This window comes from Thalia democratica, chromosome 4 (assembly GCF_965202585.1).
Source record: "Thalia democratica chromosome 4, ktThaDemo2.hap1.1, whole genome shotgun sequence".
Classification (NCBI taxonomy): Eukaryota; Metazoa; Chordata; class Thaliacea; order Salpida; family Salpidae; genus Thalia; species Thalia democratica.
This window is the reverse complement of record NC_139168.1, coordinates 5303935-5376023: the sequence shown is the minus strand read 5'-3', so window position 1 is coordinate 5376023 and position 72089 is coordinate 5303935. Positions and strand designations below refer to the sequence as shown.

General features: G+C 24.6%; 1 protein-coding gene and 1 long non-coding RNA gene across 2 annotated transcripts; both read right to left on the bottom strand.

Moving 5' to 3' along the window:
- Positions 1 to 22097: 22097 nt before the first annotated feature.
- Positions 22098 to 48132, bottom strand: LOC145834884 (uncharacterized). Its single transcript, XM_082942408.1, has 16 exons — positions 48036 to 48132; positions 47763 to 47876; positions 47126 to 47208; positions 39435 to 39511; positions 36430 to 36635; positions 33806 to 34045; positions 30682 to 30826; positions 27839 to 28056; positions 26099 to 26243; positions 24904 to 25199; positions 24534 to 24582; positions 23711 to 23777; positions 23535 to 23642; positions 23262 to 23429; positions 22955 to 23052; positions 22098 to 22216 (listed from the first exon to the last, which is right to left on the bottom strand). The coding sequence occupies exons 4-16, from the start codon at positions 39450 to 39452 to the stop codon at positions 22172 to 22174; spliced, it is 1803 nt and encodes a 600-aa protein (XP_082798534.1). The 5' UTR covers positions 39453 to 39511; positions 47126 to 47208; positions 47763 to 47876; positions 48036 to 48132; the 3' UTR covers positions 22098 to 22171.
- An 8518-nt stretch (positions 48133 to 56650) lies between these two features.
- On the bottom strand, positions 56651 to 57425 carry LOC145833736 (uncharacterized). The gene is made up of 2 exons (XR_014369761.1): positions 57292 to 57425; positions 56651 to 56758 (listed from the first exon to the last, which is right to left on the bottom strand). It is a non-coding gene; the product is annotated as an uncharacterized LOC145833736 (long non-coding RNA).
- Positions 57426 to 72089: the final 14664 nt, after the last annotated feature.

Here is a 72089-nt window from a genome sequence, read left to right as displayed (position 1 = left end):
TTTGCATAACAAAAAAAAAAGTAAGAAAAGCATGACCCGGATAAAGAAAGGTTAACAAGATGTGTTAACAAAGAATATTTTTAAAGAAATAAAGTTTAATGATTGGAGAGATGCTTTTAACAAATATGAGAAGATTTTTCGAAATACTTTTGGGAAATTTTTTTCTTATAACCGTGTCTCGGTAGTGAATACAGTTTTTGTATGTAGTTAATAAAAAATTTTGTCTTCATATAATATAAATTTAATAAATGGCGATGTAAATTTTTATAACTTTCGTGTTAGTATAAAAATTTCATTATCTACTAATCAGCTTTCTTAGAAAATTATTTGGTTCTATACAAATCATGGTTTTTTTAGATTGGATAAAAAAATTTCAAGCTATCATGTGGCATTAACTATTAAGATAGCGAAAAAAAAAATGATTAGCTAATTGTTAAAGGGGCGATATATAACAAAAAGGCAATTATATTTTTTAATAATTGCTCAGGGGCATGATACAAATACTTGTGAAAAGTTACAACCGACTAATCTATATAAATTCTTTTATAAAGATAAATGTTATATTAAATCATATACAATTCTATGTTGATAAGTTAGAACTAACATTGAAAAAAAATTTAAACTAATTTAAATTAAAGAAAAAAAGTTGCATCAGTCAGTTTTTATTGTTTAGTGTAACAAAAACTGAGCCATTTTGTTTTTAAAACAAAAGTTGGTAAGAAATGTTTAGTAAGACGTGTAACAAAGCAAACACTTTTTCATTTCAAAACTTTTTAGTAAAAATATCTAAACTATTCGTTTATACAATAATTATTTAAAAGTTTTCAAAAGTTAAATTAACAGGTAATAATAATTTAATTTGTTATAAAAAAAAATGTTAAGTCTTAACACCTTTTATAATTAAATAGTTTGATCCGAGGATTTAAGCGCCGAATGTTTGGATTTAGCGCCCAATTTAACAAAATAGAGTTTAAAGTTTTATAATAGTTTATATATGAGTATAAAATATAGTTGGTGTTTAAATACAATGATAGCTTGCAATTTCACTAAAACGCAGTTTAGTTTTTTATTAATGTTTTTAACTATTTTAATTTTGTTACATACATCATAGTTTCTATTTAGAGCAGTCTTGATGATAATTATTAATTCTGGTATAAAGCTCAACACTCAAAAACGCAGCTCTTTATATTTAGCGGTTTTAAAAGTTTTGTTACTTAAGTTGTATTAATACTAGACGAATGACTATCATAATGTAATTTAACCGCTAGATGAACAGATACCTCACTAAGCAAGTATTGTTTATACATACAAATGTTTTAATTATAGTAAATTAATTTTTTTTTAGTGTTTTTCATCATTTAAATTTTATAATATACCTACAGTAACAATTTGACAAAATTAATAGTAAGTTACAGTGTCCGTGGTACTAAATCGTAAACAATTTGTTAAACTTATTTAATCTATTACTTTAACGAACCAAAATTTCATTGATTACAATAATAGTTAAAATGTAACTGGTAATTAGTTTGTAAATTAAAAAACAGAAAAAATCACATAACTAGGTAGGACTTTTCTGTGTAGTTTATATTATTGACATTATTACTCAGTTAAGCTAAAAATGTTTTACTTTTTTTAGACCTATATGATTTGAGTATTTTTAAGGTTTTTCATTATAGAAAAAAACTTTGTATTTTGAATCTTAAGTCAATACAAGCAAAAATAAAAATTTAATACAAGTTATAAGTGTAAATGCAAAAGTTAATTTGCTAAAGTTTAAATTGAATACATATTGTACATTTTTTGAACATTAAAAATTTGTCATAGAATAAATTGATAGTTGTTTTTTCAAAAGACAAAATTAGACTGGATAAGTGTTTTAAGGTTAAGTTTAGTTGGATTAATGTTTAGTTTTAAAAACTTTAAATAAATACTTAGTGAATTGATTAGAACAATAAAAAACAAACGTATGATATATAGGATATTTAACAACAATTATGCAAAATTTAAACGGTGTCTATAAACTTTTTGTGTTAGCGTTTTTTGGGATAATTTCCTAAACATTAACGGTGTTTTTTAAAGATACAATTTAGACAGTGCTAATTCATTGTTTAGAATTATAAAATACAAACATATACTATATTTTCCATACCTAAACAGATCTGCAAAGTATTTTAATCAAAACTGTTTGTATTAAAGCGCTTTACAGTAACCTCTCGCTTATTTACGCACATTGTGTCCACATAAAAGATACGAGAGATCGTAAAGATACGAGATGTACTACATATTCTTACTATAATGGCTGTTTTTTGATATTGCTTATAGTTAAAATAAGCCTGGGACTTTCCAGCTTTTAACATTTTTTTTACTTTATTTGTAAATATGAAAACAAAAGATAAAACTATACATATATTAAAAAAAAGGATTTAAATTAAATATAAAATAATTATACTAAAGAAAAGTTTTACTAGTTTTAATATTTAGTAGACTTTATCTTTATCTTTATTTATATTTGACTTATTTAATACTTAACATATATTTTCTACTCTACTTAGCAAATTCAATTTATAATTAAGCATTTGTTTACAATCAAGAAATGGTGTGATGTCTATATTAAAATATGTATCTATAGACTTTTACAAAAATATGCATTCGGTGCTGTAATGGAATTATTCTTTTGAACAAAAAAAAATATAACATATAAGAAAAATAGTTAATAAAAATTGTTTATGTTACTACAATTTTTATTTTAATTTGACCTTTGCCCACATAAGGCTTAACTTGTCTTGCATTGTATTTAAGATATATTAATGGATTTTTTGAGTAGGAATTAGGTATAACTAAATGTTTATGAATTAGTCAAGGAACATAAGTTTACAAAGTCTAAAGATGTAGAGAGGTGAATAAGCATTTAAAAAAATATTTTAAAACAAAAATATATAATAAATTTAATTTGTGCAATATTAAAAAAAATAATTTTTTATTTTTTGAGTTTTTAAGAATTCTAAAATGCGTAAATGAACTAACTAAACGAGAGTGCGTAACGTCACGAGTGCATAAAGATGCGAGAGGCTACTGCACCTTCTTTTTTCCGGCCTAATTTAGTCCACTAAAAAAACAGAAATATAAAATGCCAGTTACGTTATTTTGGATAAAGAATTATAGTTTTTTTATTCATAAAAAGCAATCAAAGATTCAATTTTTTCTTATTTTACTGTTTTAATACAAATTACTAAAACTACTAAATAAAGCAATACTTATATAATATAGTACAGTTAGAGTTTTTATGAAAAAGTAATTCCGTTGAGTTAAGCTATGCTTTATCAAAAAAAAAGTAAATTGTGCAGACATTCCTTCATGGGTTTATCTTTTGAAAAATATGAAAACAAAATTTGTGAAAAAAGATCAATGTGTTTCTTTAATGAACTTGCTCTGTTATATTTTATATTAATTTGAAAAATTTTCCAAAATAAAGTCAAATTGAGAACTGAAGTCTTCTTAAAAAAAGAACCCAGACAATTTGTATAATAACTTTCTTAAAGTTTAATTGCTAAGTTTCTTGTTTCGGTTTTAACATTATGAATATTAAACTTTGAACTTTGGATAAAAGGGTTTGTTGTTCATAATTTGAATAATAGTTTCAACACAAAATATCTATTGTACATGAATTAAATGAGGTCATTTCCGCATTATCACTATACTGGGTTACATTGCAGTTCAAATTTCAAATAAATCAAATTCTTTAAAATATATTGAAACCATATACTAAAAAATAATAAAATTAAATAAAAAGTGTAAGTAAGTCTTTAAACATCTTCATAACATTTTTGGTAAATTCCTAGGATGATGTCACACCAATATCAAAGTAAAAATATTTTTAATTTTATATTTTACACTTTGATAAGACAAGTATAGATTTTAAATACAGGGTACACTATTACTCAAACTTGGACAAAAAACTTCTCTTTTAATAATAATTTTTATTAGTAATTTATTATTTTTATCATCACTGTTACCCCTAACCCTTACCCTTGATTGGTAGCTTTTTATTAATTTATTTTTAAGTTTTCTATTATTTAACAATTTTCATTATTTTTATTTTTCACTATCACTGTTTCCCCTAACCAACGATCGGTAGTTTTATTTTTTTTAATCAAAAGTTTCATTTTATTTACCTTAAGGTCTCTATGATTAAGGTTTAGTTTAGATTAAGAGCTTTTCAACTCTATACTTATCTTTTCAGAGTGTAAAAAATGAAAGTGTAGAATATTTTTCAATTTAATATTGGTGCGACATCATCCTGGGAAAAAATATTTTAAATTTTATATTTTACACTTTGATAATACAAGTATAGAGTTTAAATATAGGGTACACTATTACTCAAGCTTGGACAAAAAACTTTTCTTTTATTAATAATTTTTATTAGTAATTTATTACTTTTATTTTCACTTTTACCCTTACCCTTGATTGGTAGCTTTTTTATAAATTTATTATTAAGTTTTCTATTATTTAATAATTTTTATTAGTTTTATTTTTTTTATCACTGTTACCCCTAACCCACGATCGGTAGTTTTATTTTTTTTAATCTAAAAATTCATTTTATTTATCTTACGGTCTCTATGATTAAGGTTTAGTTTAGATTAAGAGCTTTTCAACTCAATACTTATCTTTTCAGAGTGTAAAAATGAAAGTGTAGAACATTTTCACTTTAATATTGGTGCGACATCATCCTGGGAAATTACCAATATTTTGCATACATCAAAGTGAAATTGATTTTTTACTTGTTTTTTTAATAAATTTTCATTTGTAGACCCTTAAAATAACACAAATATCCAAACTTGTTATAAATAAATCAATAAATATAAGTTTTTTATTTTAAAATGTAAAACAGTATTAAAGCATTAAATAATAGATCAATTTGAGTTTGATATATACAAACGATTTAAAAGTTTTAAAAGCTAAGCATTTAGATTACATTCTCTTAAGTAAAACAAAATCAGCAAAAAAATAAAAACAAAAAATATTTTAATTAAAAATTAATTTCTAAATTTAGTTTTTGAGTTCTTAATTTATATCAGTAATGAAATGTATTTTAAACAATTTTACTTTAATACCATAGTTGCATTTTTAATTTAGTGGCCTTTTTTAAGCAATAGTATTTTATGGTTTATAAAATTGAGAACAAACTCCTATTACAATAATAGTTTTATCCGAGGATAAAGTAACTTATCTACTGTTTCGTATTTATTTGGTATGTTTTTTAAATTGATTATTCGAATTAATCTCAGTATAAGTAAATACCTTTAGTTGCTATTTTTGGATAAAAAACACAACTCTATTGTATTTTAAAACACAACTTTGACAACCAACAAGTTTTTGAATCTCTGCAAAATAAAAAACCTGAGCACAAATTTTTCAAAATAAAGAGTTAAAAACAATTCAATTTTTTTTATTTTAGATATGTTATTACAGACTTCAAAGTTAACATCATCATTAAGAAAAACATCTGGTTTTACTATTGTTTCAACTCTATATCTGAACATGTAAGTTTTCTTGAACTTTTGGATTACTTACATAATGTTTTTAAAAGTTGTTTTGAATAAATAAAATTAATTTTTTTTTTAATTTAACAACTTTAACAAATACTTAAACATTAATTAGTTTGTTAAGTTTGTAAGGCAAAAATAATGTAATTTAGCTGTTATATGTTTTTATATAAAGATATCATTGTCACAACTTTTTTTTATTAAAAACATTTTTTTAAATAGTTTATGTCATCAAATTGCAAGCAGCACTTCCCAAAAAACACCACATAAGTCAAATAAATAATAAGAAATAACATTACACTGTTGTAAGTGGTGCAAATAATATTACTTTGCCCTCTATTAACTTAATTTCATTATAAAATATAATTGTTTTTGTAACATATCTTATTTAATTTTGCCAAGTTTCTATGCTCAGAAAACTGTGGTAAATGGGTCATGTAATATTGTTTGTTTAAATTATTTAATTACATCTGTGGTTATAAAGTTTAATTTCAATTCTTAAGTAATATTTACAGACTTAGTTCACAAAAAATTCTTTTTTTAAACTGAAATACTTTTCAAATAGATTTTCGTTAAGTTAACTTTAAAGACTGATTCGGGCTGCCCGACACGGGCATTAGCGGGGGAACAGAAACTTTTTTTTACTGAACTAGAAAAAGTTTTAACAGTTCGGAACAATATAGTTAATAAAAAACCTAATCAACGTACATTTTATAAACTAAGCTCTAGTTGTAATATTTTACAAATAAACCTGATATATCAGTATAAATTAATATTTTCTAACCTTTACAGTTGATCAGTTTTTGGTTCAAACTCGTCCAGATACTTGATACAGTTTTTTATTCTCCTGTGTCAAAAATGTATCAATTATAAACCAGTGTTTAAAAAAATAGTATAGTATGTATTTTTATAGTTTCAAAATGTTTCTATTAAAAAAATCTTGAGTTTTTCATCCATGAAGTAGGTTCAAAAATAGTTGGAAGCCAGCGTTTTAAGATAAGCAGTGTTTTTTGTTTTATTAAAATAATAAATATTTAACTTCTCAAGTTTGCTAAAAGTAACAAAACAAATTAATTTAGTAACTTCTAACATCCGGAACTTTAACTGATTAACATAATATTTTTGTCACTGTCACATACACAAATAAAAGTTGATGTTTAACATATAATAAAATATGTTCCAAAAATACTACTATAACTAAAGAACTTTACTGGGTTGGCATTATTTTTACAAAAAAAAAAGCACACCTGAGTTACTTTATGCAAGATGGTCTACTTTTACTTATTTCTAATTTACAAAAAATCTACCACAATCTGAAATAGTTTTTCAAAATGTTATGCTTTTTGATACTTAATTACATAATTCCTGACCCAAAGGATTTCCAAAACGCAGCAACCAAATCAACAACATATAAGCGAAAAAAAAATTTAGACCAGGTTTTTAAAAATTATTTTCAAATGAAAAATTGTGGCCCGCTCTCTAGAATTTTTTTTTCGCTTACCATTATGAGCTACTCAAATTATGTGCCTCCCCATTTGCCTTTAGTTGCGCCCTCTTTTTTTAAAACCACCCAATTTAAGAGGCCGTGGTGTACTGTAAGTTTCAAATTTTTCTGTAATATCTAATAAAAGTTTCAAAACTACCCTAAAATATGCTTAAGACTTTTTCGCTTCTATTATCAACTCGAGAACTTTGACTTATTTGCAGACGATTGTTCCCTAAATTCTTAAGAAGGCCTTATAGGAACCATATGGGGCTTTTTTGGGAACCCTGATTTAGACCCTTGGTCAAGTTTGAATTTTATGTGTATTCAAATGTTGTAGATACTCTATACTTAATTTTAATACATAAGTCAAAAATAAAATACTTTTTAGTTATTATCTTAACAGTAACTAGCTTACAATTTGAATTAATTAAAAGAATGTTTATCTTATTCTTTAATTATACTTAATAATAGTTATTACATGTTAACTAAGTTGTTTAAGCTACTATATTAAAACTATAATATAAATGACAAAAAATTTAAATAAAGATTAAAAAGATATTAAGAGAATATTATTTTCCATTTAAACAAATAATAAAATGGATGTATATCTGAGACTAGTTGATTTGTCTCTGAGATATTTGCAAAAAGCTTCTACAAACACTATAAGTTAGATGAGGAATAAGTTTAAACTTTAATTTATATTTTAGTGTTATTGTGGTTGACATAACCAAAGAATGTTACAAGTATAAATGCTTTGTTAAAGTTAAATTAAACTAACAATAGGCCATAAGTATAAAAGGTATTATAAAATCTCTAAATTTATTTATAAAGTAAGACTTGTTATTAAACAAAACGGTTAAATATATAGCATGGAAATTAAAGCTTAAGTTACAATTTCATTGAAAATACCTAATAGAAGATTAAATAGTATTATAATTAAATTTAAAAAAGTCTAATTGTTTTGTGTGTTATATAAACTTTTATTTTGTGTTTTATATTGATTTTTGATAGAGCAATACTGAGTTTTTAGAATGAAACCCATATATTTGAATATATATTTATTCTAAGTTTTTAAACTTCAGAATAGTATTGGACTGAACAAACTTTATACTAAAAGTATTTTTTTTATTCATTGAAAATACGGTTTGCAACAAGACATTAATCTGTGTTTGTGATGTATAACTCGATAAGCAAAAGGTTATTTTTTACTTAGACCAACTTTTTGGTCTTTATTTTTTGTCGTTTAATAAAAAATATAAACAATAAACAACTTAAATGGCTTTAAATTGACTTGCCTATAGTTTATACTTTTATGTAAAAGACAACTTTGTATGTAATTGAACTTAAAATCAGTGTTTCCAAAACTTTATTTTAAATTGCCCTATTGGCATTCATCTTAAAATATAATCACTCAATTTATCATATACTGCCCATTTAAAAGTTATTATCTTTTATTGTCTCTGATAGCTAAAATCACCAAAAATGGCGATTTCACTTTGTAAAGTCAATGGGTTTTTAATTTAAATTAACTCAGTTGGTTATAACATCATATTTAAAAATAACGAAAATATAATAAATAAATGAGCATATATAAAGTTCGTTGTGTTATAAATATTCTGCATACTATAAAAAATATAAATGTTATATTACAAGTACAACTGTGATTTAGAAAAAAAAACTAAAAAAACAGTTTTGTCGATTTTAGAAAGAAATTTCAAGCTAAATAGCATCTAAGATTTCTACTGACGAGCCGTCTCCATCCATACTGATATTTGTTTTTATGGATTTCATTACAAAATTGTAAACAGTTATTTATGTTTTTCAACTTTAGATAGTAAAAAAATAAGGAATTATAAAAGCTAAAAATAAATATTTTGTTCAGTGAAATAATTGTAAAGTAAAATAATTTTCACAAAATATCAAACATTTTTTTTTAATTAAATTAAATATTTGTGTTAAAACTACAAAAATTTAGTTGTAATTTTTCATTTTGTACACTTGAAGATTTTTTAATAAGAAAAAAAAAACAATTTATACCACTTTTTTTTATAATGACTTTAAACAGATTTTATTATTAAACATTAAAAAAATATTTTTGTTAACAAATTTAAAATACTGTGTAAGTTACTTAAAAGTATATCTAAATTCATTTAAGTACTATTTCTATTTTAGTATTATTAGCAACATTCATATTTTTATATAAACTCTATTTATGCATAACTCAAAAAATCTTAAGTGTTTATTATTTTTATTTAAATTCAGAAAATTTCAAAATGTCTTTAAATGTTGCTAAGCTATAAAATATTTGTTATTAAAGTTCAAAACATCTTTTAGTAATTTTTAATGAATACCCAGTATTGGATGATAAACTATATTTTGTACTTGTTAGTTTTCTTTTCTTTTTTTACTTATAATTTCCTAAAGACCTTATGACAATGTTCTTTACATAAATCATATTTAGAAACTTATTGAAATTTTTTACATGTTTATTTTTCATAGAAAAATTAATAGTATGTATAATTAACAAAACTATATTTTTGACAGAACAGTAGTTATTTGTCCAGTTGAGTTTTAAACTTTAAGGTTTGTCAAAAAGCATTGGCTTAGCTGTTATTTTTAAACAAAAATCTATCAGATGATTAATAAGTTTATGTTAAGGTATTTAGAGATATTATATTTATCTTAAAGTAGTTTAATCCTATGTGACTATTAAAGTTTCTTAAACATTGGATACCTAATTTTTATTTTTGTTCCATCAAATCCATTATGTTTTGCTCAGATACAATTAAATATGATAATAAAATTTAGGTCCATTTAATGAAGAAAAGTAGCAAGAACTGTTTTTGCTAGAGAAAGTAGATTCTAAAAAATGAAACCAAAACTAACTTATATGAGTAACAGTGTTTCTATTTATTTGTAAAATATTTTATCTGTAGTTTAGCTAAAGATTAATTGTAGATTACAAATTTGATATACATTTTATACTCATTTTCATAAAATTTGAACTAAGTATAAAGTTTAATTAGCTATAAAATTTTGTTATATATTAAGCATGATATGTTTGTATTGATAATAATTATTGCAAAAAGTATTTATGGAGATTTTGTTAACACATATGTTTAAAAGCATCTAAAAATTGTAAAAAAATCAAGATATAATACAAACAGTTTCTTACACAAGTAACATTGTTTTCTTAAGTATATGATAAAAAGTAGTAAAACTAAGATTATTTTTTATCAAAAACAGAAGACGTATCCTGTATAATAATTTTCATCTAATAGATCTAAAAGATTATGCAGATGTTCTAAAACTTTTTAATAATTTTCAAAACTATACATAATTCAGGGTTTCCAAAACTTTTTCAAATTGAAATTCTAAAAGCTATTGCCCCCTTTATCAAGATTACTCAAAAAACTACAATTAAAAACACCTGAGAACTTTTTTTATACTCTTCATGATCAACTGCAGAATACCTAGTGTAAGTTTCAAATCATTACATCATGGCCCCCTTTACAGTTTATCGCCCCCTTATGGTTTTAGGTATTATTAAAATGATCATGATATTAAAAGCAAAACTTGAAAAAAATCATAGAAAATAGTTTACAAACTCGCTAAAAAATCGCTTGAATGTCATATTTTCCTCATATCTCAAAATATTTTAATATTATCAAATGTCTTTGGATAATTAATAATGTTTTTTGAATAATTGAAATAATACCAACAACTTTTTTTTCAATATTTATGAATAGCTATAAAAACTTTTATTTAGATTTGTAGTTATATGATTACAAATAGTAGTGCAGTACACCATTAAGAAAAAATATTTTATAATGTTTGGGACAAATTTTTGACATTGAAAAAAAACTTGACATTGAAAAAAATCATCAAAAAGCATTCAACTTACGAGAGAAAACGAATATAAGAAAAACACTATCCTAAGTTTTTCTAGAAACTTCAAAAAACTTTTTCAAACTATCCTGATTTAAATAAATCATAAGCAATCTGTATAAAAAGCTTAAAATACATAATACAACAACCCAAACTTAACAAAATAAACAAAATAGATTTAGCTTCCAACACTTTAATTTATATCAGTAAAATAACCGTTATTTATTCTTTGAGTATACTAACTAAGCTTATATTTGTATACCAAAAATATTAAAACATAATATTTTAAACCTTAAGCTCTTCACAGTACAAAACAAAATTTATAATGAACTAGTTAATACAAGTAAGCAGCTGAGCTATCCAGCCACGTATAAAAATATACAAAGCTTATTTGAAACAATTTCCTAATAGTTTCCAATATAATCTTTTTGTTGCGTAATTAGTATAAGTTTGTTAACTTAATCTTTATAAAACTTTTTATGCAGTTAACACAAATTAAAACTGATCAAGCACAAATTAGTTTAAATTACTGTTTTAACTGCAAACATTAATATTGGTTGTATTAATTTGATTAAATTACCCTTAATATTTAATATGACAAATTGTGGACCAGTCACTTTACAAATAAAAATAAAAAAAAGATTTTTCTGAAGTATTAGCAAGAAATAAAAGCTTTTCCGCACTTAGATGCTCAAACTTATATAAAAGTTTCTTATATAAAAAATCATACTCAGTTGGTACGAGTTGATTTGAACGATTTTTACATTGGTAAAGTTTTGATATACACTTCAATAGAAATCTAACCACAAATAGAAAACTTTTGAAAAAGTAATTTTAAGAGGAATTTAGTTTTTTATTCAATACTAAAATCTAGGTCATTATGAGGCTGAAACTAAGTTTTGATATCATATATTTTTTTAAATGTTCAAAGTGTTACTATTAAAACAATAATCAGATCGTATTTTAAAATTATTTAGTTTTTAGTAAATTTTAAATGTTTCAAATCTATTTTTTGTCAAATAGCTTAAGCTTTGTATACTTTTGTTACATATTATTTTTGTTTATATTAAACTGTTAGACAATTATTTAATTATTGTGCCCATATTCATATCTAATTTTATAATACATAATGGAAAAATATTTGTACTTTGTAGAGTTATGTTTTTACGTAGATTATTAATTATGTTTATCATTTATATATTCATATTGTTTATTATTAAAACTTATTTTAATTTATTACTTTTATCACTTAATATTTGTAACTTTTTTTTTATTTAAAAGTTTTCCAAATAACTAGGAACCAAAGTAGGAAATAAGTCATAAAATGTATAAATGATTAATTTTAACTATCATAGCCGATTTTAGTATATAATCTGTGAACATAAGTCTACATTATCATTCTTAAAAATATACTAAAGCTTCTTTAAGGAATGTTTAAAAATAGTTTCTTTTCAAACTGTTTACTAGTTTCAAATAAACTTTTTAAATAGTTTAAACTTGGAAAAAAATCTGTACTTTATACAATGTAATTTTACTTAGACTATACTCATAAAATGTTTTCTAATTTAATTTAAAACGTAGTAATTTTTTTACAATATCTCATTATGCGTTTGCACTAGGAAGTGTTTACTAATATTTTTACTGTATGGGTTTTTTGATATAAGTATAGGCATACTTGATATGTTCACTTGAATTTCATTTTGGCTCATAAATTTTTATTTAAAATAAAATTAATAAAATTTCCAGTTAATTAGTTATTTGTTTAATATACTAATTTCTCAATATCTGTTTTTTACATACCTTTTACTAGAAGCCACTTGACTGTTTAATGACAAAAGTTGTTTGAATTCCAGTAGTCGCATTGTTTTTGCTTTATTGTTTCTCTTAATACCTAACAAAAATTAAAGTTCACAGAAAGTGCTTAACAAAATTTGTAAAAAATATTAATTGTTCAAAGTTTTTTCTTAATAGAACTGTTTAAAATATATTCAAAGTTAGTTTTTATTATAACAAAGTTTAAAACAAATTTTGATCAATATTTTATGTAATTTAGGCAGATTAGTATAATAAGAAAATAACCAGTTTTTGTAGTTTTGAATCAGTTTTTAAAGTTTTAATTAGAAAAATTAAGTATACTAAAGTGGGTTATCAAGATAAAAACAGTGTAAGTATTTACGAAAAGTCTAAAAAAAAACAACATCTGTTTACAACTCTCATGCTATGTTAAAAAAATTTAAATAAAATGTTTGGTCACATTTTTAAAAGAATTATATTTAAAAGTACGTACTGCAACAAATATGACAGTACTTAACAATATGGTAGAAAACTCATCGCAAGATCGTAAGGAAAAGTCTCCGATCTTAACTTGAATACTTCACTCTGTTTTTAGATTGTTTGTAAAAATGTTTTAATTCTAACCAATTTTAGTAAAAAATTATATGTCTTTTTTTGTCTTTTATTATGATTTTACAATTCAATTGTTCTTTACTGATAAAATAAATTTTAGCTTCTTTTTCTTTTTATATGAAATCAGTTAGTGCAAATTTTAATCATTTTATTTTAAAATTACCAATCAATCAAATTTAATATTATCAAAACCCCTTATTGATATATTTTAATACGTTAATATGTTTAATTATCATTTTTTAAACAAAATTTTATTAATGTAAAATTTTTATGATCCTTATACAATTCATAGTTTAAACTAAACTTTGAATTTATAGAATTTTTAGTTTTTGTTATAAATAGTAAACTATGAAAACTAGTTAGAACAGCTTAAGTTTTGTAATGCTTTGTTTACACAAATTGTTTATCATAAGCAAATTTCCGTCTATACGCAAGATTTTTCTTAGTTGGTATTTGTTTGATATGTGGTTAAAAAAAATATACAGGACAAGAAAAATTTTAAAGACCTACTTTTTGCAAATATATTAAACTGATAAAATCTATAAAACCATTTTAACCCAAATATCACATAAAAGTCTTTAGTTTTAAAAATAATATTATTTATACAAGTACAGAAAACATAATTATTCACTCTAAATACGTTTAAATAAAAAAAAATTATTAAAGCCTTTTTCTCTTATACAAAAATTAATTAAACATGATACTACAGGTATTTACTTTTAACAGTTTTATAATTTTGGTAACATTGGAAATTTCCTAAATTACTTGTTTGACTTTGTATGAGGTGAGTTAGTTGCCGATCCGCAATCCAGCTGGCATGCAAAATTCTGAGGAATAAAAGAAGTTTTAATACTTATAAACTTACTATTTTCAATTGTGTTACTTAATAAACTGTAACAAATAAACTAATAAATAGAAAACAATTTAAGCATATCACTTTTTAAAATACCTTTGCTCATGAACACTTTTCAAAAAATTTTAGCCCGCGTAAGACTTTTTTGCGTGCTGGTTTCCACTTTCGACCCTTCGTTGAGAATTGTTTTTCAGTTTCATATACTCTAAATAAAGAAATGTTTATGGATTAGTGATGTACAATCTCATATGTTAATTAGTTTATTTTAAAGATGCTATTTGGGAAAAAAAATGTTAAAATGTTTCTCAAATAGTAAACAATTAAATTTAAATACAACTAGCTTTACTAATATCTAGCAGAAAATTATTTTTTTTTAAATGATACCTTAACGAGCATAAAGTTATTGTTATAGGAAAATTTATTAATTTTTCAAAAAACATAAAACTTTAATGTCAATTATTTTCCTTATCTTAAAAACTATCTAAAAATTTTTTTTTTATTATAGAGAACGCACCTTTGCCTTTAATTTAAAAAAAAAATTATTTAATTCGGGGTTGGAATTATTTCATGGGGTCCCTCCAAAAATAAAGGTTTTTTTTCGTTTTTTTTCATCAAATGGTATTAGAACCAAAAATAAATATTTTTTTTTAATTTTTTTTTTTTGATTTCCCTTAGTTTGCATGTTATTAAAACTCGTAAATAGTTATTTTATAAATAATGTTAATATCTTTTACGATTTGGCCCAAAATCAAAATGTAGTATATAACACTATCATTTGCCTTGGCCATTTCCTAGATAAAAAATTGATAAAAGGAAAAAAAAAGTTAATAAGAATGTGAATATAGAACAAATTTAATTAAATTATTTTGTTTTAATTTAGTTTGATGTAATTCACATTCTTATTAACTTTTTTTTCCTTTTATCAATTTTTTATCTAGGAAATGACCAAGGCAAATGATAGTGTAATATACTACATTTTGATTTTGGGCCAAATCGTAAAAGATATTAACATTATTTATAAAATAACTATTTACGAGTTTTAATAACATGCAAACTAAGGGAAATCAAAAAAAAAAATTAAAAAAAAATATTTATTTTTGGTTCTAATACCATTTGATGAAAAAAAACGAAAAAAAACCTTTATTTTTGGAGGGACCCCATGAAATAATTCCAACCCCAAATTAAATAATTTTTTTTTTTAAATTAAAGGCAAAGGTGCGTTCTCTATAATAAAAAAAAATCTTTTTAGATAGCTTTTAAGATAAGGAAAATAATTAACATTAAAGTTTTATGTTTTTTGAAAAATTAATAAATTTTCCTATAACAATAACTTTATGCTCGTGATACCTTATACTTGTTTACTATAAGTAAGGTGACTCCCCGTTGTTGAGAAATTTCTTTTAGGATTTTTTTAATGCACGTATTTGGGTCTATTTTTAGCTTAAAATTAAGTTTAAGGTAAAAAGATATGTTGATAAGTATTACAACTTAAAAAAGATACTGTGAAGCTACTTAAATTGTGTATTTTTTAAAAAGAAAACTTATTAATGAAAAAGGCTTTTTGTTTATATGGCATATGTTTTATGTCAAATCAAAATTTTGCTAATGTAAATGTAAAAATGTAAAAATTGTTTAAATTTTAGGGTTTTCCAAGTTATGAAGTAATTTGTACAAAATCCAGGTTTTTACAGAATAGCTCAAGATCCAAGTTTTTAGCCTAAAATGTCAAATTCACGGTTTAATCAGGTTTTTTCCAGGCTTATTGGCCACCAAATATATTTTAATTGACGGTTAAAAAACACAGACTCAATTACACGACATAGTAGTTTACAATAGTGTTTTATAAACTATTTTAACAAGATATAAGTTAGAAGCAGTTGAAAAACTGCGGCCCTAAATCCAATTATTTCTGGCCGGCGAGTGACTTTTCAGTTAAAAACATGCATTTTCAAGCTATAAAACAAAAGTTTTCACTGCAAAAGCTTAAATTTAAGTTTCAGTTTAATAGTTTCTTAATACTAGTGCTGCATTATTGTTTATTCTACTACAGTTTTGGTTAGAATTAGTGTTTTTTTATCGATTGCTACTAATAATAGTTTAAAATAGCTATGGCCCGCGTAAGACTAGTTTGTTTTCATTGTGACAAACAACTTATAAAACGCTACAATAAGGTTAATAAAAAGAGCTTCATCCCTTTTGATGGCGGTTTAAGTATTATGGGCAATAACAAGTAGGTTGGCATTAGGATGGCGTAAGATTCTTAATAACGGCTTCAAACACTTTCCAATTTGAAATTTGTAAGATCATACTTAAAAAAAATATAATATTATTGTAATGTAGGTATATACTAGTAAAAAGAGAAAATTATCTTTATATTATTATGCCAAGTCGAAGATTATGTATATAAAATGAAAATTTATGATTTAAAGAACATAAAATGTGTTCAAACCAATAAATTTTTAAGAGTCTAAAAGTGTCATTAGGACATAAAAGACTAATATGTTTAAAATAATTGTACATAATTGTACATGATAATTAAACATAATATGTTTAACATGCAACAATCAATAAAAGGTACTTTTTTTTGTTATGATAAAGTTTTAAACTAGAGAGTTTTTATTTAATACTTTACAGAAACTTTGTAAAATTAATTAGAAAACAGAGACTATCACCATTTTGTACCAAAAGATTGACATAGATCATAAAAATTAAACAAATTTAAATGTAAATATACTACTATTATAGAAAATAAGAATATACGAACCGCTAAGACACTTTTTGACAAGCCTGGACCACAAAAGACCTTTGCACGCTGACTAGAAAGTTGTCCACCACTAAAATGTATACAACACATATATAACTGTTTTCAATGCAAAAAGGAGTCGCATGTAGTTTAATTGGGTTACAAAATTTATTCTTTTTCTTTATATTTTTTGTTCTAGAAATATATAAATTATATATACTTTTTAATAAGTAGACAAGTAATAGATATATTACGCTAAATAATGAAGTTAAACGTGATTTAAAGTTTGTACATCTGATGTAACTACCAATTACTAATGTACTTAGCTTACATAACATTATAAAAAGTTTATTGCTTCCAAGTTTAGGTAACACTGAGATCTGTCACTGCATTTTGTTTCAAAATAGTAATGCTATTTAATATTGTGTAGTACTGAACTTTTAAGAAGACTGTTTTGAACAAATAAAGCTTTGCTGGTTGGCACTATTATCTATACAGTAAAATTTAAATTAAACACAAATAACCTAAATATTTATGAGTAATTATGTAATAGTAACTGTCAATTTTTAATATTTTGAAACTAATAATATACAAGATGTGTTATTAATCATTATGTGTTTTGAATACTGTGTTTTTGTTATATGCTATAACTGGTTATATCAAAAGTTGCACTAAAAATTAAATTTTGTAAAATATGTAAACCTTCTATAAATTAATATCAACAAAGTCCAACTGTACTGGCTATGTTGAAAAAATAAAATCAATTCTATACATAAAGTACTCAATAAATGTTATCAACAAACAAACACTTTAAAATAAAAATAAGCTAACTAACATCTAGATTGGGTCAAAGATTTTGGTACTTAGCTCAAAGCTGTTAAAGGTTACAAGCATTTTTATATTAAACAAAACACTAAAGTAAGAACTTTACAAGTTTTATTTATATTTATCAAGAAAATTTTTGCTTCATATTGATATTTGTATTGGTTTCTGCAAATTTGCCCAGAAACTGGACATTCAGAAATCGGGTGTTTTTTATCAGGACATCAGTACATATTTTTCTGTCGAAATTAATCGAGATAAACGTAAAGTAGAAAATAAGATTTAATAGTTGTACATAAAGTTTTAAATTTTTTGAAATACAAATATGAACTACATTTATGAAAAAAATCGTTGTTGTAAAATTTTAGAACCTTTATAAAATCATTTACGATGTAAAAAACTTTTTTGAAAATATTACAAGATGTGTTTCCATTACGTTTAAGAGTTACCGATTTAAACAACTTTAAGATTAATCTATTTAAAACAGACTTTTCTAATTAAAAGAATAACTCGTTAAAACAACTTAGGACCAATATGCTAGCTATTTATAGTTTTATAATTTAGGAAAGAAAAAAACTACATTTTTCTAGTAAAAGTCAATAGTTTACGTTAAAAAATAAAAATGAAAAAAATTCCAAAGTTACACATATTGTTTTTAAATTGTTATTCACCTAGTTTTAACTCGCAAGTCCAAGTAAAAACAAATTTAGTAACTAATTTAATATGTATGTTCCATTACATTTTGACTTTATTTCGTTAGCAACTACACTTAAAATTGACTCATTAATATCGGCTTAGCATTGAAAAAAGTTTTATTGGATAAAGAATTAATTTAAGATCTGAAACATTTTTTTCGGAAGAGCAGGCAAAATGTACTTAAAGTCAATATTAAAAGGCCATATAATTTTATTTCAATAAGGTAATAAAGTATACACAAGAGAAAAAGAACAAATTTTAATATATCTGACAAAATTAGTGTTAGGACTTCGAACTAACTTGACAAAATTTAAACAATACAATATTGAAACTAAAAATTTACATTTGTATGCTTTGTTTTGTAGCTAAGAAAATAATCTGACGCAGTTAAAGTATCGAAAGTTTAAAATAATAATCGAATACTTTGTAATAAACATTTTGTTTAGTAGCGAACGTTGTAGTTTGTATGATTAATAGTAATTCTTTTCTAAGAACGTTGTAATTAAATAAAACAAATTTAATTTTGTTTTTAAATGAATTAAACAGATTATTTTAATAGTTAAAAAACTTGAAGCAATTTTTAAAATAAACTAAAACTATTGTTTGAGCAGTTTATTTCAAAAATTTTCATTAAGATTATTTTAGGTCTCGATATAACTTTATAGTCAAGAGCAAGTTTGTATTTGTTGCTAAAAAACTTCTATTTTAATTATTAATAACTGTTTACTGTTTAATTAAAGGTATACATAGGTAGCAAAAACTAAACAAAGTTTAAACAACTAACTGTCGCAATAAGTAAGGCTATGTTCCACAAATCATTATTTGTTATCTCCTTTTACCCTTATCTCTCATATTGTTTTAAATTGACTAGCTTTAATAATGTCTGATTAGTTAATGAAATCAAATTTATCGAGAAAAAAAAGATTTTTGATAAACATATTTAGTTTTCCTTAAAGACAACTTCAACCGAAATCAAAATAAGATCCCAAAATACTCTAATTTGTTAATGAAAACAGACTCGTAATACTTAAACTGGGTAAATCGTGACGAAATAAAAGAAATTAATTAAATAACTTTACTGTATGATAACATCTTAGCTAGTTATACTAATATTTCTAGTTTATAAACTAGAAACTTTTCTTTTTGCACTATTGTTTTTAGTTGGCAAATACGTTTTTTATAAGGTTACACTAATTTTGACGTATCAGAGTAGACTAACTTACTGCTTAAAAGTACGCAATTACTAAAAACTTAGATGACTTATAAATAAAGTTATATAAGTCATCTAACACATATAAGTAACCTACCCAGTTGCTAGAAAAAGTTTAAGAACCGCATTTACTGTAAAAGCTTTATCAAAAACAACTGTAGAGTTTGAATGTAGTCCAGTAATAAAGTAAATAACCTTTAAAAGTGGATTTTACAACAAATAAACACCATTGTTTGATAAAAATGAAGTAAAAATCGCAACTGATTAAAATTTTAATTAAGACTTTTTTTTAGTTTAATTAGCTGAAGATTTGTCACAAATCAAAATTTTCTGTTTGACAGGCTGCATTTGGTTTGCAGTCTGCGTTTAAGTGTGCAACTTGTTTTACTACAAATTTACAATGAATTTTTATTCAAATACATTACGTTTTATTAAAACAGTAACTTGTGTCGCCATACTTTTAGCTAAAGTATGCTCTTAGTGTGATTTCTTGTTTACATCATTGTAAAGTTTTAAACTATTCGCAGTTTTTATTTGAAAAGTTTTCTAACATTTTTATCTCAAATTTTTGACTAACTACATTAATTAATAATTTTTGACAAAAATAGAAGTTACCTATTTTAAAGTTATATTTAGTTTTAAATTTCAAACAAAGTAGTCGATTGTACTTACAGTCATAACCTTAGAGGTATTAAACTGAGTCAAAAAAGCTCGAGTTGTTTTTTTTGAGTAACAAAAGCTATCATAACATAGAATTTGATCGTTGTAATACTACCATCAGACCACAAGCCTTAGGTAGACTGAGACCGAAAAAAAGATAAGGCTAACGTCACTGATTAATACCAGCAAGTGGTTTCTTTATGTTTTATTAAGAACATTATGGTAAGATTGATAAGTGACTTGAGTAACTAATAAATTAAATCCACGAAATAACCTAGAGTATGATTAAATGATAAATTTGTTGTTATAAAAATCAATTAGTCGTGGTATGAGCAGATATCGATGATTTGAATATAAAAACAATGTGAATGAGCAAGTATATAAGAAGCTCATTAATAAATAAAAGTAATTTAAAGGTTAGGGACCTGCGGCCCGTGAAGTGAAAATGACTAGTCCGTCAATGTTTAATTGGCATTCGGCACACAAGCATGTAAATCTGACCCGCTAGAATAAGTATTGAAACTAACACTAGATAGGATTTAAAATGAAAAGCAAGAAAGGTTTTAGGGTATATTTTGCGGGAGATACAAACTTTTCACTAGGTAAAACAAGTAATAAATTGTCTGAGTAGTGTTTTGCCGAAATGAGTTAAATAAATGAGTAATTTTTATAAATTAATTTAGATGTTTTGGCCCACCAACGACTGAAATTTCTCACATTTGGCTTGCTAACTAACACCTTACTAACTAAATCCTACTATAAGTGCGTTTCTAGTTAATTTTTTGTTTATTTGAGATGAACTAACTGATTTTTAAAGATAAAGGGTACCTAACACTACCGGTTCAAAATTTAATTTAAATTTGTGATAGAATATAACTATCGGCCTACTTTTTTGAAAACCTTTTTTAAAATTTGTGATGTTAGAACTCATAAAAATTAAATAATTATGTTTTAACTGTGACTTTCAAAACTAAAATTACTCTAATAAATTATCTGGTCTAAAAGCTAACTACGTCCAATACGTTCTAAATAAGTAACAAAACTAAATTTACTGTCTCACAAAGTTTTTTAAAAAAGGCTTATTTATTTGTCGTTAATATATACTTAGTTAAATGTATCTTAACTATTTTTCACCCTGTAGATAATTTATAATAAACCATTATTAAATCTCTAACTAGTTGCTTTTTAATAACAGTATTGATGTATAACTTGATAATGAAACAAAACTTAGTGTATTTGGCAAATATAGATGCTTTCTAAAATTAAGTAAGTTCTTATACATACTTTTAACTAGTGGTAAAATTCTAGAGTTGATATTTTGTATTAAATAAACCACTTAACTTAAAACGTGCAATTAGAATTTATCTACACATCTTTTTTTGAAAAATTAAAAAAAAAAAATTAGTAATTATAAATATATATTTTAATCAAACTACTTTTTTTGAAAACTTGATATATTTGTTTGCTTAAACTTATATAAAATAACAGTTAGTCATTTTTTGTTCATATTTTAACAATTTTAAATTAAAGAAAAACAATATGTGCATTATAAATAGCTAACTTACTTTTTAACATACATTAAATTATTTTTAAATTTTGGTGGTTACAATTTAAATTTTCTACAAGTAATTTATTTTGAATTGTTTATTATTAATCATTAGAATAATAAATCGAATATTAAAAACCTGGTGATTAAATAATAACAAGCTTGGTTAAACAACAATATAAAAAAATAAAAGCATGCATAAATAGTTTAAAATGGTTAAATAATATTTGAATAACATTTTGTCCGAAAAAATAAATATGCAAATGTGAGCAAAAAATAAATAAGTTAAAGAGTTATTGTTTCAAATAGAACTTGTTTTTATTCCTTGCTTTTCTTTTTAATCATAGCACCTAGTCTCACGATCTGTTAATAAAAAATATTCAAATTAAACATGTACAATTTTTTGAAGTAGTTTATTTTTTTGATTTGTTAGAAAATTAAAATCTCACATAAACTTTAGTACGATGATTATAACGTTAACGGTTGACAAAATTTTTTTAAGATTTAAACTAAATTTTTTTAAAATGTTTTGTGTATAAGTAAAGTTATTTCTATTTAGTAAATCATATAATTATTTATAAAAATTTTTTGTTCAAATTGTTATGTACTTTAAAAAAATTACTACTGAACTTATTATCAACTAATTGTATCAAAGAAACAAAGCTTCAATCATATTTCGCTGATGCTACTTTATAAAGACAATTATATTTAGTATTTTTTTTTATTCGTTTTATAGTTGTTATAGCTAAATGCTTTACAATCTCTTCTTTGCGTAACAGAAACACAAAAAATAAAGTCACAAAAATTTTTATTGCATTAAAGTTTTAACAAACTTTATACATAGATTTACGCGATGCAAAAAGATAAGGGTAAATGAACTTTTTTTATACAGGAATTAAACATCAAAGAATTGACTACAATTACAAGTTTTTATATATTTTTTTACAATAACTTTTTTGCTAACCGATTTCGATATGTATCAAACTATCAAAAGTAAACTTCAGCTGACACATTTTTTAACGAGCAGTTAAAAATGTACATGGAAACTAGTATACTTCTCACTTTATTGTATGAAAACAAAAAAAAAGTAAAAGTACAAACCAGTGATTTCCTCTTGCTTTCTGATGGTATGGCAGCTTTGGTGCCAGATTGGCTAGAGCTGGAATACCCCGTGGCTGGTTCTGGTCGAGCTGATAGTTCTGTGAAAAAAATAAAATTTCAACAAAAAAATGTTTTCTATTGTTAATGTTACGCTACAGATTGCCTACAAATAATAACACACAACTGAAAACATACATAAAATTTTAAAAAATTAGCTCACATAATGAAAACACATAACAACATCTTAACTGTACAGCTAATCAAAATTGAGTAGTTACCATAATGCTAAATGTTTTCAAAAACAAACCTTCAAACGCTCGCTTTTGTGAATTGACCTTTTCAACCATATGGTCAATATCAAGATCTTCCGATACTATACTAACCGGAATGAAACTTTCGGAAGCGCAGGTCTTCAGGCCACGGGAAGTTGATGCTTCTGTACTACTTGGTGGGTGTTCTTGAGAAATCTTGTTTTCTATTAGAGTATTTTATAATAAAAGTATTACAGTTAACTTTGAGAAGTGATAAATAATAAAAATTTAGATATTTAAAATTTTGATAAAATAATTAGTATACCAACCGCTGATATTGGCACTTGCAGCCTTGTAATCAGATTTTATTTCTTCATCTTCATTATCATTACTTTTCTTTTCAGAATTAATTGATAACTTTGAGTTCCTATCAGCCACTGTAAACATAAAGAATTAGTTTAAATAACTAAATACATCTCATTAGACTAACAAAAAAAAAACTAACGCGTACTTTGATTGCAATTTCCACTAATTTCCTGTGGAAACGTGGTCACGGTTCTTTTTAGTTTGTCCTACAGGTTAAATTAGTTTAAGCTACATAAAATAATTTAGAAAAACTTTATTTTTTGTTATTTTATTAATATTAACAACATTTCTTTTGCATAAATTGTTGTACAAACACTTTACTTTTATACAAAAAAGCTTGTTAAATGTTAGTAAACCAATCGTTAGAACTTACTTATGAAAGTAATGCTTGGTTATGTTTTGTTCACTAATGCATTTCTAAGACCGTTTGCACAACAATTTAAATTAAATAACTAGATGGCTTGTTTTAAAATAGTAGTTATTCTTTAACTATGGTAAAAGAAAGATGAAACACTTCTTAACAAAATTATTATTTAATTAAATTTAATACTCAGAAACGTAAAAAAATAAGCTTTTTGCAATGTTTACTGTTTTTTAAAATAAACCTTTACAAGCTTTACGTATCGAAATCATACTTTAAAATTTTTGATAATAAATCAGTACAAAAACGTAAAAATAACATTTCTAAAACAATCATTTATATTTACATGCATTTTTAGATAAAAAAGCAATAAGCTGGTCTTGAAATTGTCAAATACATTACAATTAGTGATGTACCGGACCCACAAATTCGGGTCGGGCTGTATCCGGACTTTTTTTTTCAAATTAGGATCCGGCCGGAACCGGATTCGGATTTTTTTTCATATCAAGATCCGGCCGGATTCGGATATCAGACAAAAATTGCAATATCCGGCCGGGTCCGGTACATCACTAATTACAATATACAACAAAATTAAACGAACCCCATTTTGTTGGTTTTTATCTTCGCTCAAACTCCCATACATCTTTTCGCTGAAAATTTTGTGGAGAAATTATTGTTTATAAAAAATGGAGATTAAAAATTTTTAATTTGAAAAACTGTAAACAAGTTTATTTTTACATATTAAAATTTTAAAATATAAGTAGATATTAGATCAAAATATTAATTATATACAATTAAATAAAATTTAAACAACCTAATGTACAACAACTCAAGGAAGTAGTACTGCATAAACAATATTTAATCTTTTTATTTTGAATCCAAGTATTACAAATCTTGTATAAGAATAAAAGCATCAACAAATAAATCAATTTTTTAGTTATATTTAAGACATAATAATTTTATAAACTAACTATCTACTCAGTAGTTCTTTCTTTTCTTTCAGTTCGGCCTCCACTTTCACAATGTGGGCCTTCAAGTTTTTGCCTATGGTTTGTGCCTTCTTGTTCACTATGCTGTAATCCCTTAGCATCCTTTCAATCTCGTTTTCCTTCTCGATTAACTTTATCTTGATGTAGTTCAACTCGGTGCCACTCCTGCGAAACTCGTGCATGTAGAAATTTGAGAGGCTATCCAGCTCTGCGTTGTTTGATCTGAGTGTTTCTATCGTGGTATGAAGGTTTATGTTCTTGTTCTTCAACTTTTCAACCTATAAAAAATTGGAAAATTTTTTAAAGTTTTGATTTCTAAGTACACTAAAATTACAATATATATTTTGTACAATTACAAAGACGATTACATGAAAAATCAGGTTTTGACGACTCAAATTCCGAAAATTCAAAATGCTTAAAAATATAAAAGGGCAATAGCTCTAAACTTATAAATGCTAATCTGGGTCTAATTAAAAAGATTTTTAAGTTTAAAAAATATAAAAACATATAAAAAGATGAAATTAAAATTTCTACACAAAACTTTATTTTAGTAAGTTTTAAAACTTGTTTTCGTCATATGTAAAAAAATGCTTTAATAAAAGAAAAAGTTCATACAGTTTTAATTAATTTTATTAGGATGCTACGTTATTTCTTATATATTAATAGTTATGTATTATAGAGACCATTCGAAAAAACTTAAATTTATTGTTATCTAAATTAACAGTATTTAATAGCATTGCACATTACAAAAGCCTATGACTACTTCTCTCAAGTTATTTCTCTTTCAGTTTAAAAATTAAACTTACAAAATTTATATAATTTAAAAAAAAAAGCTCTTGCTTGTTTAATTACTTGTTCATTTAACTATCACAGTCTAAATAATTATTGTGAGAGAACTTTTAAAATATTTAAAAATATTATTATAATTTGAAACTAGTATTAGTTACATCTCAGATTTATATTAAAACTTTTCCAAAAAAAATTTTGTACGTCTAATCAATAAAATTAAAATTATATAAGAATAAAATTTTAAAAGTGTTGATCAAAAGAAACGATTTACGTCAACTTAAATTTAAACAAATTTTGATTTTTTTTAATTTCCGTATTTTAATGTTCGTGTATCGCGAAATAAGAATCTACACAAAGTTAAGAGAAAAAATAAACTTTTATCATTTACCTGTGTCTTATACTGAGAGTTTTCTTTTGCCAGTTCATGGCTGAGTTTCGCAATTACTTTTTCATGGTTTCTCTTTTCCAACCCACATTTTGAGTTAGATGGAATGCCTTTAGCTTCAGGCTTTAAAGTTTGCACCGTGATTGCGCTGTTATTCGAAATAAGTATGAAAAATTTAGAAAGTAACATGAATTTTACTTGAAATGAATAATAATAAACACTTATAGACTGAAATAAATTTTAAAATATTATCAATCTTATGTTAATATTATATGCTCGTAGTTTACTCAGTGCTTTTGAATATTTATGAGTATCTTTGTTTATCTAATATAGTTGAAAATACTTTTTTTACTGTTCTTATTCAAAAAATATAAGTGGCTGTGTCTCAGTAATGACTGAGCAATGATTATTTTCAAAGTTATTAAAAATAAGACGTTAAGTAGAAGTGAACGTCTTTTTGGATGATAATAAAGTAGGTACAAATATGTTTTTGTAAAAATAACTTGTGTAGCTGTTGTACTTAGAAAACAGTCTTGAAAAATCTAAAGCTAAGTTTTTACATTAAAGAATTTTTTAGTAACTAAACTTCTTAACAAAAATGCATACATGACTGTTTAAATTAGGATAATTTAAACTTTATATATCTAATTTGTTGAAAAATTTATTAAACTGCAACATTTCAAAAAGTGGTTTAATTAAAAAACAATCTCATGTATCTCTAATTGATAACAAAATACTTTAAAAAAGTATTTAAAAAGGAGTAAATTAAAACACTTAAACACTTTCATAATAAGACAATTGCTAAAACTAGCAATGTTCAAATATTTCTTAAAATTTTTTTTAACTATATTTTAAAGTATTTTAAACTATAAATACACGTATGCAAAACAATAAGATTACAAAATTAAAAATTCAAAAGTATTTTTTTTCAAAGAAGTAAACTATAATAAGTGAAAACTATTAGAGCTTGAATTGCTGGAGTTTGAAATGTCAGAACTTAAAAAGTCATGCACCTAAAAATAACCATTAATCGCCACTGATAGTACATATTTAATACTTAGCATTGAAAATTTAATATTACTCGTAAGCAATGCAAGCAAATTCTATTAAGGCAACTCTTGTTAAGCCTAACAACCTAACATTAATAAGCGCATAGCGTTCAACAACAACTAAAATCTTCGCCAGCTAAAGTGAATATAAAACAACAGATTAAATGTGCATAGTTAAAAATTATGATCTCTAATTTAATCCCAGTAATTTTTTTTTACTTAGGTGACAAGAAAATTATTAACTGCTATTGTCTGGTTGACTCACTATTTCGTCAACAACAAAAGTTTAGCAGTTAACATATAAAGAGGTAGTGAGAAATTTGCAAAAAAAAGAAAGGATAAAACAAAATTCGTGTATAAACAACTAAAACGTCAGTCGACAAAGCAACAATTTTCAGTAAATTATTAAATGAGATGCCTGAAAACACCAACAGTTTTTGCGATGGTTACGAATCAGCCTAAAGAGTCATTAAAAGTTTCAACTTACTATTTGATGTATAAACATCCTTATAACACAAAATAAGTTTTTTAAAAAGAATTTACGACGAAGGTTTATTTAGTAAGGTTAGAAAAGTCATCAAATTTAGATTTTTCAACTGTATCTTATAAACTTATAAATTACAACAGAAAAGCAACAAAAACTATAATTTTAAAGATAAACTAGAAATGTTACAAATTTTTACAACAAACTAACTCATTTTCCAGTGACGTAATACCAGCAGTTGAGCTGTCACCTGTGGAGTTGCTTGCCGACGTTCCTTCATTGCAGTCAGACTTACTGATAACTTTTGTTTTCTCCACAGCTTGTTTTCCTAAATTGTTATCTTTATTTTGTTCCTGCTGTTTCGCTTGACTCATCATTTTGTGTTTCCAAATCCCCATCTTGATTTTGCTCCTTGTTGGCATCGTTTTCTGTTTTCCATAATTCTTTAATTAAGTTTTTGTAAGTACAAACTTCAAAAAAGACTTTTTATATTTAAATGCACCTATTTCTTTTATATATTTTTATATATTTAATTTATAATAAAAAAAACAATTAAAATTGAAACAGGTTAACTCAAATTTACTAAAAAAAAAATGCAATTAATATTTTAGCATCTTTTTGTGTTTTTATAGATTGTAAATACTAATTAGATTCTAAGAAATGTTATTATAAGAAAAAAAAATATTTTGAAACTATTAAATAACATTTTATAAACATAAACTCTGTAGGTATTTTTTAAGGTACATTGAGTAAAACTAAGTAAAAAAGAGATTGAAAATTTACTTTTTTCAATTTTTTAAAATAAAATAAGTCTATGGTTTAAAATATTTGTATGGTACATCTTCAACTTAAATTAATACAACTTTATTTGTAAGACTAAAGACAACATAGTAAAAAATATATTTTTCTGAAATGTGTTTCAGAAACATCTGAGAATACTAGTAATAAAATTTATAAAAAAAAACATTTAAATATCCTTTGTAGTTAAGAAATAAGAAATGAAAGTAAAAATAGAATTTATTTTTAAATGTTTTTAAAGACATCAAAAATTGACCTATGATAAAAATAAACGAAATTTTAATCTACACATTTAGTTTCTTAAACCTATGCGCAGACTACTTAACGTCTATAAACTTTCCAATCGCTAGATTTACATGCTACTCGTCTTCAACAAGGGAGGTCAGGTGTTCTAGTCAAAGTGAAAATATGTTTTGAAAAGTCTTTTGCGGGCCAGACTTGTTAAAAAAATCCTAGCAGGAGAAGTTATTTTAAAAAATTGTACTATAAAAACTTTCTCTTCACAATTTAAGTTGCAACAAAGTTTTTAATTACAAAACACTGTAGGGTTACAAAATACAACTTAAAAGCATATTTCGATACTCCTATTACTAAAAACTTTTTTTGATACTCAAAATATGTTTAAAAGCTAGCTTATAAGTTACAAGAAGTCCCAGATTAATTTGTAACAAATGAAATACTTAAGTAAAACTTATCATACTATCTAATGTTTAAATCTTACTTGCACTAAACTATAACTTACATATTGATTTAATGAAAGATTTTTTTATAACATGAGCTTACTTAGTATAAACTTATTTACATTTTTAAAAAAAGATAAAATGCGAATGGTTATGTTATAAGGAAAGTAAACCGTTCTTTGTATAACCTTTTAATAATTTTTTTTTTCAAATACCCAGCATTTTTAGATAATATACATTAGATCTAAATTAAACGATAAAAAATCTTTTAGTGTAATATAAATTTTCACAATTAAGTGATATTGTCAGCAGGTAGCAAATAAAATGAAAAGTATTAAATTAATCGTTAATAAAGTAATGTAAAGTAACATAAATTTATATTTACTAAACATACAGTTTGATATAAAAAGCTAAAAGTGCTTTGCTAAAGTTGTAAGTAAAATATTTGTTTATCTTGTGTTTCTGTACATCATAAAAATAAGATATACAATTATTACTTAAAGTTCAAAATCAAAAATACGTAAGTTATACTGCTAAGATTTCTAATGTGTTTTGAAAAAAACGAAAAACATATTTCAATTAGGGCTTGGTGCTGAAAATATGTCTTAAACTATTTTTTTAATACTCAAGTATTCATATTCAATATACTTTATACAAGTAGTATCAATGATATTACTGCAGTATAGTACTAAACTTTTAACTTTAATCCCTAACCTATAAAACCCAAAATTAAAAATCAAAAATCTTACACATAATTAACCTAAACATATAAAAAGCTGTACTTTTGTTTAGTAAAACCTCAAAAAAAGTATTAGCACTACTGCAGCTAGTAGTTCCATAAGAAATTATAAACATCTTGATATAATATTTTTCTAAATTAGCGTATCTCAATCTGGGGTAACTTACCCCTGGGAGTAAATTCTCTAGTTTTAGGGAGTTAATTTTTTTTACCAAAAGTAATGTAAGTTAGTATGTACACCTTGTCTTTTTAACTTATAGTTGTTTTTAAACTGCATATATGCTTTTAAATTAAGTTAACTCTGTAAATCTTATTATTTTTTTGGATTTAATAAGATTTAAGTTAAATAATCTTTTTTTTTCTTTCATAATAAAACGCTATATTATATATTAGGGGAAATTTGGTAATAACCTTCCAAAAAGAACTAAAACAAGATAAAAAAAGTTAATTACCGCTGATTTAGATGTTATTTAAACAAAATGCTTCAAAATAATACAAATACTTATAATTAAAAGAAAAGTTTTAGTAAAATTAAACTAGACCTTGATGAAGTAAAACAGAAGTTAAATTTGTTTTTTTTTTCTGTCCTTTTTTATGTTTTATTTTGTATTTGTATACCTCAACAGTGATAGTTAAGTAAAATAAAAATTATTAATTTAATGTATAGTTTATTGATTTATTTAATTTACTAAGAAACACGTAGATAAAAATAATTTCAAATTAATATTAATTATAGACCTATAACTAAATAGTTATGTTATAAATTACTAGTATTAATTGTTTGTTTTATAAATTATATATAAATTATATACGTAATAAAATAAATAAATTCTTACCTGAATCTCGTATTTCATTGCTTTTTGATCAGTGGTTGTATTTAAAGCATCTTTTTGATTTCCATTGGTTTGCTCCTTAAACTCTTTATTCATGTTCTTTGCAATTTGATCCATTTCAGCCATCAACGTTTCCATTTCGATGAAACTGTTATACAATTATAAATATTTAGAAAGTTTTTTTAGATAAAACAAGTTTACTCAGTTTAAATTTTTAAATGTATATGTGTAGATAAAAAAACATTTTGAAAACAGCATAAATATAATGCTAAAATTCTTTTGTGATTTTATGTTGTTATAGAGAGTAAAGGAATAAACACAATATATTTCAGATTGTTATACTTCGTGGAGTAGCTTTCTTAAGTTTAAATGTAAACTTATGTACGTAATTTTCTGCCTTTATCAATCAAACTAAAAAAACCAGTTCAAACAATTTGTAAAGCACAAATAATAATGTAACATTGTAAACAGTCCAGACATTTGTGTTAACAGAACGCTTCATACTCCGTATAAAATAAATCTTACCAGAATAAGCAAGTGCTAAATAAGAAGAATATATAGAATTTATTTATTACAAAACAGAGCAAAAACAGATATTAAGGTTTAAAACATGTTTTTTTTTTGTAATAAACATTTTTCACTGTCTGATAACAAAAAGTTGAGTTTTTATCTTATGCATAAGAACACTACATTTTAACCAAGTAAATATGAGAAACTAAAAACAAAAGTAGGCTAAAGTAAAAATACAATTAAAAGCTACACATAAAACTCGAGACATTGTTCTGTTTTGACATCAACTCATTGAGTATGACATTGTTCATAAAACTCGAGATAATATCTAAATGTAACAATATAAATAGCTAGCTAATTCTATTATGCAATAAATTAAAGTCGCATAAACTGAGAGGTTGTTTCTTGTTTAAAATTAAAAACTAAGGGACAACACATTAGCCTTGTTCAATAGCCTATGTACTTTTCATTTGTGTAGATTTAATTTAAATTAAATTTATTATTTAACTGAGGATCTCGTTTGATTTCATTTAAACTAGTAAAACATTATTTTAACATAAAAGCTTAAAATTTGAGTTGTTTATAGCCATCAAATAATGTCGTGCTAAAAGTAAAACACTTTAAATCAGGGTTTCCCAAGCTTTTTTTTACATATTGCCCCTTTAAAGAAATAAAAAAAGCTATGGCCCCCTTTAACTAGATCAGTTTTCATCAACAACCCCAGTATATCTATTTTAATTTATGACCTCATGGCCCCATTGTGGTTCCTTTACTGCTCATGGCCCCTAAATATCTGTGGCCATTTTGTAAAACACATCTTTAAATAGATAAATTTATATATTACAGCGTTCGACAGATGAAGTAGACGTCGCAAAAAAACAGCTTAGATTGTAAACTGAAGGTTTATAATTATGAAGTGAATATGAAAACAAAACAATATGTTTCTTAAACCAAAGTCCATACAAGCTACACAATTTCTCAGAACAAAGAGTAGCATCTAAGAAAAATTAAAAATAAAAGAAAGAAAAGTAAAGTTTGTAATGAAGAAGCTTAAACATGTAAACTTAACTTTATATTATATAACGACAGTTATGTTACAGTTTACAGTACAGGAGTGGACTAACAATAGACGTAACTAGAAAAAAGCTCAGTTTGCATTGTAACAAATTTTTATCATAAAAAATAGATAAGTTAAAATTCAGTTATTAAAACGTGCACTTCGTATAATGAATTATTATCTTCAGAAGCTCTATTAATTAAAAAATTCCAGCCAAATTTGAATAATCAGCTTGGTCCTGATAAAGGATCAACTATTAATGTATTTAAATAATCCATTTTGTCTTAATTGTTTATAAAAATTCAGAGGTTTTCTTATAGATCTAAAATAAATATTTGCAAAACATATATACAAAAACTTTTCGTTTATACTTATAAAAACTTTTATTAGTACTAGTTTTGTTAACATTTTATCATTACAATGAGAATGGGTTATACGAAGGAATATTAGCTTGTATATTTTTATCGTTTCTTTTTTTGTGAATACTTTTTGTATAAATAACCTTTTAAAAGTTGCAGTTACTTAAATTTTTTGTAATGTTTACACGATCGACGACATTATAAAAGGTGCTTTGTTATTTATTTTTATGCATTTTTCTGCATGTTAAAAGTTTTTAGGTAGTTATTAAACTGAATGTTGCCTTATTAGTAGTTTATTTTTTATTTTTAATTGGTAAAAATTTATTTTTATTTATTTTTGTACTAAATGTTTGTTAATTTAGACTTTGACAAAAGTTTTACAGCTGTTTCAAACTAAAAAAATATATTAAAAAAAATACTCAATAAAGCTAGAATTTGAATACAGTCGAAGTACATCTAATATTGGTGAAAGCCATTTACACTTTTCATCGTTTTTGAAACAAAAAAAGATTGATTTCAAACTTATAATTTCAATTAGTAAATTTATAAGTAAATAACTTTATGTTTCATTTACGAATATACACGAGTGTTGACTAAATAATAACCAAAACTAGTTACTATTAGAATTTTAGAGAGCATAGGGCTATTTAATACTATTAAGATAAACAGCTACCAAAGCACGGTAATGTTTACAAAGTGATGTGAGTAACAACCAAAAGTATCTAATTAAAACAACATATGTATTTTATGCAAATAAATGAACAAAAATCAAAAGGTAAAATTTTTCAAACGATAGCGAATAACATTTTTTTTTATATAGTACTATTGTTATTTTGTATTTACTACTATAGAAATATTTCCGAGATTTTGATATTTAATCAATATAAGTTTTACTTTCTAAAACGTTTATACGATTTATTAGTAGACCATTTTTTATATCAATAGTTTTCAAAACACTTTAACTTTGTTCTAACTATAGGTTGTTCAAATTTGTAGTCAGCATGAGTTCAGATTAACATTTTATCCTTAAAACTATCTCGTAATTGTCTTATGACGTGTTACTATGAGTTGATGAGACTTTATCATAATTTCTCTTTTACTCTAATTTAATGTAGTTTTAGTTGTAATAGACTATCTAAAATTCTCATTAGCATGAATTTAAAATAGCTGAATAAGAATTATTTTACTTTAACAAACTAACTCATCATCCTTTAGTGAAGGTGAGACTTTAATATCGTTGCTCGTCGAGCTTTCTCCGTTGCACTCAGATTTATCCTGTTGTTCCAATGGCTTACAAAGAATTCTTGCGCTATCTTCTTGCATCATGCATTCTTGTTTTATCACCGTATTAGCATCATTGCTCCTCGAGCTTGTTCTATTTTCTTTTACGTTGTCGTAACTCTCAGGTTCATTATCCTCACTGTTATTGCTCTTGCTGGATCTGTTTTCGACAATTTAGATTTGAAATTTTCTTAACAAATACCTTAAAACAGTATGTTCATATTAGTTTGATATGACCGATGGTTATTTAACTTAGTAATTTTGAAATGAGTTGATGTAAGAAATACTACATGCTGTTCTAAACACCTTGATATACAGCTGAATGAATAAATAAACACATACAACAACTCTACTCATTTTAAAGATGAAAGCTACTTTTCAAGTAAAATATTTAAATTTTATACAAAGTGTCATTTTGGTGTAAACTTATTTACTTATTTTTAAACCTATTATTAAGTGTATAATTAAGTTAGGCTTTATGCAACAAACTAAATAATGTTTTTAGTACTAATAAACTTCTGATATAAACACAATTAACAAAATTAGTGTACAAAATTATGCATCAAAAAAAAAGAATGAATACAAAGGCAGTTTACAAAAAAGGAAGACAATTTCTACTTAAATAGTTATAACATTATGTTTGAATTACTAGTCACAAATGTTACGAGCTGCTTGATCCCTCACTAGTGGATTTGGTAAAGTCGGCTACAAGAGAGTTAGTCGGTTGGCAAAACTTATTGAAAAAAATATTAGTGAATCAAGTGATTAAGAATAATTGCATTAAAAACACTAAGCATCTTTTAAAATTACTGTTAAAATTTAAGATGATTTGATCTTCAAAAAAATTTTTTAGGCTAAAATAAAATTTACATTATTTGGGTCGTATGTTGCAAACCTCTAAACCAAATTTCATGTTTTACTTTTAAGAATCTTTTTAATGTAAAAACTGACACACAACATTTTAAATATTTCAAAAATTAATTAAGTATAGAATCAAACTTATCGTAAAAAAAATCATTTTTAAACAGTTGATAACTGAACAGTTAAATTTTTATAATAGCTTTTAAAAAAATGTAATTTAATATTTAAAAGAAATAAACTTGTAGTGAAAGTATTAAATATTAGTTTTAGTATAAACAAGTTCGAAACAAATTACAAATAGTTTTATAAAATTTATGTTTAAAACAAACATGAGTAAAAAAGTTTTCTTCATAAATATGTAACTAAAAAGATGTTTCATGTCATTAATACTTCAAAATAAGTTGAAACATACTCATCACTTGCATTTTAAAATTGAAACATAGCTTGAGTCTATGTAGTTGTATAGCTGCTAAAATTTCTAACGTATATATGGAATAACAAGGAGTTTATGTTTTAATAAGAACTACATGTAGTGGTACTGTTTTTGTGTTTTTATTTATTTTATGTCAAACAGATTAACTACGCAACTAATATATACCTAAACTAAGATGAGTTAACATGATTACTACATAAAGGAAAGTTTATAAGTGAAGCTCGGTTTAGAGTATCTACACTTTTTAACTGTTTAAAAAAGAGTTTAATGACCATAATAAGACAGAAAAAGTTGTACATAGTACTTAAATGTTTTTTAAATGCAAGAAAAATAAAAAAATACAACTTTAACAAATAGCAATTTAAAACAAAATGGGAAATTATTTGGCTTGCATATTAAGTCAATACATTGGAACTAACTAAACAGCTGATTACTAAAAAAACTCATTAATCCGCGCCATCTTATTACAAAATTGTTATAACCGAAAAAAACCAAAATATCAACACCTATTCCAACATTAACTGTAATATATAAAACACGACAAAAACAAAATTTACAGTTTAGCGAACCAAAGATACGCTGATGAATCCACTATTGATGAGTCTTAAAAATAGCCCAAAACTGCACTTTAAACAAAAAATATTTCTTATATATGTTTAAAGGTTAAATGATGATAATAGTTGTTTTATATAAATATTTTAAGTTTTGAAAAAAGTACCGACATCTTCTATAGTGATTTTTAAAAGTGTTATGACTGCAAAAGTTTATGTAACGAAGACAAAATGAAGGTTTGTTTATTGTAACCATGTGCCATGTGCATATAAGTGGCGTGTCGTTAAATTTTTAATAAAATAAAGTTTCAAAGTTTCAAATTTTCTAGATATAAAAATTGAAAGAAATAAGTTTTGATACTTCTCGTTTAATTGTCATAAAGTGTTTTTAGATGGCTACTATTTAATCCTACCTTATGTTACAACAAATTTAAAGCCGAAGAGTAATAAAACAATAAACAGACAAAACATCAGAAGACTGAGAAAAATAACAATATTTGATTAAGAAACAGTCAACATATACCAACAGTGGTAAATAAAACAGAAATAAGTTGTAAACTAAATCAATACTTAGCTTTAATGTATAAAATTGAATTTTTTTAATAGTCACTCTTAGTACACGAACTACTTCATAGTGACAACAAAAACTAATTCAAACGAAATTTCAAGGCATAATTTACAATAAAACAAGAAACTAACTCGTTTTCCGGCAACTTAGAACCATCAATCGACTTTTCGTAGCTTGCCGAGTTGCGGATCATTGTGGTTGCTTCGTTGCGATTAAGTACTTTCTCAACCATCTTTTGTACGAACTTCTTATTGTTACTTTCCTCTTGTGACGCTTGACTCGAAGGTTTTTGCTCCCTGACACCTATTTTGACTTTGCTCCTTGTTGGCGTCTTCTTCTGTTTTTGATTGTCATTGATTAAATTTTTATCAATAAAAGCTTTAAAGAAGACTCTTTTTAGTTTATTAGGCTTGTAAGTGTTAGCCGAACTTTTAGCTGCTTCATGTACATTGTACATGCAGTTTATTAACGAAACGCTTAAGTGTGTTAGTTCACATAATTTTATTTGTCTTTTTTATCTTTTTTACCCTTACCAAATCGCATATTCTAGCCCTTACCGTTACCTTAACTTTTACAATTTTGTAAGAAAGAACTGCATGCTTAATAAGTTGATAACTATTTTGCCTCTAACAGTGCTACATATTCGATTAACAATTCAAAGTCTCCCATACTTTTTATCCATTTATTACTTTTTAAGAATTATTATCTTAATTGAGTGTTGCTAATAGTAAAGAAAAAATTATTATTCCATGTAAAACTATGTAAAGCCAATTTTTTTTTTTTAAACTATTTTCGATTTTTAGTTTATTTTATAAGTTTTACAAAGTTTGAACTTTAAAGTTAATGTTTTAATTTTATACTAAACTCCATCTGAGTGTAAATTTACTTTTCTATGTACTCATATTTTTTTAAATGTATAATAATCAATACATAATAAAGTTAGGCTTTATGATAGAATTTAAACGTTTTTAAACTAAAAAATTTCTATTATAAAAATAACTTCAAAAACAAATATTTAGAAGTATACAAACTAAAGATTTAAATGTTTTAAAGTTAAGATTATACTTCTAAATAAAATACAATTGGTTTTTTAGGTTCAACTTAAATCTTACACTTAACTACCCTTACCTTAACATGTAAAGAGGTTTACTTATAATAAATTCAACCAAAAACAAAACAAAGTTTTAGCCCGTAATTGTAACAGTACTACTGTAGCTACAGTTAGAGTACAAAGTTTGGTTTTTCCCTTAGTGTAACTGTGTAACTATTTATTAGATTTTATGTAAATATAACACTCTAGTGCAAAACTCATACTAAATTTAGTAAATTTCAAATTTTAGCTATATAAAATAAACAGTAGTGAAACATGTTATAATCTTAATGAAAATTTATACAAAAAAGACGTTAGTACTTTGTGAAAATTTTCATATCCACAAATAAACTTTTTACGATTGATATTTAAAATAATTAATTAAGCAAATTTTTACTTTCTTCTGAAGCATATATCAGTTCTTATAATTGCCTCTGCAATATCCTTATATAATAGTCTTGAGAGTTAGCAATTATGACTTATAACTGTAAGGGCTAGCAGTTGACTACAATGTGTATAGACCTATCAGTTCTCTAAATAGAAATCCTCTAGTTAGTTAATAAGTAAAAAGTTTTAAATCCCAGGTTACTCGTTTTCAGGAAAACATTTGTTAACTGTACATAAATCACAATACTAATCATTACTAAAGTTGAGAAAGTCATAATCCTAAAATACAAATCCGAATTGGACTCATTAGCATTAGAAATATTTACCAAAATTATAAAAGTAGTATTATTTTGTAGACCTAAAAAAACAAAAGAAATTTATAATTTACTGCTGTAAAAACTAGTGAGTTTTTTTTATAAACAATATAAAAAATAAACCTAAACCATAAAGAGATGTAGTGATTTTTTACTAACGAGATACTATTTAAAATTTCACCAAAAACAACAATTGAATATAAGATATTTTTTTTGGCTTTCAGCAATTAGTTTAAAAATTGTCCTTTGGTTAGAGAATTACTAAAAATACCATTTTGGTCAGTAATCAAGTTTGGTAAATATTGCATAGTAACTTTAACACTTAATTTGATAAAAATCACTCAAATATTGGTCTTAAATGTTTTTTTTTTTGAACTCAAATATCACAAAGTTTTCAAAAATACTTCGTTTTAAGACTTTAATGAGCGTGTAAAGTTAATGTTTTATATTACTTCTTTCATTTTTTGCCTATTGATATTTTAGACTGAATATAATAAAACTTAAAAAATTTATCAAGTTAGTAGCAATTTGGTAGTATTTGTACTCAAAAAATACTAATTTTTTGTTGTCATAATTGAGAAGCTAAACAAAAACACAGCATAACACTATTATAATTTTCGAAAAATATAAAACAAAAGGATATAAAACAGTTTTGCAAAATTTTACGACTTTTTTTTTCTGTATAAAACTAAAACGTATTTTGATTTGACATCTGAGTTTTTCAAATTTATAATAAAAAGAGTCTAGAAGAGTTAAATAATTTTTTTGAGGAATTTATTTGACTTTGTTTACAGTAAGTCTTTAAGCTGAAGTACTGCGCTACTAACTTAAAATTCACACGTCACTACTATTCTTGTATTATTTTCAACAGTTTGATATCAAAAAAAAAAAGTTTATGTAGTTAATAAAAAAAATTTCAAGTATAATTTTTTTTAATGTTTGTACTTTGTTGGTATTACCGTTCTGATTTTATCTGGTTTCTATCAAAATATTTTTAATGTAGTCAGTTTATTAAAAAGTCGAAAATAAGCTAGACTTCATCATCAAAAACTATGGAATTATTGGTAGTAGTAAAATGGGATTTTTTAATAAAATAAACCCTTAAGGTTCTAACTATCTAAGATAGATGTCAATAAACCAAGGCCCACAAGCGTGTAAATATATCAGAAATGTTTAAACTTGTACTAAAAATTCTTGTGCTTTTAATAAAAAGTAAAAAGGTTTCTAAAACTATGGCCTGCGACAACTGAATGTCTTCCAGCTTCTGATATAGCAAATAACTTTTTAAAATTTTATTTATTATTTTAAATTATTAAAAATTGTAATTTAAATTGTGGTTTCTAACCTTTAAGAATTTTTGCATACCTCAGATCCTGATTGTTTGTTATAAAACCTCAGTTGTACACTCAGTCTTTTATGTTTCTGTATCAAAAAAAAGTTTAGTTAAAGTTTTTGTAGTTTACTCAAAAAATAAGTCAAATAAATGATATTGCACTTTCATAAATATCCAAGAAATATGAGATGATTGAAATTTAGTCAAATGAATTCTAGTATAATTTGACAGCTAGAAACCTTATTTTTAGAAAAACACTGTGTTTTATCATTTATATTTAAAAACTACATATTAAAGTTTACAAAAGTAAAATAGTTAACACAACAGTATTTATTACAGAGACTACCTAATAACATAAAAATTACCGTTTTATAATAACTTTCTCACTCTTACTTTGAAAAGTTTAGGAGTTTTGTTACAATAATAATTGTGATACTTTTAAACTTTGTTATACAAAATTAAATGACAAATATATAAGAACCGCACATCATTATAATCAATTTTTAAGTTTAGATAGTTATAAAACCATACAATTTTTAAATTGTTAATGATTTGAAATGTATTACTATTTTGGACTCTATGTATATTTGGAGTCTTTATAAAAGTTTTCCTTTAAAAATTAATTTACTTATCTTTTTAAATTCACAAACTAATCAGGTACAAAATAAATATAGCATTGCAATATAACATAAGATAAATACTTTTTACACATTTAAAATATTATTAGGTAAAAAATTATTGAATTTCATGAATAAGTATCACACAACAAAGTTATAAGTTGGTTTAATGTCATCAATAAATCTTAGTTAATAAGTTGGTGCTCAAGGTAGTATAAGTTTGATAAGAAGAAATGTTTTATCTAAAATTCAAAAACTCTTAGAATGATTAACTCATAACTAATAAAGAGGGAGTCTTACAATTCTCCATATAGATACAATATATTTTTCAATAAATAAATATTGAAAGTTTTCAAATATCCAAAGCAAAAATTTTAACAATTTTTTTTGTAATAAATTTATATACATAACCCAAGCAACTTTTTTTTTAAGTATATTATTGGAAAATGTAACATTATCTCATAACAAATTTGTTACAAAATGTATTTAACAAAATTTTGTACAATGTACTAGAAAAAATCATACTGTTTTAATACTATTTATAATTCTTCAATTAGTAGTACTTTAGTTGAGATTAAAGTTTGATAAAAGGTATGAATAGCAAGTTAAAATTTTATTTTTTTCAGAGTTAAAAGGGTTTTGAGAAAAGATATTGACTAGTTAAAAAATATTTAACTTATATTACTTTCCAATTTATAGTATTGTACACCATACATAAACTATATTAAAGAATTTCATAGTTATGATAAATTTACAATATATTGAGTTTAACATTTTTCTTTAAAATTTAAAACTTTTGTGATTAATTGTAAAATAAGAAGCGAAAGTTATTGTTAAACTTACCATAAAAAGTAAAAACAATTGATATTAAAATAAGTTATTAATGAATTACATAATACATTTTTAGTTATTAATGAATTTTCTTACGACCAAATAATTCTTTTTTTATTTGATAGTAGGTTTTTGTATAACATTTTAGTACTTCTTTTACTTTTAATTATAAATACAAGTACAAATTTTCATGTTTACAAAACTTAAATAAAAAAAGCTTTAACTAATTATGAAACCAAAATTATATATTCATAAAAAAAAAATTTGACTTGTGTAGGATATAAATTTACTGTTCAAAGATAAGCTAAAATTCTTTGAAATAAACTTTAAAGTCGTTAATAATTTTAAATTTTTAGGTTAGTACAGTACAGGGTTGCAAAATGATTTTATTTTAATATTCTCAGATGTTTTGAATTTCTTTCAGGTTTTTAAAATTAATTTTTGTCTTTTTTTTTTTGTATAAAGTTAAAATTAAGGTACAAAAGTGTCAAAAACAATATAAAATAATTGAAAAAATACTGGAATGCCACTTACAAAGTGTTTTACTAAGAAAAGGATGATATCAACAAAAATATCATTAATTTAGGTGCAAAAATATTTAAAAATTCCAGGATTTTTCATGTTTGTTTTTAAATTTCTCGAATTCCTTTTTTTTTTAGGTTTCCATGTTTTTTGCAACCTTTTATAATATTATAATATGTGTTAATTAAAACTATACTGTTAACAAGCAAGTTGAATTTTGCTTAAGATTTTATAACTAGGTTTAACTGTTATTTTCAAAGATTTTTCATTAAATAATTTTTACTATGTTTAGATATCTTGATAATTTAAAATTAAGTTATGATAATTCTACCCAATATTTAATTATCCATTGTAAGGTGTTAAAAAACTAGAGTTATTAAAATTATAATTAGATTTTTGCTTTTTAGTTGTATTTTATTATTTAATTTTCTTTAGGTATGAAAAATTACTCATTACTTATTAAGTACAGCTATTTTTAATGACACATTTTTAGTTAATAATATAACTCAAAAAAATTTAACCATCGCAGTTTTTACTTTTAGGACTACTTCGTAGCATTTTTTGTTAAAAATACTTTTTTTAGGTATGGCCTCATTATTTTTTAGAAGAATTTGAATTGTAAAAAATTGAAGAGTTATTTAAATAAACAATGTCTTTTATATTTTCAGTGGAAGTAAATAACAGTATTATACTTTTAAAATCTACTAATTTATGATCTTATATATAGTTTAAACATTATGAAAATTCTAATAATAAATTAAACTTTTTTGTTTAAAAATAGATTTAGTGAATAGCAATTTTTAAATTGACCAAAAATGTATAATTATTATTAAATTAATTCAAATAAATTTTCTTTTTTCTTATATTCAAAATGTTTTTTACAAAGAAAAAGTTATTCTATGATATTCTATCATTTTGAGTAAAACATATAGTAGAACTCTAGTGAGCTCAACATTTGTAGTTAAAGAGAATATAGTTATTACTACTCTTTTAATTAAAAACGAAATTTTAAATAAAGTTCACAAATTTAAAGTTTTTTTTATGGTCAGTAACATTTTTCTATATGTTATAAGTAAATACAATTTTAAGAATATAATTTACCGTAAACATTTTTAAAGAAGAACTATATTATTTTTTCAAAAACTTGCCAAAGATTAATAAACTTTATCAAAAAAAATCACCAATTAAACTAAGTATAGTAAAAAGTATGAGATTTTGTACAAATATTTCAAAAATACATTAAGTTTCATATACACTATTTCTAATATACTACACATAAGTAAATTAACAAGTTATTTTAGAAAACACAATTTAATTGGCCACTTTTTTAAACTAACGATGTAGCATACATCAATTAACCAACATGCAAACCCAAATTAAAAAGATTTTAAAAGTTCAAAATATTAAGTTTAAAGGTATGTAGTTTTTCTTTTAATACTTTTGGTAAGAACTTTATTTATCAGTTTCTAATGAACAAAATTAATTTTTATTTCATTATGTTTATTCCTATAAATTTAAGGCTACTTGCAAAATTTCATCTGGTAAGGTTTGCCCTTCTTTGAGTTAAAATAACTGCCCTGAGTGACCAAAACTATCTGAAGTGTCCTTAAACTGTCTCGAGTCATCCTAAGCTTTTTAAGATCTAAAAAGTGCTAAAAAAATATTACTTTTCAGTATCTATATAAATTATTCTTTTAAACAGAGTTTTTCTAAATTTTATTCTGAGTGTGTGGCAACCGATTGAAAACATGGTTGAAAAAATAGTTTTTTTTGTATTAACGCTATCACATTTAATTGAATATAAATGTAAGTGATCTAGATAAAAGATATATATTAATTTTTTATGTAAAATAAGTACTAAATTTTTTCTTATATTAGGTTTTAAAGTAAGTTTATATTTTAACTACATTATGATTAACTTTAACATTTAAGGGTCTGTTCAGATTTTTATTTATGACTTATATATTTTCCTAATTTTTACATTTATACATGTTACTCGTTGTAATTTAAATAACATAAGTTTAATTAAAATGTTCAGTAAAAACAGAAAAACTTTATTAAAAAGAGCAATTCTAACTCCTTTAAACATTTGTCATTGGGTTTACTTAATATTTAACTATAGCTCAGATACTTCAGAACTATAAAACATGATTCTAATGTATCAGTTTTATACAACACTTAAATTTTAAATATTTCAAAAATGATGAAATAGGATAAAATGTTTCATATTTAAACTGTACACAAGTCTTAGTTTTATTTAAACATAAAGGTTACTATTTGAAAGTGTTTTTTTTTGTAAAAACTATAGTAAATAGTTTTCCCTGAAATCAAAAGAACCTAGCTATTAAAATTTATATAACATAATGAAGTTTTATTTTAGCTAATGCTTAATAAAAGTTTTGACTATTTATTAATGTATTTTTTAAATATTTTAAATTGTTTTAAAGTCTTCTACTCATAACAAAATTTAAAGCACATAGTTTTCAAAAATAAACAAGAAATATTTTTTTAAACTTTTAGTGTTTTTTGCTTTTATATTAACTTATAAAAATGTTTTTAATTTTTTCAACACACTCTGTGTGCTATTAAAAAAATAAAGAAAAGTCCATGTTAACAATAAATTTAAAACAATTAATAAGTTTTTATGTTTTTTATAAAAGCAAAGTTTTTTATCATTGAATTGTTAACTTACATTTCAGATTACTTGTTTAAATGGTGTAATTTTTAATAGGTAGTTATTATAGAATACTAAAACAAGTGGCAAGTATTTCTTACCTTAGCTTAAAAGCTTATACTCTAATGATTTTCATAGAACATAAGTTACCTTTATAAAAAATCATTTCACAAAAACTTTCTTAATCATTACATCTTGTACAAGCATTACAATTTGTTTAACTTTAGATATTTTTCAGGGTAGTTTTAAAACTTATAATAGATGTTATTGGAAAACCTTAAAAGCTTAGGGGGCAATAAGAAGCCACAAGGCCATTACTTAAAATTCATACTAGATATTTGTAGATTCTGATAAAGAGTAAAAGAAAGGTAATAAGTGTGTTTAAGGGTAGCTTTTTGAGAATTTTTCAAAGAGGGCCATAACTTATTTTTTCTTTAAAAGGGGTATTATAAAAAAAAGCTTGGGAAACCCTGACGTAATGTTGTTTGCAGATTTTTTCCAATCTAAACTTAATACAATTAAAATACTCAAATTTAGCAATATCACCAGTATTTATTTTGTACAATATATACTTTTTCATTTAGCTGTTGTGCACATAACTTTTTGTACTTACATACTTCTATGCTTTTCACAAATTATTGATAGTTAGCAATTTACTTCTTTTAATAGTATTCACATTTTTTTACACTTATTTCTGATAGTAGATTACTATTTATTAGTTGCTTTTATTAAACTTTCTTTGTCATAAAATACATTAATAAAGCAAAACGTATTATAACTCATAGAATTTTGTGAACGTTTTAATATCAAAATCGATATTTTTTTCTTTAAAAACTTTAAAAACTAATTGCAGAAGTAGTTTTATAAATAATCAATATAAAAAGGGTTTCCAAACTAATTTTCATAATCTCCTATCTAGCAAAAACTAAAAAAAATCATCTCCTAATTTTATTAGATAAGACCCAATTTACTATTCAATTACCTTTTCACTTTACAGAAAGGAAAAGTAAATACATCATTTGTGAAAACCTGGTATGAAAACTAAAATGTTTTAGGGGTTTTAACACTTTTTTAAAAGCTAAAACTTTTTTCTTTTTTTTCTAAAAAGTATAAGTCATAATAGACAGTTGTCTACCAATTTAATATTAGTCTAGCTTTAAAATAAAAGTAAAAACCATAAATGTATTTTAACTTTTTGAATTTTTGATTTATACACCAGGAAATATAAAGGTTTTCGCGAAATTGCAGTTGTCCAGTGAAATACATGGAACACAGCTTAATGTCAGCTTAATACAAAAATACCAACTCTAATTTGCAGTTGCAAAAAGTTTTAAGCTGATACTTTTTAGTAAAGGAACACTTTTCACAAACACTTGCAAAATTTTTTTGTTTATTATTTTGCTTGTAAAGATAAATTTTAAAGGCTTATACTGTTTTTGACAAAAATTTTAAAAATCTATACCTATTCTTAAGGTATGTTGAGTTTTAAAGTCATTTATAATAGTTTTTATGGTTTTTAGTATATAAAAAAAAAAAACAAACACAGGACATTTAAACTCAAATATTATCATTTTAAAATATTTCTCTTTGAAAAACTTTTTTTCTCGCTTTTTACGAAAACTAAAAAATCTCTAGCCAGGCTGAACTTGAAAAAGTTATGAAAAATATATAGTTAAATAATTTTAAAGTTTAAAACTTTGATGTAAATAAATTTTATTACTTTATAAAAATCAAGGTGTAATTATGGATTAAAAAAAATTTATGTATAGACAAATTGATTTAAGTTAAAAATAACTTGCCATCATTATTATACTTTTGATTTTCAAAAAATTGGAAACTAGCCTGACTTACCTTAATAACAATCCTGTACTAAGTATTTAAAGACTAAATTTACAATTCAAAATACAATATTATCTAAATAAACTTAAATACACTTCAACAAAAATTAATTCCAATATTAATAAACTGAAACTTATCAAACATAAACTAAAACTATTAAACTTGATGACAACACTACAAATTTATAATGAACTAGTTAGAACAAGTTATGCAACGTACAATAAAATAAAATTATGTTGCTTAATTAGTATAAATTGTTTGCATACAACGTTCTATTCAGTTCAAATTAACAAATTATCATTAAGCAACAAATTAGTGTCAATTATTTTGTTACTTAAAGCCACAAATTATTTGTTAAATAATTTTGCTAGTATATCTTAAATCGCAGTGAATAAGTTACGCAATAAAGCTTTGTAAAAATATAAAGATTTAAAAAAAAAATTAGCTTAGTTTCAAAACGGCTAAATAAAATTAGTGTTTACAATATTAAGTTTAATAACTTTAAATATGATCATGTTATTGAAGAGATCTAAAGATAGTCAGTAAACATTATAATTTATAAACTTAACATAGAAATTAATAGTAAGTATATTTTTATTTATCGGAGTCGTCAAAACTCATTTTAAATTTTCTTACGTTTTTTTTTTTGTTTTTAACTTTTTCAAATTGAAACAATGTATTTTAAAGTTTAAACATAATCATTTACACTTAATTATGCTAATTCATGAAAATGATTTTACTTACAATTGTAAATTTGATAAAAAATATTTTAAGCCCAAATGTTCGAATTAATTTGGCAACACAGATAGTAAAATGATCTCGGTTGTTTTTTAAATTACAACAGAATCTGCATTAAAAACTTTTTAAAAGTAATTAAAATTTGTCAGGAAACACAACTGTTTATTTTATTTTATGTAGTTTCTTAGACCATATAAAACCGCGTTTCAAAATTTAATTAAATAAGGTCTTTAGAAAATATAAGTACGGTTTATATTTCTACTAACAAGTTTTTACACACTTATTTTCTATTGCAAACATTTTCCATAACAATTATAAGTTTTGTTCATTATTAATGTTTACATGGGTCATCTAAAAACTATCTTTAAAACATAGAAATTAAAAAATTATCAAAACTTTTACGATAGCTATTATATTATTTATTATTGATTATATATACATAACTTATTTCAGTTGTTGACTAATAATAAAAATTAGCAAACCTTTCTTCGGAAATAGTTACCATTTGTTCTTGTGTATCATATTACCTTTCATTCATCAACAATGTGGAGCTTTCGGCTTTAAACTAAAATAAAAGTTTACAAAATTTTTTCTAGCTCATTAAAATTTTGTTATTATCAAATTTTGATTAAAAAATGTTTGTGTTTTGGTTTTAGGTTTTGTTTAATAGTATTAAAAGCATAAAATTAAATATTTAAAATATTAGAAATACATATTATGTTAAACTTTTTATCTTTTATGAGAATCGAAAAATTAAAAATGAAAAGAAAACTTAATATTATGTTATCTTAAAAAAATTGGTTTTCATATTCAATTTATCTTATACACATAAGATATATAGCAAAAAGTGTTTTTTTTATTAAAACTCCCAAATCAAACTAAAAAAATTTTTCTCTCATAAAAAAACAACTTTAGGAGTTGTTTATGCGATTAAAATTATTGTTTAGTATACTAAAAATAAAAATAAGCAATATACTTATATCTAGAAACAAATTAATAATTTTTAAAATTGTATGTACAAATTTAAGTTTATTAAATAACTTTTTATTAACATATACCCTAACTTTAAACTTAAATAATTTTTTTTTTTTTTTGATACCTTTAATGAAAAATGATTACCTTTCTGATCAAATTTGAACTGGTTCAGGGGTAATCAAATTGCGAACCTACCAACAAATTTGGTAGCCCATTGAAGATTTTAGCCAACTACAAACTTTTTAACTGTAAAACAACCTGTGAAAACAAGCAAATTATAATTTAATTTTAGCCACTTTCACGTTTGCTTTTAGTTTTATTTTTAAAAAAGCATTAAATTTATAACAGTTTCACCTAATATTTGCTTCAAAATAACTTTTTGAATTAGGGTTTTTATTGTACAATGTTGAAACTTACCGGCGGTTTGCAAAAACTTTTCCCAGTAAGTTGAGCTTGTCATCTGTGCCGCCCATGTTTGGAGCGATCCTTTATTTAATGGGTTTTTTAATTAATCCTATATGAAAAAGTAAGTTGTTTATTTTTTTATACAATACTAAAGATTAATTCAACTTTGTTTTAAAAAGATAAAATAAAGTTCGCATAAATAAAGCTTCCACGTTTTTTTAAGAAATACGTCAATATAAATTAATTTAGTTCAGTTTTATGGCAACCGTTTTACTTTTTATTAAATGATGAATAATTTCTAACAAATGCAAAATTTTCACATTTAAATTTCAAAATTCAAATAGTATTAATGTACAAGTATAACTACGAATAAGTTGCAATTGAGAGACACTTAATGTAACAAATGTAACTTTTTTTTATAAATAATAAATACTATTTACATATATCGTTTATTTAAAACAATTTGAAAATATTTTTTTCAATTATATGTTCTTCCTTAGAGTCGAGAAGTCTCTTTAGGACATAGAGAACTAATTATATAATTTAAAAGACTATTCTTAACACGCGATTTTTTAACTTGAGTAAAGACAAAAGTATAAAACAAATTAAAGTCAATTGATTTTGGTGTTTTAGACTAAATTTGATAAAATTCTTGAAAATTAATTAAAAACAATGAAAATATTGTAAGATTAAATAGGGTAAACATATTGATAAAATAAGTTCAATTTAATTAATTTTTTAAGTATTAATATAGCAACTATCCATAATAGATAAAAAAATAATATAGTGTACATTACAAAACACTAATGTCATACTCGAAACTGCGCACTTGCAACCATATAACTTTAAAACTTAAAAAAAGAAGTACAAGTTTAAAACTTGCTTAAAGTTCTCTGTCACTTATTTTTTATATAAATGTTTTCCTAAATTTGTCTAAAAAAATCATAAAATGTTTTAAAATCAAAGAAAATTTTACATCTTGCAGCTTTTAGAAGGTCAACTTTCACATATATAGTTTAGTTACAAAGTTTGTTGAATTTTAAAATCAGTAGTTGTTACTAATTGACAATAGAATTATAAGTTTTTATCAAGACTTTTGTTTTACTTTTTTATTAATTTATAAGTGATAACATTGTTGTGTTTATATTTTTATTCATAAATCTGAAGCCGTCTCTGTTATTGTCACTAGCTGTATACATTGACAAAGTTTAAACTTACCTAAGCAAAAACTAGCTTGATAAACAGTAAACTATTCTGAGTCACCATAAACTCAAGAGATGAGAAACCTGAGTTAACCTGAGTTTATTCATAAGTCCTTAGCAATTCTTGCTCTCTTCGGGTTCGATATACTGAAACCTAAGACTTTAATACAGTTGTGTTTTAAAACTAATAAATGCATAGTTTTTAATTTAGTCTTTATCTTAATTGTTTTAATCCCTATTGAACCAAAACTAATATTTGGATATGCTTAGAATGTAATTACCTATACTGAATTATATGTATGTGTTGATTTTCTGAGTTTTGATTTAAATGAGGTTCTTATTAAGTTTATAAACAGAGTGAAACATTATTTTATGAAGAAAAATTTAGTCAACAAACATATATGTAATGATAAAAAGCCGTTATTTTTAATAACTACATAAAAAACAAATTACTGTGAAATGTGAAAAATCATTTAAGCCTTAAAGTTAGGTCAGAACAAATTTTAGTTATCTATTAATCTAGACTGTTAAACAATTTTAATCAATCGGAAAATCTTTATAGCTCAGAAATAAAGTATGTAATAATGTACAAACCAAAATATTTGCTCACTAAAATTTCACCATTTATTGACATTATCAATGTAGCAAACCGCTGTATTTTGTATTCTAAATTGTATTAAACCTATATAAAGAATTAGAAAATATTTTATAAATGTTGTTTATAAGTATAGTTATAATTTTTTTGTAAAAATGTTGTTCTGTTGTTAGTATAGGTTTAATACAGTTTAGAATTAAATACAGCCGTTTGATTCATTGATAATGTCCATAAATGATGAAAGCTTAGTGGGTAAATATTTTAGTTAGTACTTAGTTAGACAGTTTATTTCTGAGCTATATAGCTTCTTTGTTAACTGTAAAACAGTGTACCAAAAACTCTAATATGTAATTTCATAGCTTTGACTGTTTACTTAAGATTGTAATCATCAATATAATCTTTTTATTCCTAAATAACAGGTAGTGTGTAATGTACAAGTAGAACTTGCCGCAAGACTTAATCGAACCAACCTAGCTTAAATTCAAGCGAAAAACTACCATTAAAGCAAGGATTTTCTTTAATCTTTTAAAATAGACTCAGTTTCTCATCAAAAAGGTCTGACTGACCTATCTGAGTTATCCTGTGTTTGTTGCCGGGAAGGGGTTAAATTTTGAAGTACATGTGCATGTACAATTAGTACATAAACTATTTTTACTAAAAACAACAAAGGCAATCAGTTCAAATAAATTACACAGTGTTTAAAATTTTAAGTTAGTTTTTACTATATTTGTTAAATTGATCTAGCTTTCGTTGAATATACTAGTAATATTTGTGCTAGGTTTAGTTATGTTCACTGAATGCGCATCAAAGCTAATACATTTAGTTGTAAAATTTTATTTATGACTTCATTTGTTTTAAATCTCAAATATTGTCAGAGTTTATGATGTATACAAGATTTGGTTTATAAGATACCCCTTGTAAATGAAAAAAAAAAATTATTGGTAAAAGTTAATAGTTTTTCCAGTTTTTTTTTACAGATAAACTACAAGTTAGTTTTTTACAACAGATAGTTCTTAGATGATGATCTTTTTATACAATATTTTAAATAATTAAGCAACTCGCATAGCAATTTCTTTAAGTACTGTAGTATTAATGCACTTATGTGATTTGTGTTAAGAGTAGTACTTAAAGATAGTTTAAGCTAACAATGTAAGTTTTTGTTGCCTATATCTTGTCAAACAAAAAAGTATTATTACTTCAATCATATTAAAGAAAAATTCATTTGAAAGTCTTATTAAAATGAATATATCTTACATATAAGTTATCTAGAATACAAAAAGATTATTTAAGATTGTTCAAAACTGCCTTGTTAAAAAATACAAGTATCTTATCTTTAAAACCAATATAAACACAATACTTTTAAAGTTCATTTGTTTTGATCAAGTTTTGCTTCATATTATTGTTTGTATTGGTACTTACAGATTCGCCCAGAAACTGGACATACGGATAAATAGCGAAACCGGATATTTTAGAACTTAAATAATATATACAAATTAAATAAGGAAAAAAACTGAACTTAGTTTAGAGTAAAATTAAAATAGTTAAAAAACTTAAAATAACAATAAATATTTGTTCTGGACAAGACATTAAAAGGTATCCGTGGTGTGTGACTCGATAACCGAAAGGTTCTTCTTGCACCAAATCCTAGGACAAAATATTTTGTGCGTCTTTTTTTTCATTCAATAAACTATACATAATCAAGTTTAAAAAAAGCTAATAAAAAATGTAGTTAATTTTCTTTTACTTAAGTAGAAAACCGTTTTAATAAAAATCTTTAGATTTAAGAATTTCGTCTATTAAAAAAAAATAATATAAAATTTTAAATTTGTTTTAGAAATATTTATCTATCGTTTTAAAGTTAAGGAATTAAGTAATTTTGAAAGTTAAAATGATACTAAGAAGCTTCACTAAAAACATTTCATATAATTTCTTTTAAAAGTTGAAGTTTTAAAAGAGAAGTAGAGTAGGTGACAGAAAAGCATAAGAATCACTTTTTCACTAATATTATCTAGGCTTATTTAAACAACATTTCAGACTCTTTATATTTTTAAATTAAAATGTTCATTATTTCTTTGTTGAAAGCTTAACTATTTTAAATAAAGTTATATAAGATTTTTTTAGAGTACAATTTAAATCATTAAATTTATCCGGTGCAAAACTGACCCGTTTCGTTAAAAAGAATAAGAAATTGTTTTGAAGTATTATAAAAAACAATTTACAATTTAGTATATGTATTAGTTGTTTTATAATTGAAAAGTTTGAAACAAAAGGAATAAAAGCGTTTTAATTTAATAAATTACAAATAATGTTTTCAAACTGTTAAATATCGACTTTAGGTTCACAAGTTAAAATGAAAACACTGCAAGTACTTTTTATCAATAAGTAAAAATTAATAAAGTTTACATTTTCACTCATAAGCAGACTAACATAAACAATTAATTTCTGCTGATAACAAAGCTCAAAACTCGAACAGCTTTTGAAAGCCCATAAATAATAAATTCATTCTGACAGTATTCGTTTTTTTTTATTGGCATTTTTTTGCTTAATAGGTTCGAGAAATAACGTAACATGGCGTTAAGTGTTAAAAATCAAAACAATCAGAACTGTTTATAAAATCAAAACAACTCTTTTAGTGTTCATTGACTTTCTGCGCTTCGCTTCTCATAAAACATTGGTGGCCCTACGGAGCAAATTATCCAAAAGTGTGAAAACTCCGTAAAAGCTAGACAACCATACGGTTCTTTGAACTCTCGGAGTGGTCACGTTTGAGCTGCCGGCAAAGAAACTATAAACTATGTTTGCTCAACTATCGAGTTAATTATTACCAAAGTGAGTACTTTTGTAAAAAGCAAAGATCATATTAGAGCCTCTTGTGCGCAAAGCAGTACAAATAGATTTCAAGAAAAAAAAATTGTATGCTTACTAAACATATTTAGAGCTTAATTCTGGAGAAACAAGCGGCCATCTTTTAGTAGTGTTGAAAACTACGGATAGAAACCAAAGCAAAGTCGATTTTCTGTAAAAATTTGTTATGCGAGACAAAGCTGGTAAAGACAACCGAAAAATATTTAAGGTAGCTCATGATTTTTCGGTGGCCAAGTTGAAAATAAAACCCGGGTCAGTTTAACAGAAGCTGGCTCACGTTCTTCAGTTGGGATGAACTAGCATCAACACCAAGTGTTGGGAAAACTTGTACACTAGAGGCGCATGGGTTGAAATCATGTGGTCCTGCCAGCACGACGAGGAAGATTGTCTTATAATCAAGAAGAACAGCTACAAGGAGAAATCAAGATGAATTTATTTTAAATTATGTTACAGTCTAGACCAGGGTTTCCTTGGGGCCATGACAGATACTCAGGGGGCCAAGAGCAGCAAAGGGGTAAGAGCAAAGGGGGAAGAGGGGGGGTACTAGCCGTAAAGGAGCCATAGGGGGGCCATGAGGTCATACTTTGAAATTTACACTAGATATTCTTGAGTTGCAGATGAAGAGCAAAAAAAAAGGCTTTCGGTGTTTTGTATAGTAATAATCACCTTATTGAAGTAACTTTTTTAATTTCTTTAAAGGGGACCACTTGCAAAAAAGTTTGGGAAAACCTGGTCTAGACAAATGTGGTAATGGCAAGACCAACAGGGATAAACCCTTAGATAAAAAATGTTGAGGTAGACGGAGTTTGCTTAAGTAGTATTCTATAGTTGAGCAAGTAATTTTAAAATATATTGTTGTTTTTACAAGTTTTGTTTGTTTCTTTTAATCTCATGAAATAAATTACGCTTTTAATAACATGTTTAGTCTTATGTAATTTATATTTATTTTTATTTGCACGTTTTTTTAAGTTTAGATGATAGGTCAAAAACGTAAGACTGTTTAAATTTGTCTGACTTTACAGACTATAAGCCTTTAGCGTGTTGTAGTTGTAAGATGCTTATAACATAGCATCATCAAAGTGCACTTACTTCGATATTCCTAGATAATATAAAAAGTTAGGCTGAAAAGAGTCTAAGTAGCTATTCGAACAAAAATGTTTTAATGATGACGTTTTAAAAGCTTGTTTGCAAAACAAAATAAAACTTGAACTCAGCTTAAGTTTTTTTGTGGATATTAAATCTACTGAAAGCACATTTTTAAGCAAAAAAAGTTTCTAGTTTACAAATTTTTTGTTAAAGTTCTGTTTCAAGTTTTTTGACTGCAGAAAGTTTACCAATTAGTAAAAATTTTGTTGGAGAACAACATTAAAGCATAATAAAGTTGTGAAAACAAAAATTTTCAAAACTGTATTTTACAAAAATAAAATTATACAACGATCTGTGAATAAGTAGATTTAAACATTACACATAAACATGATCCTTAAAATAAACTAAAATTAAATTTTTTTGTAACTATTTTACTATAGCTTAAAATATGAAACTTAAAACTGTTTAAAGAAGTTTTGTTTTTAGTATAACTCGTTTCTACTTTCATTTTATATTTTTCTTTAAACGTAATGAAATTTCGTGAATTAGTTTTCAACTAAGTTTTCTGTTTATGTCACTTATTGAACACCGGAAGCTAAATAAATGCTTTGAGTTGTTTTTTTACATTTTTATTAATGAGACATTTATATCTGATATGATGTTTACTCTGAAACAAAATTTACGTATAACTCAAATATCCTTATTGTCTTTCATAACTAACTATAAAACGTTTTGAACAATTTCGAAAAATTACTTTTTGAATTTTCTTAATTTTTTGATTTTAACAAGAAATAACGTAACTTATCAGTACTGATGCTGGAAAAAAAGTTGCAACTTTTTCCCACTGTAAGAAGTAATGACATGATTTTACGGTTAACTTACTTAAAGGTTATTACTTAACTGTAAGAAAAAAATATAAAACACTACTAGAACTAAAAACTTAATAAAAAATTTAGAAAAAATAAGTATGGTAGACCACAGTAAAATAATAAAAATTCAAGTTGATATATATTATAAATAAAAGCTTCACAAAAATTTACTTTTAACACGTTGTTAGAAGTATAGTTTAACTTTAATAACTGTATGATTTAAAATAAAACTTCAAACTCTAGTTTTAAAATACCGCATAATTTTGTCTAATATAATTATACTAGTGTTTCATTGGATATTATTGTGCAAGTTTGTTGTCAGTTTTTTTTTCACAAACACAATCTTAAAGGCTATAAGCTTGTTACTAAAACTTAATTAAAATTAGTTTCAGATGTTTTTGGTAAACAACCAACACAACACCAAAATAAAACTTTTTGAAAAGTTTTAACGTTTTGTTCAGGCAAATAGTTGTCTATTTAATCCTATTGACTTCATGAAGTAAAACGCTATGACTAAACTATCGAAGATTTGATTATTTTATGTTTATATTATTCTTTAAATTTAAATTACAATGTTTTGTTAATTTTTTATTTTGATGTTTTTGTAAGTACGTCCCTTGAAATTGTATCTCCTTTGGATGTATTTACTTTTATTTGTCCATAATTTAAAGTCTTCCAAGAATTTTTGCCGACAACTATTGGTTAACTAAACGTTCAAATACGATGCTATAGAATTATAGATGCTTGAATACAATAAAGTTAATATGAGAGGTAATTTATTTATCTTTTGATATATAATACATAAAAAAACATTTTAATTTAAATTTAAAACTATTAAGGAAACACAAAACTTGCACAAAACAAATGTTTATATCTGAAAGTAAATTTACTAAAACACAGTTGTCATCCTACACCCAGTTAATAATATTTAATCAAGTTCTTAAGTATTAATAATTTAGTTTTAATACAAACATTGGTCCTTTGTTGTAGTTTTTATTAATGATAAAAAACTATAAAGTACGATTTAACTAATCAAGGTAGTATTTGCTGTAGCAGTTTAAAATACTTGGTGTTTTTATAGCAACTTATTTAATTTTTATAAGGTAATATTAGTAAAATAAATAGAGCTTTTTGTGTAAGCTTCGGCTAATTTTTTTTTTCAGTGCGGCAAACCTTTTTGTTCAATGAAAAGAGCATTTTCTATAGCAATTTTTAAAAATAGACTGAAAAAAATTACATTACTGACTGAAATTCCTACAGGTAGGTAAATATGTTTAAACTTCGTAAGTTTGATAATACCAGTAAAGCAGAATGCAAAATCTTATTAAGTTGTCCTTTCTTTTTTTATTTATTAGTAAAATTATTAAAATATAAACCAAAGTCCTTTAAATATGACTTTGTTAAAATTTTGCCTAATATTTTGAAGCTTATATGTGTTACGAAAATTTTGTACATCAGAGAATAAAAGCAAAGTACTAAACTGCTAATTAAATTTCTTTTAACTATAGTAAATCATATTCAACGATATGTAAGTCAATTACTTATTCAAACAACAATTTTTATAAACTTTATAAAGTTTTATAATTACGAAAGTTGTTCATTTAGCAAAAATTAATGAATTGTAAAATTATTATAAAATGGTTTCTTAAAACAATTTGATCGGCAATTTTTTGGAGTAAAATTTTCTTTTACAAAATGGGCTAATTTTGTAGTTACAAAGTTTTTTTATGGGGTTTTTCTTCTAAAATAACTAAAACTACGTCATAAGCATGTTTTTTCAGACAAAAAAACTTAGGTAACTACGTATATTGGGGGTTCACATAGGTTTGTGTAATTAACATAAACCTATGTAATAAAAACCACTTTGAAACAAAGTCAACGTTTTATTATAATTTTTATTGATATTTATTTTCACCACTGTTTAAGTTTGAAAAAATAGCATGCAAGTACAAATAAACTGAAATGATTAAATAATTGTTTTCATTAACTATATAAGAAAGGAATATATGTGTCAATTTGTATATAAAAGTTGTATAAAAACAAGAAAAAAGATTTTGCACTGGTTTGACTTCTTTATTGTTTGTCTTTTTTGCTGATCAATGATCCAATTTTATTCATCTGTTAATAAAAAAAATTTTACAGAAGTTTAAATTTTTCTTTTTAAAATAACTTCGTAACGAAAATATTTATTTTTAATACAGATGTTTATGACAGTTTGCGTTTAGTAAAGCGGCAATATAATTAAATATTTACTTAAAATGTACTTTGTTGAAAGTAATTTAACTATACTTTCGGATATGAGTACCGTAAATCATATGTGTTATTTGTTGATACTTATATCAATTATCGTGTCCCAATTCTTAGATAATTAACAAAAAAGTGTTTTGTTATTATTTAAGTGTGTCAAAAAAGCAATAAACACATTGTGTTATATATACTTTGAAAAGACAACTATGTTTAGTTATTACCAAAAAGAGCTTTTTTAAAACTTCACAAAAAGTTTATTCCGACCGGTTCAATGTCTTTACAACTTATTGATATGAAGCATAAGTAAAAAAATTAATTTTTTTAAGGAGTCAGCAAGAAGTTCTAAATTTACTTAGAAGCTCTTCCTCGTTTATAAATCAACTAAAAACTAAAAAAGTACAAACCAAAGTCTTTCTCTTCCTTTTTGGTGTTGAAACTGTTGGATCGCCGGAGCAGCGGTCGGAGATCAAACGTGCGGTGACTGGCTCTGGCATTATGACGTCAACACTATCGTCCGACTTCATTGTGACGTCATTGCTTTCACTCAACATCTGTTCACCTGATCCTCTGCTGGCCGTATTATTGAATTGAGCCTCTGTTAAAAAAAAATTATCATTGTGATTTTCTATTTTTAATACTAAAAACAGAAAATTTAGATGTATTTAAAAGCATTCAAGGTAAAGTGATTTTTTTTTTAACTTTGTTATTTCATGACTATTTTGCTGATGAATATTTTATATTATTACTCTAAGTCTGTTTAGAACAAACCTAATTTTTGTCTCTTTACTCTTTCAACTATTTTTCCAATGTTATCACGGACAATCTCCCCATTAACAAGACGAGATAGATGCGAGTTTCCGCCTTTTGTAAAAACATTAAATTACAAACGTGAAATTTATTTAGTTAAAAGGCTGAAAGTTTTTGTTTGTACGAGAATTAAAAATACAGTAATTGAAAATTAGAAAAAACAAATGTAAAAATTAAAACTGTACCAACCAATGTGGATCATTCTTGCAGGTTCGTGACCAGAGCTTTGATCTTTTACCAGGGGGTTCCTTCCTAGAGTTCCGTTCCACAACCTTTCTATAAACAAAATATTTTTTGTATGTTTTTTATAATTTTTTATAAATATTTTTAAATAAGTATATACATTGTATTATATAACTTACCCTTAATTTTATCGTAATTTCTACCGCTGCCCTGTGGATAGTGTGAGCTTCTTGCTAATTCTCCCTGCAGGGTTTTTAATTATAAAATAAGTTGTTTAAAAAACATAAAATGAAAAAATACTACTGCATACTTTGTTAAAACTGTATAAATAAATTACTTTTCTACCTTCTTAGTTTAAATTATACTTTTAGAAATATTTAGAATTTTTGCAAACATATTTTCTATAATGTTTAAATTATTAATCATATTAGCATTTATTATTATTGCTATGCTAACAAAGAAATTGAACAGTTGTTAAACAAGTATTCATTTTTAATGACTTTCAATTATTAATTTATATTAAAAACAAACATCTTCAAACTTGACCCCTCTCCACAATCTCTCGTTGCTTGTTGTTAATAATGATTTACTGAAAAAATGGTAAAAAGTTATAATTTTTAAACAATGTACCATAAATATTTTGCAATATTCAAAAAAATTAAAATAATTTAGTTTAAATTAAAATGTTTAATATAGTACAATAACAAAACTTTATTTCTTGTGAATGATATGTTGTATAAGGAACACATAACATTAACGATATAAGCAAAACAAGGTATTTAAAAAAAAATAAATTCATTTAACATCATAATAATAAATAAATAAAAGTTTTAAAAATAGTTGATAGAAATCAACTAGCTAAAAATAGGAATGTTTCAAAGCCTTATAAGTTTAATTTTCAGTTTTCTATAAATTGTAACAGTTTCTAAACTAACTAATAATAATTTGTATTTTGAATCTCTATTTCAGCGAGATAAAGCTTATTCTTCAGAGAAAGTATTTCGTTGCCCTTATTCTCCAGCTGAATCATTACATCGTCTTGATTTTTACGCAAAGTGATGTTTGCTTTTTCTGCGTCCGAGTAAATTTCCTTCATCCGGTTCCTTGCAGTGTTTAGCTTCACCTCTTTGTCGCTCTCTAGTTGTGAGTTTATTGCTTTGAGTTGCCCAACTTCTTCTTTGAGACCATCGTTGTCAATTTTCAACTCTTTCAACTGTAAATTAATGAAGAAGTAGTTAAAAAACACATTATAAGTTTATCATATTTTTAAAACATCTATGATGGGTTCTCTTTAGACATGATATATAAACTTTCAGCTTTTTGTTTGACTTCTGTAAATTTCATGCTACTTGACTTAACAATGAAGTAAAAAAAAACTAACCCTTTTTATATTTTAGAATTTATTAAATTTAGTACAGACGAAAATGTGTGTTTGCATATTATGTGACATATTGATTTGACCATTCTAATGAAAAAGTTAAACTGATACGAAGTATGTAAATAAATAACATACTAACGCTTTAACTTTACAGAACTCTTAACTTAGTTGTATTTATATTAACATAAATAAAATAATACACATATATACTGTAGTTTATACTGTATATTGGTAGATATGTATGCTATCTACAAAACATAATTTAGTTAAAATTTAATTCGAAAAAATTAAGACAGAAATAGATAAGAACATAGTAAACTCAATCAATAAAAACTTTAATAAATACTTGGTCAAATACCTCTTCATTTCTTTTTAACAATTCAGTTTGTAACTTGAAATTTTCTCTTTTAGTTTCTGTGGCCATGTGCATGTATTTCGCAATCACTTTACATTCTTCCATCATACTTTCCATGTTTTCAAGCCTGTGATTAAATTATTAACATAAGATGCGTAATATTTAAATTAACATTAGAACGCATTGGTATTTTATTAAAAACAATAAACATTTGTGGTTTGACAAAAACAAGAAAAAACTTGTTATATATTAGGGGTGGGCAACGTTTTTCAATCAACGGGCCGGATCAAGAAAAATTAAGTCTTTTGCGGGCGAAAGCATTTCCAATTAGTAATTTACCGGATCCATTATCCATTATCCAGTATCTGGATCCAGCCGAAATATGGCTTTTTAGATCCGAATCCGACTGGATACTAACTTTAAGTCGAGATCTGGATCCGGTCGAATTTTAATTCAAAAAAAATTTTTGGATCCGGCCGGATTCTAATTTTATGGATACAGTTGATAACTTTTTTGAATCATTCAAATTTACAAAACTTTTTCAAGTCTGACAACTTAAAATGTAGATTGAGAAGTGTCATTGTTTAAATAATTTCTATAAATAGAACTGACATTGTAATTGATAAATATCGTACTTAAAAAAAACACTTTGCTTTGGGTAATTTGCCAAAATGATATTCTAACACAAAATATTAGGACAAATTGGTGTATTTTTTAGTACACTTTAAACTATAAAGTCATTTTTTATCATGTTTTTAAAGTCAAAATCTTACAGTTTTGTTTTGTAAAAGTATTGTTTTATGAAAAGTTTGTAATATTGACTCTTCGCGGGCCTGCCACTTTGCTCGCAGGTCGGTTATTTTATTTACGGGCCAGATCCCATTAAAGTTTAAAAAATGGTCAGGGGCCGGTCATTTTCAGTCTGCGGGCCGGATCCGGCCCGCGGGCCGTACGTTGCCCACCCCTATTTTATATCAACATCAACCCTTCATCAAGCCTTTCTTCTTGCAATTTATTGGTTTGCGTAGTTTAAAAACTAACAAATTTACTAAAAACTTGATTTTGTTTTTGATTTTGTAATAAAGGTCTGAAAAGGGTACTTAGTTTTTTATTTATAAACTTTAACATATTATTCAATAGTAAATAAGGTTGTGCAAAAGGGAAGATTTAAGATAGTTGTTTATATTATTTTGTATATAAACGAGCTTTAACACAAAAATTCTAACAACTAAAATCAAAACGTTTAGAACAAAACTGTTTTAATAAACTGGATATAAATATTTGTTAACGTACATCTCATTAGATATAATTTTTGTGACAAACATTACTTTTCTATCCTTACGTTTCTGTTACCCGGTTTATATAACCTATTAACAACTTGTTTTAGATCATACTCGACAACTTATTTTTTCCCACATGTAACTATTTCACTGCGTGATTCAAAATTACATAAACGTTTAAACTAAATGATTTATTAGTTATAATTAAACATTGAAAAAATTCTTCTTACATAAAATTAAAAGCAAGCTATAATTCGGAGTAGTTTATAGGAGGGATTTACGGTGTGTCAATCATTTAAAAGCTTAAAAATAATCAATTAAATAATAAAATTAACAGTATATAATATTAGAATAGGATGTAGGAAGTACAAAGTATAAAGTACCAGTCCGTAACATATTGATACATCCAAACATTTTTGTTTTAACTCATTTTTTAACAAATTATTAGAATAAAATTTAATAACTGTTGTTTAGTCATAGGTGATTCATGATATAAGTTGTATTTAAGTAAAAGAAAAAGAAAAAAAAAAGCGTTGATTAGTAACAGAAATAGAAAGCAGTAGACCTAGTATTTTAAAATTATTCAACATACATGAGCAGAAAAAGTTTTAAAGTAATACTATAGTACTACGAAATAGTAAAGGGATTATGAGGGGGCAATTTTCAACTTTTTGACAGACATTTGAAATTACATAAGTTTATCAAACGCCAAGTTTATGTTTAGACATTTGACCATGGGTTACGATTAAAAGTGCGTTTGCATCAGTAAGTTCTAAAAAAGTTTTAGCTGAGGTTAAATGTTTAAATAATTGCAATTAAGCTAAACAAATATATTAGCAAAATGTTAACACTATTAGGTTATCTAAAAATTATTTAATGTTAAGGTTAGGAAACTATTACATGAGTAATAATAAATAATTACAAACGTTTTTGTAATATTTGACAAAGACTAAGTCTAATTAAATTGACTATATGAAAAAATAATAAAATTATAAATTAGTCAAATACAAGATTTATTTTTTTTTTGGTAAAGTGAATAGCACCTTGGAAGTTTCAAAAAAAAGTTAGGAATGTTGTAGGTTATAAATATCGAGTTGACTTAAACAGCCATGTTTACAATATAGTTTACAAAAAAATACGCTGAAAATTCCATCGTCAATAATTTTTCAACTTTAAACTGAATATAAACAGTCATTGTAACAATTATTAATCATTTTGAATAAAAATATGTATTTTTTTGTAAGGTTTAATAAAAACAACTTTAAAGCAACAATACATCATTTTGTTATAAAGTTTTAAAGCCTTAAAAACTTGTTAGTAGTATTTTCTCAAATCGTTTGTCACTATAATAGAGGTTTGTATAAGTCAAAAGATGGGTTTTAAAAGTATTTCAATCATTTCTTTTTTATTTTTAACTATCAGGATAATAAATTTTACAAATAGTTTTAACTAGTTTAGTCTTTTTATTCGACTAATATAAGCTCTAACTAGCAAATCAACATCTTATCAAAAAACTAACTCGTCATCGTTTGGTAACGTGTTACCACCTGTTGAGCCATTTCCATCATTGTTATTTGAGCTACCTGCCCCACAATCAGACTTATCCTGTTGTTCCATCGATGTATTGCAATTTCTATTCCTACCATGTTTTTTCATCACACCCTCCCGCTTCATCACTACATTATCTTCCGTTCCATCCGCATCAGTCACAACTTGTTTCGCCTTGCTGTTGATGTTGCTCATGATCGGTCTGTTTTCAATATGTTTTGATTTAAAATCTAATAATAATTACTTTAAACAAGACTGTTTGTAGTTGTTTCGTTTAAGTAATGATTTTTTAAATTTAGTCACTTATCTGAGCTCTATAAGTAAGAAAAACATGTTAGTAAATTGCATGTAAAGATAATTAAATTTTTTTCAACTTTAAAAATAATTAACGTGCTGATTAAAAGAAAAGATGAAGGCAACCTTTTAAGCAATAAAATCATTTTTACACCAAATGTCATTTGAGTGAAAACCTATCTTTTTTTGTTTGTAAATATCTACAAGTAAACGCAAAACTATTACGCTTAAAGTATCAAATAAAACATTATTTGTGGTTATAACAAAATTCTAGTAAAAACTAAATTGATTGTCAAACTTTGATTCTGTATAAGAAAAAGAACACGTTCAGTATACTTAAATTTTTAGACATTTAAAAATAAAAAGACTATGACCATTTATTATTTAAAATTTTTAGCTTAAATATAAATGCTGTACCACAGCAATTTAAAACATTTTTTAAATATTTGTATTATGCAAGAAATAGTAAAACATGTATATATATCAAATATAATTATTTTTAAATTATGGCTGAGTAGACTTTTTTTACTTATTGTTTATGAAAACAGAATGACATATATATTTAATTTAAATAATCAAACTATAAACACATGAGATCAGTTTACACAGCTCTGTAGCTAAAACTTTAAACTATACAGGTAAACACAAAATTTTTGTTTCGATAAGTCCTGGCTGCAGTGACACTGTTTTGTGATTTTTTTTTCTAGTTTTAGTTTATAAACATACTTATATAAATGAGAAAAACAGCACTACAGCAAGATAATATTAACAATTAAATCATCAATAAACTTTTTTAACCAAAAATTAAAAAATTTCAACCATTTAACACCTCATTCAAACATACAGCAATGAGTACTTGGTTTAGTAAATCTGAAAGTTAGTAAAAAAAAACATTTAATCATTATCTAGAACAGTACTACTGCAGCTAGTAATAGATGCATCTTTGGGTATCCCCCTACAACAAAACAGTGTAAACTAACTGGATGCAATATAAACAAACTTTGAAGTTCCAAAGTAGAAAATTACGATTAAAAATAAAAGTTTTGACTTTTAATATGGAGCATATATGTAAGTTTAAATACATTGTTGTTTTACAAGAGGCTTTCTAATTCAAAGTTAAGCTGCTTAATAAATCCATGATGTTTGAGAATATTTTAAGATATATATGTTGAGGCATTCAGTATTTTGTGTAGAAAAAACATAACTATAATTTTTGTCTTTGAAAGTACATGCTTTTCTAAAGGTCATTAAAGGTTATGTAAAAGAAATGTATTCAATTACCTGCTATACAAGTTGTTTATGGCTTATGCAAACAAAAATATCTATAAAAAACAACCTGGTTGCACATATTTTAGCAGACACTTTTTTAAGTTTTAATTGCTACACAAGAAACTACAAATTTTTTTAACTTAATAAATAAATAGAAACACAAACAATGCAATTGTGTAATCATTGCAATTAAAGCTGTTATACACAGTGTGACCATTTAAACTAAAAAAACTGGAATTTTAAATTTTGTCTAAAAATAACCTAAAAAATCTAAAATTTGTGATTTTTGCAAAAAATAATGTAAAAATCTAAAACATGTAGAATAATGAATCCTATATTTTATTAGCATTAGACAATAAAAACATATATTATTCAATGTTTTAGTTAATATAAAACACTTAAAGGAACAAAGTAGTATATTTTAGTTTCTAAATGCTTTGTTTTAGTAAAAATCAATTCTCTAAACAAAAAACAAACCTGCACTTATAAAAACCAGGAAGACATTTCTAAAATATAAGCCACTGTATTTATTCATTTAATCTATTATAAAAAAAACTCTAAAACAACACTGCTTTTAAAAATTTAGAGAAAAACCTACTACTCTAAGATGCTACTGAGTGTTTTTATACAAAACTTAAATCAAGTATATTAATGACAAGGTACTGATATTTTTACTTTGAAAAATAGGCATAAAATTAAATTCACTATTTGCTTTCATTAAGTAGTTTATTAAAATATGTGTCGAGAAAAATTAAAAGTGTAATGCCACTGTCAGTATCATCCTTTAAACTACTGAACAAAATTTGAAACAAATTGTGAACAGTTTATTATATATTTTAAATACCATCAAGTATCATGATTTTAGTCTTGAAGGTGCCTTTTACAGTTTTGAATACTAATTTCATGTGTTTTTCAAACTTATTAAAAATAAAAGTGATTGCTAAAATTTACATATTATAGTTATCAACTTTTGCTGTGTTTTTTTGAATAGTTTACAAAACTAATAAAGCAAAATGTTACTAGTAAAATATGAATGTTTTTAAACTACAAGACTACCAACTTTTCCAGTTTTTATAAGTTTAGAAGCTTTGCTTAAAATACAGTAGACCTTCACTAGGTTTTTCAATTTTTAACAATGCAATTTATATTGTCAGAAAACATTATAACTACATTTAAGAGAGATTTACATAACAAATTAACTACAATCACTAACCTTTACAACTTGGTAATTCTTTCTTCAAAAATCCAAGAACTTGGTATTACTTTCCTGTATTTAATAATATACTTGTAATTTAATTTTCTTAAGTTTGTAATTGATATTTCATTAAAAAAAGCTTTAATTTTACAGTTATATTGTCAGGTAAAACTTATAAAGTATTGCAAAGCCATTTTTAGGAACACACTGTATTTAAACTTGTGTTGTGTATTTGATACACATCTTACTAATTGAAGATTTAATTAAACAAACATAAATTTGTTAATAGATTAATGTTGATTTTAGACAATGCTTAAAAGAATAAAAACTATCACTTGAGACATTTTATAGTTATAATATTTTTATCTAGATTAAAGTTAAGACTAAATATTCTATGTTTTTTTATCTTAGGCTCAACAAAATAAAAAGTTTTTAGTTTTAAAATTTATTGGTAAAACTTATAAATAGATATATGAGATAAATAAGGAGTAAAAACAAATTTATTAACATAAAGTCCATACAAAATATATTTTGTCTACTTACAAAAGTTTTATAAATAGAGCAAAAACATCAGTTTAAATAAAAGTATCTCAACTTAAAACTTTCAAAATAATAAAATCAATTCAAAAAATTTTAGTAATGTTTCATTGCTCAAGATAATAAAAACCTTTAGTATTATAGTTTTGTGAAGTATTGCTTTAAATTTTAAAGATCTTAGAAAATATAAATCATGGAGATCACCAAGGACTTTTAAAAGACTTAACATAGACTTTTATGTGTTTTAACTTTTACTAAGATATTATAAATTTTCATAGCACACATTTAAACTACTGAGTGTTAACATTTTGAGGTTGATTTATAACAGGGTTTCCAAACTGAATTTTAAACTCGCCCCCCTCACTGAAGTATCAAAATAATAGTTTCTCTTTGCTAAATACCGTCCTTTAATTGGTTAGTTATCTTTTTTTTTTCTCTTCCTGGTCATATACTAATACCCCCTAACAGAAAAATAGACAGGATTATGGACTTTGGGAAGTCCTGTTTTAGAGACATAGTATATATGATTTGTTAAGTTAAATGAAAATATTTTTAAATTTAAATAAATGGAACTTTAACAACTTTTCTAAAAACTACTTAAATCATAAATCACTAATATTTTGACATTATACTTTTTCTTCCCTAACCCTAAATCAGGGTTTCTCAAAGTGGGCAAAGTGACCCGCTTGGGGGCCATTAGCAGCAAAGGGGCAAAGGGGGCATAAAGTCATAATTTGAAACTTACACTAAATATTCTTGAGTTGCTGATGATAAGCAAAAAAAAAAAGTTATAGGTGTTTATTACGGTAATTTTTGAGTAATTTTGAAACTAGGGGTGCGATAGATTTTTTTTTTTCTTTAAAGGGGGCCATTTAAAAAAGAGTTAGGGAAACCCTACCCTAGATAGTATTTTATTTTGTGATTAGTTCAATAAAAATTTATTTAATAATTTACTAAGAGTATAGTTGGATTTTTTATTTTGTAGGTCATAAGTAAAAATGAAATACAATATCAATATATAATTGTTAAAACATTTCAAGTTACAGTTAATAGGGTAGCCACTGTTAATTCAGAATTTTGTTTCAGGTCTTTAAATATACAAGTTTTCTTGAATATTTTTTAGTATAAATATAAATTTAGTTTAAATTTGTTTTTAAATTTTTTTTTTTTAGTTTAACTTAGTTTTTTCTGTATGTTAAATAAACTTTTTGACAGCTGTTTGTTGGACATTTAATAATAATGAATTAACTCTTAAAAATCCAAAAATACTGTACATAATTGATATTTTCTGTAAGTCTAAATTTAAATATTTTAAATGTAAAAAACGTTCAAGGCTCTTATTTTTTTAGATTTTTAAGTAATTTTCTTCAAAATTTCAGTTTTTTCCATGTTTTTTCAACAAAGTTAAGTTCCAGGATTACATGTTAAATAGCCATTCTTAAACAACTTCCTATATGTTTATTTTAAAGTGTTTTATATGTTGTAAATAAATATAAAACTGAGAAAAGTTATATTTGACATTATTATAGAAAACTAAAGCTAGTAATATAATCAAGAAATATTCAATGAACAATGTGACACCTTTCAGTTGAGTAATCAGTTTTATTTTTTAATCGTCCAACAGTTTCAAGTTATAATAAAAATACACAATACTTAAATATGTCAAGTTTTTTTTGTTAATATCTAAAATAACTAGTGATGTACCGGACCCACAATTTTGGGTCCGGCCGGACCCGGATCCGGACTTTTTTTTCAAATTAGAATCCGGCCGGAACCGGATCCGGACTTTTTTTTCAAACTAGAATCCGGCCGGAACCGGATCCGGACTTTTTTTTCAAATTAGAGTCCGGCCGGAACCGGATCCGGACTTTTTTTTCAAATTAGAATCCGGCCGGATCCGGATATCAGACAAAAATGGCAATATCCGGCCGGACCCGGACCCGGATAGTGAGTCCGGTACATCACTAGAATAAACTAGCCTGAGTCAGAATGAGGTTTTTAAAAGCTGAAAAAAAAGAACTTTAATCTAATAATAAGTAGAACAGCTAGCCAAGAAGTTTACAAATTTAGGTGTTATTTACATTTAAAAATCTGAAATCAAGTTCTTGAACAAAATACACTAGAAAATTACAAAATATTGAAAACTGGATCAGCTCAAACTCATTCAAAATCTAAAAGAAAACTAGCCTGAGTTTTTATAAAAACTAAACTAGCCTGAGGCAGTCCAAGATTTTCTAAAATTTTCAAAAACTTTAAAAATAGCAGGGTTGCCACTGTTTAAGTCAATACAACTAGCTAGAGTGAAAATAAACAAGCCTGAGTCAGAATGAGGTTTTTAAGATACTGAAAAAAAAAACTTAAATCTAATAATCAGTAGAACAGCTAGCAAAGGTTGACAACTTGGTAGTAAAGTTGTGGACTGATTGTGGTACACTTAACTTATTAGTACTACCCATCATAATAAATCCTAAATTATTTAATTAATATCTAACAAATACTAAATTCTAACTGAGACTACTTTCTATAATCAGACACGACAGTTTTGAGTGATGAATCTTTTATATAAACCACAACAAGAAATACTAGCAGATAGCAAATTATTAATTACTTTGGTAACACTTTAAAAACTGGAAGCTATTTAAATCTATATCAAAAGACTTAAAACAAAAATCTAAAAATTAAATAAAACTTTTAGTAAACAAGTAACTGTAAAATTTTTGATAAACTATTAAACTATAAACCTGGCTTAAATATTTAAACAATTAAACACCTGTTGAAATATTCACTTTTAAAACAAAACACTACTTACAATAAGCATTCACAAAAACGTTCAAGATATTTTGTTGCTTCAAGCTACACACTAAACTAACTAACTGCTTACATATAAACTGCCTCTCATGTTCTGATGTTTCGTTGCATCAGTATTTAGTTTGAAACATTTCGTAGTATGATTCTCATTGGCTCGTACATTCAACCGTTTTAACTCTAAATATTCTCTGAGCTCAACTTTAAACAATAAATAATGCAAGTATTCGTTCCAAAGTTTTCAATTTTACAACATATGTAAAGAGTTTCATTTCATGAAATGTTTATTTATAGTTTAAATGCAAACAATTGTAAATTAATCACGTGTACAAAATTAGAAAATCACGGTAGGTGCTTAATTTTAACTGACGAAAATGACTGTTATTAATTTACACTGTTTTTGAAAAAATACTTTTCAGTATGCTCTTTTTTACTAACTAGATCCGGGTCCGGCCGGATATTTGTTAGGATCCGGCCGGAATCGGATCCGGACTTTTTTTTCAAATCAGAATCCGGCCGGAACCGGATCCGGACTTTTTTTTCAAATTAGAGTCCGGCCGGATCCGGATATCAGACAAAAATGGCAATATCCGGCCGGACCCGGACCCGGATAGTGAGTCCGGTACATCACTAAAAATAACAGATGTAGTATTATATATTAACTCTAATGTGTTTATAGTAAATGTTGTTATTATAATTTATTGTGACTTGTGCTAAAACTAATTTTACTGTTCAAAGTAAGACTTGTAATAAAAATGTTAACTAAGTTTTTTTTGTCCTCTATGCTCAGAAAATTATAATATTAAATGATTTTTTTTAAATTAAGTATAAAAAATTATTATTTGTTAGGTACTACTTTGTAGATTCTATATTTTTATACCTTAAAGTACAGTTTTGTAAAATATGAAAAGTAACAGTTATAAAGTACCATCAGGTATTAAAAACCAAACAATATTAATTGTTAAGGTTGTATCGTGATGTAAAAAAAAAACTGACTAAAACATAGTTATTTTCAATATAACTATAAAAATTTCTTACTAAATAATCTTTTTAACTAATATTATAATATAAAATTTTAATAGTGAGGGTGCACCTTATTCAAAACCTTGAAAATTCAAAATTAAACTCTTTAGTTAAAAATGTTTAATAATAGTATAATAACTTTTTAAACATTTTTTTTACCAGTAAAATGTTTATTAGTTCAACTTTTTTGTTTACTACTTTATCCTACTTTTTTTTAATTTTAAATATGACTGAATGGAAGTTTTGAACATTAATAAATTATGGCTATTTTTGGTGATAATTAAAATCATGTTTTTAATAACTTGAGTTTATTGTTAATACTATGAATTTGAGTTGTGATCAGCTAAATGTATAGTTATATTGAAATAAGTTAGTTCAGTTTTAATTAATTTTTTGATACATAACTGTGGTATTTTACATGAGTGTTCAAAATAAATTTAACTCTTGTTACTTTATAGTTTTTAAACTTCTACTTATATCAAATGATAAAATTAAATTATAACTCTCCCAGTATACTTTTATTTCAGTAATTTAGTTTTAATTTTAAAAAAACATCAACTACTTTATGATCTTTAGCAGGGTTTCCCAAACTTTTTTGCAAATGGCCCCCTTTAAAGAAATTGAAAAAGCAAACCCCCTTCAACAAGATTACTCATAAACTACACATATAACCTTTTTTTTTTGCTCTTCATCTGAAACTCAAGAATATCTAGTGAAAGTTTTAAGTTATGGCCTCATGGCCCCCCTGTGGCTCCTTTACTGCTTATGTCCCCCCTCTAACCCCTTTGCTTCTCGTGATCCCCTGAATATTTGTCATGGCCCATTTTGGGAAACCTTGATCTATAGTTATAATAGATTCAGTTGTGAATAATAAGTAAGAAGACCTTATAACTTTAAAATAAAGGTTTTTTGAATACAAAAAAAACTTTTACATATCCCAAAACTATTTTTATAGCTATAATATTAAGATTTAATAAAAACTTTATAACTATTGACTACTTGAATAAGTTTTAAAAAAGAATTTCTTTTGTTATCTAGACAAAAAGTTTAAAACCTTTAAAACAAATTTTTATATGATTTAAACTTTTGTTTTTTAAGTAAAAACAAGTTTTTGAGTTTATGGAATAATTGAAACGATAGTAACTTGACATGTTTTTAAGAGAATATTTAAATCTAATTTATTTATAAGTATCTTACAAATCTTTATAATATTTACTAATATAAAGTAATTATTTTAGAAAGTAAAGTATTTAAATAAGGACTTCTACACTATTTCAATTTTTCAGATTTAGTATAAAACTAAAAAAAATCTTATTGACGTTTTAACTTTCTTAACGTTGCTTGAAATATAGATAGCAAAGTACTTGTACATACTGAAATTTAAAAAAAATAAAGATTATAATAAAAAAAATTAATATCTTTATGTTAATATTTCTGTGATCCATTTTTGTGTAAGAAACAATTGATATTTAATATTAAAAAACTGTTTAGTTTAATAGTATTCTAGTGGATCCTGTTTTTATGCCAAAATTCGGATCTGATTTGATTTTTATTGGGAAAAAAGCATTATGTAAAGTTTATTTTGTAAATGTAAAAGTCTACTGTAGGTGTTCATAAGTATTTTTTAATTATCTTTAGCAATAATTTTTATAAATTTAAAAAGAAATGTGTCCCCTTATGAACTCTTTACTGGTTTATTTACCAACTTGTCGTTTTCTAGTTATTGACCCCATTGGGACTATATCTCTAACTTTGGAAAACTCTAATGCATAGTTAAAATTTAAATAAGTTAATGATTAAGTTATGAGTATATTAAGATGCATTAAACGTTTATATAAAGTAAGTAGTTATATTATGCTTTACAACTTGTAAAGTCAGTTAATATTTCAATTAAGCATTAATAGCAATTTATAGTCCCTAAAATCCATTTAGTTCCTTGGTTCAAATTCGACAGTGATATAATGCTAGTTTAAATGTGTTTTACATAAATTATAATAGAAAATTGTACATAAATCTTTTTTTGATTAATTTTTTATGTGTTATCAAATTTTCTTTAATTTTAATATAGTCCTGGACATGACGTTGAACTGTTCTGGTGTATGACGCGATAACCGAGAGGTTTTTTCGTGCACCAGGTCCTTGGACCAAATTTTTTAAGTGTTTTTTGTCGTTCAATAAACAATATATATATATATATATATATATATGTTATTTAAAAAACTATAATTTAAGATTCTTACAGGGTTTATATAACTTTAGTTTATTTTTGACTTAATTGTAAATCAGGATTTTATATTTTAATTTTAAGATTGTAAACAACCCTGTTTATTATCAAATTAAAAAGTCATTTTAAAAAATATAAAAACAAGGTAGTTTAAGTGTTTTATAAGATTAGAAGAACTGGTGTTTTAAAATTTGTACAATATATTGTAAAGTCAAAAGAATAGCTAATGCTAAACAAATATTTTAACTAGGTATTATGATTATTGAAATGAAAAACAATATATTTGCAAGTTTCAAGTTTAATA

Excerpts from the sequence above, each read along its gene's own strand:
- LOC145834884 (XM_082942408.1), bottom strand. Across the intron at positions 25,200-26,098 it reads ACTCTCAGTATAAGACACAG|GTTGAAAAGTTGAAGAACAA; the intron begins GTAAATGATAAA and ends AATTTTTTATAG. Across the intron at positions 24,583-24,903 it reads AAAGAACTACTGAGTAGATA|CGAAAAGATGTATGGGAGTT; the intron begins GTTAGTTTATAA and ends CAAAATTTTCAG.